Source organism: Castanea sativa, chromosome 4 (assembly GCF_040712315.1).
Source record: "Castanea sativa cultivar Marrone di Chiusa Pesio chromosome 4, ASM4071231v1".
NCBI lineage: Eukaryota > Viridiplantae > Streptophyta > Magnoliopsida > Fagales > Fagaceae > Castanea > Castanea sativa.
This window is the reverse complement of record NC_134016.1, coordinates 51026256-51098344: the sequence shown is the minus strand read 5'-3', so window position 1 is coordinate 51098344 and position 72089 is coordinate 51026256. Positions and strand designations below refer to the sequence as shown.

Genomic DNA, 72089 nt, shown 5'->3' with positions numbered 1-72089 from the left:
AAGTCTGTCGCACGTCATACAGTGAACCTACTGACATCAACAATTAAGGTAGATGCAGATCAAACAGATTTAAGGTTCTGCTTCAGGATTATTTCACCATATAAGAACTACACACTGCAGGTACTTTTCCTAAATGCAGCTAGCTTGACATCTTGTTTGGCTTTTCATCGTCTGAACTGATGGTGTACTAATATAAACCTTGCTGTTATTATTGCCTGAATTTTTCACAGCAGATTCTAAATTTTATTTCCTTTGCAATGCAGGCAGAGAATGCACTGGACCAAATGGACTGGATTGAAAAAATAACTAGCGTAATTGCTTCCTTATTGAGTTCCCAGCCTTCTGAGAAAGTAAACATTTATTTATTTATTTATTTTTTTCTTTGCAGAAATATGTGTTTCTATAGTCATTGTAATGGATATACCAATTATATGTAGAGTCTGTCTACTTCACCTATGGGAAGCGATTCTTATGGCTTTACCAGTGAGAGTGATTCTGATTGTGATCAGAATACATCTACGAAAATCCACTGTAATAATCATTTACGTGAATCTAGAAGTTTGCAACAATACAAGTACAGTATGAGAAAAGAGAAGCCAATTGATTTGCTCAGAAGGGTTTGTGGGAATGACAAATGTGCTGATTGTGGTGCACCTGAACCTGACTGGGCATCCTTGAACCTTGGTATTCTTATATGCATTGAATGCTCTGGTGTTCATCGTAATCTTGGTGTACATATATCAAAGGTAAGTTTTCCAGGCTTGTAATGAGCACTATCTCATTCTATGTTGCGAAAAATATTATTCATGTTCACAGTAGTAGTTCTAAATTAAAGCCTAAGGCTAGAATTTTGGAACTTCGATGTGTGTGGCTCAAAATCTCATTGAGATTCTCAATGTAAAATAACATTTTATTGAAGACACAGAAGGACCCTGCAACTTCCAGTACTTTGATGTGTACAATGGCAGGACTGATTCGGGTTCAATAGTGGGAGCTTTGAAAAGCAGATTAGGCCTTTCATGGCTTTGTATGAAAGTTCTGTCTGGTTTGGTTCACAGTAAACAATAGTTTAAGAAATAAATGAAAGGAGAATTGATTGAAAGAGGCAAATTAGAATAACAGTGAGAGATCTGCTCCAAAAAAAAAAAAGAATAACAATGAGAGTGAGATAGAGTCATAACAGAACCAGCGAAGATGAGAGAAATGTCAAGCAATCTGAATATAACTATAAGCTATGAATTCCAAATAATCTGACATACCCTTTAAATACCCTAGACGAGAGAATTGCCGTCAAAACCTTGAACAAGATTTTTTTTTTTTTTTTTTTTTTAAGCCTATGATATAATAGAATTAGAACCCTTTTTTTAAGGGAAAAAAATCTAGCTATATGAAACCAGATGGACAAAAATATCCTAGTTGTTTTTACTGCTGCAGTGACAATACTTATAAGACCTAAACAACTACCATGGAAAGTTTCACTGACTGAAATGTCTTCCTTATTTTAATAAAATCCAGATGCCTTGTACTGGGCTTTTAAAGTTGATATTTCTTCTCTTGCAAGTCCATGGCTACCGCAGCTTCATATATATGTTTGTATCTCTGTATAAATAAAAACGCAAGTAATCAACCATCCTTTGAAGTTTATAGTAGGTGAGACATGTTTCAATCTGGAGAATATCATTGCTCACCATATCTTAAGAATATTAAGTGTGATAACTAAATCATCCAGGGCAGGTAAATTTTAAGTTGTTGGTTGGTGTTTTATTTATTTATTTATTATTATTATTATGGTTAGGCTTCCTCTCAGTTGTGTCTTATACATATTTTCATGATATCATGCTTTCTTCTATCCATTAATTCATGAAGCTTATGTGGATAACTTTTGACACAGGTAAGATCATTGAGGCTTGATGTAAAAGTTTGGGACCCTCCAGTGCTTAATTTGTTCAAGTCACTGGGCAATGTCTATGCAAACTCAATCTGGGAGGAATTATTGCAATCAAAAAGTTCTTTTCAGACTGATGAAACGCGCAGAAGGTTAGTAATGCATAACTTGATTTAACTAAAACGTATTCGATTTTATGCTGATGTGCTGTTGGTTCTTTCCCTTGTAGCCTTTCCAAAATGGGTAGAAAGGACCTGTTGAATATGAAAAAACCCAGAGATGATGATCCTATTTCAGTAAAAGAGAAATTCATTCACGTAAAGGTATTACTCTAACAAATTCAATTGCTCTCCTTGGGTACATGCTGTTAAAAAAATGCCACATGGCTGGTTAGTCTTGCTGGACTGCCTAAGTTAGAGAACTATAATATATTCATTTATAATAGCTTACATGTTGAGCATTTGTAATAGTCTCACTGAAGCAATGGCAAGGTGATTCCTGATTAGTGATTACATGACCCTCTGCATTGTTTGCTCCCAAGGGGACAATCATATTAAAAAGAAATCACATCTGAGATTTTGAAAGAGACAAAATTTGGAACAACCAGTTAATCATGGATTTGTCTGTTGCAGAACCTTGTGAGATGACTAATTTCCTGCTTATCACTTCCATGGTATTTGCGTTATACACTTATGTTATAACAGCCAAATATAAGGTGGTATCTTGTGTAACATTGGCATATTATGGGAAATTTTACCATGTAGCGGATACATATAGCCTCCCTCTCACAGCACGTGGGTCCCACACATCAGTGGGTTCCACCTACTGTGAGAGGGAGGCTACATGTATCCGTTGCATAGCATACTTGCTCACATATAATGCCCCTCTCATATAAGTGTGGACCCCACAAACATGAGACCAAATCTTTATGCGTGAGGGGTGTCGTATACAACAATTACATAAGTTATTAAATTCTTCCGTACGCTAATATGTCCATGTATTTTTGCCAAGAGTCCTGTAGTTCCTAGCACCTTCTAGTGTTTTCAACATAGACATGCAAGATTCAAATTTCCCCTCCTCTATTGTAACTATCCTTCTAGACATGTAGGATTCAAATCTCTGTATATCCTTCTCTTTTGCTTGTGACAGGAAACAGGAGTAGATCTAGGAAAAGTAGTTAGGAAAAAACAAGCTAGCTCCAAGCCGAAGGAAGAGGAGACGTGAGTAAACAGCTTGGAAGTAAAATTTTCCCCCCATGTTTTCCCTTGGAGTCTTCCACTTCCAAAAGAGCAGAACATGCTTAAAGAAAATGGTACTATAGTAGCCCTAGGTTGATGATACACTTATTTTTTCTTGGAGGAAAGGCAACAACAAATCTCATGAGCCTAGTTATCAGGCTTCAATCGACCTGAGAAATGTATATAAATAAAATAAAACACATTCTAGGCAAGTACATTTAGGTGGGATGTCATTTCAGATGTGCAAATTCAAATTCTGTTTACTGTGTTTAACTTTTGATGATTAATTATGATGTGCTCACCTGATAGGTTATCATTTAAGGCCTAGAATTGATGTTCCTCTAATTGCAGTATGCAGAGAAAGCCTTTGTTCGCAAGAAAGACAATCATGATCTCCTTTCAGTGGCAGCCCAGGTGTGGGGAAGTGTCCGTGCTAATGACAAGAAAGCAGTTTACCGCCATATAGTCAGTTCTGAGGCAGATGTCAATGCTATTAATGGGCAAGCATTATTTAGTACGTCCAGAAGTCTGGCCAAAATAATGGAGTTAGAAGAGCAGGAAAGCATTGACTCCAACTTAGAATGTGTTGCAGGTGATTCTTCTTCAGACAAGCCCTCCTCGAGTAATTTGAGTTCACCACAAAGAAGTGAAGATCAGTGCACAGGGCACATTTCCGAGGACTGTTCTTTGCTTCACCTTGCCTGCCAAACTTCTGACATCGGCATGGTGGAGTTGCTATTACAGTATGGTGCCAACATAAATGCTTCTGATTCAAAAGGTCGGACACCACTGCATTATTGTAGTGTCACTGGGAGAACTGCAATTGCAAAAATGCTTCTTACAAGGTGATTCTTTGTTTTTTTTTTCTTGCAATTGCTAGTCCGCAGTATATTTATCTCTAGTCCGTTCCACTATTGATATTAAATTCATGTCTACAATATTATCTGCAGGGGAGCAAATCCAAAAGCTGTTGACAAAGAAGATAATACCCCCCTGAGTCTTGTATCAGAATCAGAATTCAACCGCGGTGTCCATGCTCTCTTAACAGAGAAAGAAAGATGATAGTATAATTGTGAACAACATATAAGAGACACAAAATGGAAGAGATTTTGTATTATACTTCATAAAATTAAGAACTAGATCCCTCTACATGGAAGGGCCAAAAGTTGTCGGACTCAGGACAGAACTGGCCTACTAGGTCATGTGTGTCTTTCCCCTTCAAAAGTGTATATTTAGTCCAGTTTTCTGGTTGAGGGCTAAATAGAAGAAATTACTGTATCTGCCTAGTGGAGTTTGCCAGGCTCTTGCAATAATTTCTCCCAATATAGGCTATACTAGTCAGGAAGTTTGGATGTTGTAGCAGCAAGTTATATTATCTTGTATATAGTTCAGGTTTTATATATTTGTGAGGATAGGGAGATTCATTTCAATCATGGAGGCTTGAAAATGTGCAAGGTGGAACTTCGAGGGACAAATCATAACATCATTAGGAAAGCTCTTCTTTCATATGGGAGCCACTAAAACTTCATCATGAATCATGACCAATGATGTTGATTGGTGACAGTAGTTGTAGAGGAATATGATGTAACGATGACTAAAAGTCCACTGTGCAAGGACCCAAGAATCAAGAGGATATTCTTCAAACTTAGAATGTACACACACATTAACACACACACAAAAAAACGAAAAGAAATCTATTACCCAAAATATAAAAACTAGTTTCTCTGATAGTTTGGATCATGATTCATTTCACTTACAAAATATGAACTAGGGGCATTGTATTGTGCCTAATCTTTTTAGTGATTCCAATTCATCCAACAAAGAAAGACAAATTTTATCCCGCCAAAGAAAAAGGCAAGGATTAAAAGAAATGGACACCGTGAGAGTGCTGACCTGGAACAAAACATATTCCACTAGCCTTGAATGCAGAAAACATCAGCTCCTGCCCTAAAGGGCTATTGCATGCAGTGGTTACATGAGATACCGCCACCCCTACAGACAGGGTCAGCCCAACCTAATTTGGGGGCCTAAGGCGAAAGATTTATGTGAGGTATTTTATATTTAAATATTAATTAAATAAAATTATTTAATGGTAATCAAATTGAGGTTAATTTGATGTATTAAATACATAATATAATGAATAATACTAACTAAAACTAGGGTTAATTTTATATAGAGAATTGAATATCATAGTTGAAAAATTAATTTAACAAAAAGAAAAAAAAATTTAAAAGAAAATTAATTTATCTTGGATATATATTGATACATAGTTAATTACATTTATAATATAATTTATAATTTATGATATTAATTGATATGTGGTTTTGTAGTAGATTAGTTTATAAATATTAAAGTTTCAAACTATTAAGAGAGATTAATCATCATTGATGATCTAACACATTTACAATTTTTTTTTTAAAAAGCCATGTTAGAAATAAAAAAAAGAAAAATGCTAAAAGTACTACAAAATGTTCACAATATAACGTGACAATAACAGTGATTGATAAGTTTCAATAATGTAATTAATAAATATTTAAAAATACTTTTTTGTGATTGATAACATGTCAATTTGTAAATTTATAGTAAAATTTATGATATCCCTAACATCACTAATAATAAAAAGTGTACAACAATTTTAAAAAAAATCATAATTTTTTATAAAATTTTGTGCATTTTACAATCCTTTTTTGTAAAGGGCAAATATTTTTTTGTGGTGGGGGCCTTAGGCCTAGGCCTAAGTTGCCTAGGCCTTGGGCCGGCCCCTGCCTGCAGACTGAGATTCAGTACATAAAATGAAAAAGAACAGCAGTATGCCACTTCATAGCAGAAATAGTTACAGGAAAAAACTACATAATAAAGATTAATCAATAGTAATTTCAGTTCTCTCTCATAGTATAAATGACCAGCATGCATATTCAATACGGTTTTTTCACTAAAAGGAAGGAAAAACCATCGCAATTCAGTACATAAAATGAAAGAGAACGAAAGTAAGCCACATCAAATCAGCCATATAGTTACGAGAAAAAACCACATAACAAAGAATAATCAATAGTAACTTCAGTTCTCTCATGGTTAAAATGACCAGCATGAAACCAGCTGAATTCAGTAAGTAGAATGAAAGAGAACAAGAGTATGCCACTTCATAGCAGCCGTAGTTACGAGAAAAAACTACATAACAAAGAATAATCAGTAGAAATTTCTGTTGCTCTCATGGTTAAAATGAACAGCATGCATGTTCAATAAGGTTTTCTTACTAAAAGGAAGGAAAACCAGCCCTTGATTTTGGCCGGTACTCTTACAAGTATTGCTTGCAACTTCTTCAGCCACATATTATTCAGCCCTTGATTTTGGCTGGCACCATTAGTCAACCTTCTCACTCACAATCACCATACTTATTATTCAGTTTTGTCACTGGCAACAGCCTACTGCACCAAATTTTCATTTTTCATCTTTCAGCCTGTCCCAAATATATGTATACAAGTCAGGAGAAGTGGACGAAAAACTTCAAATATAGATGACATACATGATACATAGTAACATAGTAAACAAGTGAGGGGAAAAAAAATAGGGATGGTCGGTTCTAATGAACAACATTGTCTTCCTAGTTGCTTTAGCAAACATATAGAATGGTACATCAACCTTGCCCTATGCTATATAAAAAATTGTTGTCACAGGGAGGATTTCATCTAACAAAAGAGGATGCAAAATAGGGTTACCTTTCCAAGTGTCGATTCCACAACTTTGGTTGGAAGAATCCACAATAACTGGCTAACAAAAAAGAAGCTGGACATTGTTGCTACTGAGACATGTCACCTCAATCTGCTATACACAATTTAGGGTTAATTCACTTTAGCAACCTGCTAAGGCCAGAACCTGAATTTGCAACCATGAAGCCATAGGCAGGAAACACTGGGGGCAGAAGTTCCAGTTCTCTTCTGAGTAATTAAGCTTCTGCCTGACAAGCAACTCCGGATAATTCTTGCTTCAAGATATTAACAATTTGCAACACTTTGGCCTTCATTGATTATGCCACTTAAATTGGATGTTGGAACCCATCCAAATCTAATCATACTTTCCAGAGCCTCTCTGCTGCATTGTCCATATTTCCCATCTTGTAAAACCACGAATTAGAGTTATACATGTAGCAAGATTTAGTGTAAGTCCTTGCTCTCCCGCTCTATCAAGTAACTTCAACACTTCCAGAAAAATTTTCCGTTTTGCATAGGGCATCTGTTAGTGCATCATATATTTCAATGTCCAAGACCATACCCTAAACTAATACATCATCTACCAACTTTAAGGTTTTCATCATTTTACAAATATTTAATTTCCTTTTCTCTCTAAAAGAAAGTCTAATACAACCAAAAAAAATCAATCAAACAAACAAACGGATAAGAAAATTGTATAGGCAGATCAATGATTCAATACTCACCCAACACATCAATAACAGGCCTCAAATCCACTGGTCCTTCCCACAATTCTCATTCGCATTACATGTTAGCAACAAAACGAAGGATGAACAGTTCTAAAGATACAGAATGATGAACTTACTCCAAACGTTATGATCCACTACACAATAGAACCACAAAGATTATTAGGAAAATAAATAAATCAGCTTGCATACATGCTTAAATAATTTGCTGCACTATATTAATAGATAGTGATACAATATGCTTGAACGTTATATCTATATTACTATTCCATAAAATTGAACATACATTTCATATAGAAAACTTTAATTTGACATGCCAATAGGCATATAAGTTTCTCAAACTCTACAATTTACAATAACAATACATTGCAATAACTTTTCAGCAGTCAAATTTTCTAAAAGAGAAATTTATAAAATTAAGATCAGAAAAAAAACAAAAACAAAAAACAAAAAAGTGTTCTTGATGTTGATGCATCAAAGAATGCTGCACATGATTATTCAGCATAAGATCTTTTTTCACAGCTCCTACAATGTTACCTTGAAGACACAGCCGTTAGACAAGAATGTTCAGAGTTATATGGTTTGGTTGAAAACCAATTTTCAAGATCCTTCCTAAGACAGAGACACCAAAATCTACACGGTTTCAAATGGCAGAAGTAAATAACAAAATTTGAAAGGGAAAAATCTTCAATGACATGAAAAGAAACATCACTTCATAAATAGTAAACAACTTCCAACAAATATACATAAAGAGATGGACTAGCAAAGCGTTGAACTATGAAAGTTGTTCTTGATGTTGAAAAGGTACAGCACTTCAAGAATTATTTCAATAACTGCATTACTTCAAAAACTGAAGTTATTGAAGTAATTCTTGAAGTGCTCCATCTCTTGGATTTGCAGATAGTGAGAAATGAGTAGCCAAAGTAAGATTGGCACAAATGTTGTCATTGATAGCATTCTTCCAAGTAGTAGGCACAGCACTCAAATCTAACTTTGCCTTAACCTTCTTTTTCATGGAGATCCATGCCAATCTTAGATCGCATTAAAGAAGGTTGATGCAAAGTTAGAGTTAGAGTATTGTGACAATCTTGACCTGCAGTTCAGAAAGAGATTAAAGATGCTGTGCAGCTGTTGAATGTATCTCAACTGATATTATATATATCTTAAAATGTAACTCAACTTAGCTAAGGACTTGGTTTTAGCCCACATAACTCCTAGAATTCCTAAGGCTAAGGACTCGGTAACAACTATTCAACTCAACTCAAATACGTTACAACTAAATGATGATAAATTCAAATAAAAATAACATCTGCTCCTGGGATCTCGCAATATCCAAATGGTTGATCTTATCTCTTCGGAAAAATGTTACATCTACAAAAATTTTACAACACTTTCTAAAAAAGTTATAGGTGATAACTTGTTATTAGTTCTAATAACAGCTAACCACTTAAGATTTATTATGAAAGTATTTTGAAAAGAGAAGTGTTACGTCCACAACATTTTTAAAATATTTTCACAACAAATCATAAGTGGTTAGTTGTTACAGCATTTCTCTTTCTCTTCTATAGTATTCCAGTTAATTTTTGGTCACCCTCAAAGACAATGACTTTGCCTCACACATCGTTGTGGATCAAAAACAAAAACTGGTTTTACAACTAACATTAAATGATAATCCCACCACTTGTGTTATTTATTTATTTTTTATCCATCACTTGTGTTATTTATTTTTATTTTATTTTTTTGTTTTGATAAATACAATTATTTGAAAGCTTAGTGTTATAGTCTATTGCCTATTATCTATCTATATCTATACTATTATTTAAGAGGTTTTCCCTGTTTGGATTCCTCATTTTTTTAGTTAAAAAATGCCTATATACCCCTATGTTTAAATAGAGATAAAACTATAGAAAAATCAGGTAAAAATGTAACTCTAACTCCCACTAAAAATTGCCTAAAAAATAGAACCACTTTCCTATTAATTTTCAAATTATTTTATTCATTTATAAATTAGATTTACTAAATAAAAATTATATATATAAAATAAAAAAAATTCTACAAAATAGGACCACTAAAAAAAAGCTTCATCTCCTGTTAATTTTCAAATTATTTTGTCCACTTATAAATTAAAATTTCAAAATAAAAATTATATATATATAAAATTTATAAAAAAAAAACACAGATTTTTTTTTCTACAAAATAGGACCACTAAAAAAAAAATTCATCACACGCTAATTTTCAAATTACTTTATCCACTTATAAATTAGATTTTCAACATAAATATTATATATATAAAATTTTTAAAAAAAATACAAATTTTTTTCTACAAAATAAGACCACTAAAAAAAAACTTCATCACACACGCCTAAGAGGTTTTTCCTGTTTAGATTCCTCATTTTTTTAATTCAAACATGCCCCTACACCCCAATGTTTAAGTAGAGACAAAATCAAAGACAATCTAGTAAAAATGCAACTCTAACTCCCACTAAAAAATGGCCTAAAAAATTGGACCACTCTCCTGTTAATTTTTAAATTGCTTTATTCACTTATAAATTAGATTATCAAAATAAAAATTATATATTTAAAATAAAAACAAAGTTTTTTTTTTTTTTTTGCTAAAAAAAAAGTCTCATCATACGTGCAAAACGCATGTGATGAGGCTAGTTATAACTAACTCATGTGATATACCAGGTAGTTAACGAATATGAAATATCTTCACTTTTTGTTTAATGCTACAGTGAGTCAAAAAACAAATAAAAATCAATAACTCAAAGGACTACATAGGATCAAAGTGGACCGAATAAGACCAAACTAGACCGAATAGAACCGCAGTGGACTAAATAGGATCAAAGTAGACAGAATGAGCTTCTAGTGGGAATGAATGAGGCCATCATAATGAAATCAATTGGCACACATGGAAACAATATAAAAAGAAAATTTAACAAAAAGGAGCATACAAATTTCCATTATCTGATAGGCTACTACATTAAATAATTAGATACTAATGAAGTGATAATCTTTGCTGCTGAATCCCTTTCTTTTTACAATACAAATTGTTATCACAGGGAGGATTTCATCTAACAAAAGAGGATACAAAATAGGGTTACCTTTCCAAGTGTTGATTCCACAACTTTGGTTGGAAGAATCCAAAATAACTGGTTAACAAAAAAGAAGCTGGACATTGTTGCTACCGAGAGCTGTCACCTCAATCTGCTATACCCAATTTAGGGTTAATTCACTTTAGCACCCTGCTAAGGCCAGAACCTGAATTTGCAACCATGAAGCCATAGACAGGAAACACTGGGAGCAGAAGTTCCAGTTCTCTTCTGAGTAATTAAGCTTCTGCCTGACAAGCAACTCCGGATAATTCTTGCTTCAAGATATTAACAGATTTCTCAGAGTTTGCAACACTTTGGCCTTCATTGATTAAGCCACTTAAATTGGATGCTGGAACCCATCCAAATCTAATCATACTTTCCAGAGCCTCTCTGCTGCATTGTCCATATTTCCCATCTTGTAAAATCACGAATTAGAGTTCTACATGTAGCAAGATTTAGTGTAAGTCCTTGCTCTCCCGCTCCAGCAAGTAACTTCAACACTTCAGAAAAATTTTCCGGTTTGCATAGGGCATCTATTAGTGCATCATATATGTCACTGTCCAAGACCATACCCTAGACTAATACATCATCTACCAACTTTAAGGTTTTCATCATATTACAAATATTTAATTTCCTTTTCTCTCTAAAAAAGTCTAATACAACCAAAAAAAATCAATCAATCAAACAAACGAATAAGAAAATTGTATAGGCAGATCAATGATTCAATACTCACCCAACACATCAATAACAGCTAGGCTTCAAATCCACTTGTCCTTCCCACAATTCTCATTCGCATCCCATGTTAGCAACAAACAAATAGTATGATCTCATCTGAAAACCAGAATTAGTTTTCATCCTCTTTTGCTCCTCTTGGAGATCTTCTTAAGGCCCTCATTTTCCTTTCAAACTTGAACAGTTTCAATTCTACTCCCTCACCACCGGATCAAGGGTTCACCAAACAGAAAGGTTCTTCCAAGTGTGGAAGGAAAAATGTTTAAAGTAATCTAGTCACTTTTTTTTCTCTCCCTTTTTTTATTTTATTTTTATGCATTACTTGTATGTTTTTCTTTCTTATTTTTGAGTCAGTCTAGTTTTATGCTTTCTTTTGTTTAACGTGTTTTTGTTTGTTTGTTTTCAGTTTTGCTTTATTTTTTTTTTTATAAAAATAAAAAAAAAATCAAAAATCAGAAAATTCAAAAACAGTGTGTATTTTGTGTACATTGGTACTTGTGTACCTTGGATGGCTATTGAAATAAGGTTTTCTAAACTTTGTATCTTTTGTAGCTTAGATGAGCATCTCAATGCACAACTAAGCAAGTGAGCTTTGTGGCTCGTGTTTGTGCTGGGCATAATTAAGTAATCTCATATACTTAACACTCATATCACTCTTTTTGACGAAAATGACTAAAAAATCCTAAGAGAAATACATAAATAATCATCTCATCACTAAAGCCCGCCAATCATGAATAACATTTGTATGCTTTGGCATAGCAAAATTGTGATGTTTAAGCTTACATAATTGAGTATTTCTTCTCTCACTTATATGCCCATGCATGATATGCTCAAAAGAAAAAAAAATGCAAATAATATCAAAAGCAAAAAGAACCAAAATGCTTTTAAATATGACTGCAAGCGTGTTTCTAGGAGATATGGGAGTTATAGGATGTACCTCGAAAGTGATTGTCCCCATCAAGCAGTTATGATTGTGTGTTAGTTAAATTGATTTACTCATATCTCAAATCGTCATAATATGAGACACTTATGCACTGTTGCAATGTTTTCACACACAACACGCAAATTCTTTGTTACTTTTGATACATGTGCAGATACAATGTGATTTGACCATCACAAGGGATATATTTGTTAATGTGTACTCACTAAATTGTCTCGACTTGTTTTTGAAATATAAAATTGGTTAGAATTGTTTAGTGTGTATGTGTGTGTTTTGGATCATGAATGCTTTATATTTATTTTCTTGTTGAGAGATGTTTTGAACATTTAACATGTTGATTGGATCTATGGTTGAGTAGCTTGCTTGATTGCATTCATTTCTGTGTGTTTTTCCTCTCTTTGAAAAACTGCTTTTTATCAAGCTCAATAGCTTCTCGACAGATTGCTATCTATCAAGCCCCTTGGACTTCTCTTCTCGACATATCTTATCGCATCTTCGATCCATTGAGCTATCTGGAATTTGTCTCTATAGCTTCTCGACAGATTCTCGATCCATCGAGAAAGTTTTTGTCTAGTCGATAGCTTCTCGACAGCTTTTCGATCCATTGAGGTGATTTTGCCATCGACAAATTCTTGACAGCACCTTGAAAAATTCATATCTGTCGAGATTTAGTGCTTGATAGATCCTCGATCCATCGAGCTGCGATTTCTTTAAATAGCTTCAACGCGAAATCAGATTTCATTTCTTCATGTCTCTCTCGATAGAAAAGCTTTCTATCTTCTCCCAAACACTCTTCACTTACTCCAAACATCATACCCACTTGGATTTCGGCCTTATTTGTGCATTTCTCCTCTTGTATGATCTTCTTATCTCTCTTTCTTCATGCATTTCACGCATTTAGACCTAGGTTTTGGGTTTTCTTGAAATTTTTGGGGTTTTTGAAAATTTTTGAGATTCTTGTGAAATTTTTGGGTTGGGTGTTGCTTACTTGTTGGTATATAATCATGCATTGCATTCCATTTGCATTTTCACAATGTTTTATGCATTTAGATGTGTGTTTAGTTGTTGAAAATTGTGTGCTACTAGGTTTGGATTGGGTTGAACCCATGATGCATTTTTTTTGCACATCACATATTCATGCATTTTTCATTCATATGTACCCTCTTCTTTTCTCTTTTTGGTACTCTGTTGTGATTGTGTTTTCTGTCTCTCTCTGTCTTTGTCTCTCTCTCTCTCTCTCTCTCTCTCTCTCTCTCTCTCTCTCTCTCTCGGATAGACTACGCATGGAACCCAAGCGCAAATCCACTCCGTCTTAGAACCCTCTTCGTTCCAGAACATCTTCTTTTGATCCTACCCCCACTCATGTTCGGTCCCGTGATGGGAAGGCCCATCAGGACTTCCTGGAGAACTTCTCCAAACGTGGTATTCATTCGGAACGCCACGTGGTTCTATCGGACTTTTTTGATACTGCTCTACCCACTGTCATTCACAGTCGGGGATGAGAATCTCTATGTGAGAGACTCGTGAGATGTCCTACTGTGTTCATTCAGGAGTTTTACTCCAACAAGCACGGTATCGATACCTCTATACCTCAGTTTGCTATGCGGATTCAAGGTACACGTATCGTAGTCACTTCGGAGATTGTTTCTGAGATACTACATGTTCCGCTGGTATCGCATCCTGTTTACCTCGCTTGTCCATGTCTAAGGACTATGTCCAAGGACGAACTTCTGTCTCTTTTCTGTGAGACACCTTCTTCATGGGGTGAGCACCAAAATACCTCATGCTTGGGCTTTGCAAAAGGTCTAAGATTCCTAAACATGGTGATGACATTTGTTCACCATCCACTGTCTCACTATAACTCCATTATAGAGCCTCGTGCTTGCTTTTTGCTATCCCTCTTAGAGGACCTCTCTATAGACTTTCCTTCTCACTTCATTCTCTCTCTCATTGATGTCTATAGAGATACGGCGACCCTTGATAAGCTCATTTTCCCTTCGGCTATCACGCGGATCATTCGGCATTTTTCTATCTCTATCCCTGATTCTCATCTCTTTACCATCATGGGTGCCATTAGCGTAGCGTTTATTCGACGGAGCAAGGCCCAGCTTCAACCGAAGTGGCCACGGATCGAGACGATAGATTCTCCAGCCCCCTTTTTTCCATCCACCTTTGCTCCTTTTTCTTCGAGTGATGGTGTGACGCTTGAGGCCGTCATGGCGCAGCTTGAGCGCATGGATACTTACCTTGATACACTCACTACTAAGTTATATTAGGTGAACACCCGTGTTAGTCGTATCGCACGACGAGAGGCTCGCATGGGTGGCTTCACCGCATCTCTATCTCCTTCACCTCTTCCACAGGCTTTTGAGGACGAGGATGCTGATGATGGTTCCGATGATGATGCTGAGGATGAGGATGCTAGCTCTTCCAGTGATGAGGAGATGACAACTTCTTAGTGACTTACCCTTTGTCATTCATGACAAAAAGGGAGAGTAGTTTTGGGTTGAGAGTAGTTGTGTACTTAGGGGGATTGTTAGCATAGGACATTTTTTATAGGGGAAGTGTCTTTTGTTTTTGAGGGATGTAGTGAGGATTTTATGTACTTTTCTTTTCTTTCCTTGTAGTTACATTATCCTTTTGTACACCGGTCTTGTGACCATTTATTGATAACATACATTGTACTTTTATTTCTCTTTTATATATATGATGATGTATGTTTTTATTCACCTATCTCTCCATGTGTTGTTTCTTTTCTCTCTTTGTACACATGTTTCTTTATTGTATGCAATATTTTATTTCTGTTTCATACTAAAATACCTTGATGAGTTTTATTTAAAGTGTTTTAGAAAGATAGGTTGTCAAAATCTATCATGCCATGAACTCTCTTCTTGCAATATTTTTCAAGAGTTTGTATTAGGATTAAGATTTTATTGTATTCAACAAGCGATTATGAGATTAGTGATTTATGACTTCTCTCATACTTCATTTGTTTGTTGTGGTTTTGTCACGAATTGCCAAAGGGAGCGATTGTTATGACATATATGGAACTTGTTAGAACATATGTTATGTAAATTGGCTAATTTTTTGACAAAACACACTTTATTTGTAATTAGGTAGATCTAAAATGAGTTTAGTACTTCAAGGAACAAGAGTTCAAGTCTAGTATTGAAACCATGCAAATTTGTCCAAGAAACAAGTGAAGAAGTGCTGCTCATTAAAGCTCAACAGATAGCTCGACAGATAATATTTATTGAGGTTTAATGCTTGTACTTGACAGCTGCTCGACAAAAACAATATCTATCAGATTTCTAGATTTGTTTTCACACATATCCAAGTTATTTGTGTAGGGATTCTTTTCTCACAACCCTAAACATATATAAGGATTATTTTAAGGGGCGTCAAAGGTGATGCAAAGGTTGTTGCAATTGTTGTTGCACGCATATTGTGACCGGAGACAAAATTTTCCTAGTTCATCATATTCCTTGTAGAAGATGCTGCGTCTTTGTGCCAAGGGTTTTGTAATCAATGAGCTTCTTGATCTTCATCTTTTGGATGAATTGAAGAACTTTGCAGCCAACATATTTCTCAAGTTGGTGTGTTTGTCACGTACTTGGATCCGTACATTGAAGTGAGAGATTGTCACTACATTACAAGTCCAATTGTGTATTGGGGTAATGATTCAACTGTAGGTTGGTATTAGGTACTGGGATTCCTTTTACTTGTAACCGCTTGTTTTGATAATAGTAGATTCTCAGGAGTGGTGACCTTAAATTCACCCGATGGGGTTTTGCCTCGGTGGTTTTCCTCATTCGTAAACAAATCACCCGTGTCAAATTTATTTTCTACTGCATTTAGTTTAATTGGTGATTTGTTTATGCTACCACACTTATTGCATGTAATTGAATCTAATTAATTCGCTTAGCTAATTAATTGGTTAATTTACCAAAGGAATCAATACATTCTTGGCCTATCACAAGTAAAAGGAATCACAGTACCTAATACCAACCTACTGTTAAACCCTTACCCCAATACCCAATTGGACTTGTGATGTAGTGGCAATCTCTCCGTTCAATGCACGAATCCCTATACATGACAAACCAATGATACACAGATCCTAGTACATAACTAACACACCAACTTAAGGAAGATATTGGCTGTAAAATTCTTCAGTTCATCCAACAATGAAGATCAAGAAGCTCCTTGGTCATAAAACCATTGGCGCAAAGATGTGGCAGCTTCTAGAGAGAAAAAGATGAACTAGGACAAATTGTCTCGGTCACAATATGCATGTAATAACAATTGCAACAACATTTACATCCTTTTAGACGCCCCTTAAAATAATCCTTATATATGTCTAGGGTTGTAAGAAAAGAAACCCTACACAAATACACATAGATATGCGTGAAATCAGATCTAAAAATTCTAATTTTGTAATTCTCGACAAATTCAGCTTCTGTCGAGCTTCAACATTAAAACTCGATAGAAAGACTTCTGTTAAGCTTTAATGAACAGCACTTCTTCACTTGTTTCTTGGTCATATTTGCATGGCTTCAGTACTAAACTTGAACACTTATTTCTTGAAGTACTAAACCCATCCTAGATCTACCCAATTACAAGTAAAGTGCGTTTTGTCAAAAGATTAGCCAATATACATAACATATGTCTCTAACAATCTCACATATGTCCTAACAATTTTTATATGCTTCATATATTCCTTTTAATGCAATTCATCTTTGGTTAATATCTCTTTTAGTTTGGTTTTGTCTCTTGGTGGAATTGTTGGCATGATTTTTTTCAACAAAGTTCTCTAAATATAAATATTATTTATTAATTTTTTTAAATTATCTTAATTTTGATGTTAAATAATTTTTTCATTCTACTAAGTACGAAAGTCAAGACGACTACCTCTCTCAACTAAGTAAAACTATCTCATCATTATTGTTATTAAATGTTTCCGTGTGTAAGCACAGGTAACATACTAGTTCTAATAAAATAGAAGGCATTCCAGAGACAAATTCCTACCTCCTTCATTGTATGCAAATGATCAATCACATCCTCAAGATAAAGTACTGTTACAAGTTAAAACTGTTCTAGAAAGAGAGCACTAATCACTTGTCAGGATGTGTTTAGTCAATTTTGGCTACTGATAGCAATAGAGTCTCCGTTAAAAGTGGCCCACCACTTTCTTCAAATTTCTAACTAGTAAATTTCATGGATTGCTAGTTTAGGTTGTCATTGGTTGATATAGATATCTTGTTTTACAGTTTTGGAAATGAGAAAGTTCATAGACATAAAACAAATTCACAATTATTAATGTAGATAAAAAAAATGATGTTAATGGTGGATTCAGATTAGAACAATTAAAATGTTGCCAACTCAGCTATTGTAAAAAATATTATAAATTAGAATTATGCCCGTACAATGCACGGCTTAATCAAGAATCATGTGCAAACTAAAGAAAATATTCTATTAATTTAATTAAAATTAAATAATAAAATAGATAATAAAACTAAAGTAAATGTTTTTTTCCTATACTTTATGTTATATAATGAATGCATGTTATGTAAGACTAAATTTTCTATTAAAAAAATCATATATGTCCAAAATCAATTGAATTGAAGATGATAGATGATTATGTAAATAATATAAAAGGAGATGTCTAATCGAAAATAACTTCATTAGCATTTAGATATGATGAAAATTAAGAAGCAATACCTTTTAGCAAGGTCCTACACACGCAAAGCGCATGGATATAAACAATAATCTATATTTTGAATAATAGTAAAAAAAAATTAAAAAAAAAATAATAATAATAATAATTACTATATATGATGATGCCAAAAAATGGTCAGTGAATCAAACGATCCTCACGTTCTTTTGGCGGAACCTACGAAACAAGGACACAAATAACCTTATAGAGAGTATCAGTGTGGTATTGACCAAATACCCTCTAAAGGTTAAGTTAGAAAGAGAATTTCTACAACTCTAGAGTGTCAGAGCTGGGAAATTATGCGTACCTTGATTTATAAGGGCTTTGGGGTTTTTATAGTAGTGTAGAGCTGACCTCCGTTTCTTGGCGGAAAATGTATTTCCTTGTAGAGAAGATTTTCATTAATACTCGTATTTTATGAGATCCTTTCCTTGTAGGGATTCTTTGATTATGGTTGGGCATAGAATGCAAGATATTTCCATACTAGGATTCTTAGAGACCACTCATGCTACGTAGGTGCCACGTGGCTTCAACAAACCATCTCCCTTGGATCTGTCTACTTTAAAGAGTCCATCCATCACCCTGCCTCTTCGTCCAGGTTATGAGCCCGTCTACTAGTTCTTTGGTTGGTAGAATAACTAGGTCGTCGACTCCGTCACTTATGATTGTCTCTGTTAATTGGATCCGTCTACTTTGTGATTTATCCTTATCAACATATATAAGCAAAAAGGCTACAATCACAAAAGAAACGAAAAATTAATTATGTTGAAACTTTTACTTACTTAACCACCGAATAAGCTGGATTGAATTGCAGTGGATTCTAATTCCAATGTGTTACACCGTTTTGATCAAGAACTTATAAAAGATATAATTTTATTAAAAACAATAACTAAATGTATTCTTATTATATAATTTTAGAACTCTCATGTAACGTATCATTTTTGGTCAATAACCTACAACATATATAATTTTATTTGATAATATAGAAATTATTTGATAATATAAAGTTACGCCCCTTTTATATCTATTTAGAAAATAATATAAGTAGAAGAAAAAGTATTTTGTTAAAATACTTATTATTACTTTATCTAAGTTGATAAGAACAAATAAGTTGTTTTTATCTAAAATATTGATGCAAGTTAATGGTGCAACTTTTTTTTTTAAATTAATAAAAATTATTTTATCAAGTTAATAAACAATAATTAAATGAACGATAATTATATTCACAATTCTCATGATGAGATTTGTAGCTCCGAAATTATAGAAATTAGAAAAAATAATTAAATTGAAAACAAAAATCACCGTAACATATACACACATAAAAAAGCCTTTAATTTAATATAACATTAAAAAAAATCCAAAGAACAATTAAAAACATAGTTAAGTAGAAAGAGAGCAGTAGAAAGAGAGCACTAATCACTTGAGAAAATACTGGTTAAAAGTTTACACTATTCTAGAAAGAGAGCACTAATCACTTGTTAGGATGCTTTTAGTCAATTTTGGTTGCCGATAGCAATGGAGTCTTTGTATATGTAGCACTGCTCTTAGAAAATATCAATTTTGAATAAAATTGGGAAGAAAGGTAAAATAGTCATTTTAGACATCTAAAGATAAAAAATTTATTTTACACGTTCATAAAATCTTATATGTGATTTAGGATTAAAATTCTTAATCCGAATGTGTTATGGAATTCAAGCACAAGGCGGTCATTTCCTTAGGAAATTTAAGGTCTTATTTTGTTAATTGAATCATATGAAGGAATTATTTTAATCAAAGGAAAAATAATTTCAAAGTAAGCAATACTAATGCAATTAATTTAAATTAATATAGTTTTTTGAACGGTCATTATGAAGAGTAATTAAAATCTTAATTCTATTATTAAACTTAATTATTTCTTTTATAAAATAAATAGTTAAAATAATAATTTGGAAGAACCAATCCCAATTGAAATTATCCTCAATCATACAAAGAGGATTCCATTTTAATTATTAAAAAAAGCCATGGAATTATCCTTAAAATTGAAAACATAATTTTAAAATACTTGCAAAATGACAAAATTTGAAAATATAATTCAAAATGTTGATTAACACATTGACTGGATCACATACTGATAATTTGGTCAATTTATTTTAACGCTCTGTTTGTTTAAACGTAAATTATTTTCAGAAGTTAAATATTTTTATAAAAAAAAAAAAAAAAATTTGCATTTTACAGTGTTTTAAATTGACACTTTGTTTTCTCACATCCAAAAATTACTCATTTGCTTAATTTTTCATTATTACATTTACACCATTTGGGGTTAAGGTCTGTAATATGTGCATGTGTGTACGCAATTTATGCTTCCTTAGTGAGAAACTTTTTAAAATCATGGTCTATTAATATATCAGGATCTAGCTCTCTATTTGCAATAGAGTTGCTACTATCAGCACCCGAAGGTGTCACTCATGAATTTCGCCACATTCTTCATGTCAATGGCTCTGTTGGAAGTTGTCAGATGTGAGTCTGACCTAACATCAACATGAGAGCTGCTTCAGCTTCTTGATCACCTAAACAACAACACCATATTGAATCCTATCTTTTGAGCTCATGGATTGATGAATTTAGTTTTGGGTTTTCCCTAACTTGGGTACACAATAATAGTCTCTCTTAACTTTCCAAACTTTTACTTGAAGTTGTGCTTAATTTTATTTATTTATTTATTTATGTTTGCATGTAGCGCACAAACAACAGGTATCATCTGACTTATTAGAGCACTTCAAAATTTTGTTTTCCCAATTTTGGTTCGACTAACAAAGGTCGGTTGAAAATTTCAATTCGATCGATTGAGTTACGAGTGAATCTAAAATCTCCAATTCAATCAATAGAGCATCGACTGAATGACATTCAAATTCTTCAATAACTGTATTCTCTAAGTCAAATCTTGAACATTTCAATTTGAACTTTGATAACACATTACAAACTATATCAAATTATAATATCATAGAATTCGTCAATCTAAATCCTAACAAATTTACCAATCATAAAAGATCAACATATAATAAAATGTCTTTTTTTTTAAAGGATATATCATGAAGTGACAGGTTGTTGAAGTAAAAGTGACAGGTTATGAACGATGAAATAAATATAATGGCAGCAGTGTATCATTCCATAATTTTAAAAACCGGACTGCTTACGGTAAAAAACCGAAAATAAATTTAAAATCGGTAAATAGTAAAAATCGGCCGGTTCAACATAAAAACCGAAATGGTCGAACCGGTTAATGACCTGTTGGGATTTTTTTTTTTTTGCTTTTCCACTGAAACTGCGTCGTTTTGGTCCTCAATAAAATACAAAAAACCAACTCTAAGCCTAATCAGATCACTCTCTCATCTCAGTCTCACAAATCACAATCATTCCGCCTCACTCTGCCTGAGAAAATAAAAACCCATGCGAAGAAGAACCAAAAACACCAGCAAACCCATCAAAAAAAAATCGGAAACCCACAAAACCGGTAATCCAAAACCCATGAACCCAGATTTCCTGCCATTGCCGATCATGGTACCGTTTTACTGCCGCTTTGACCGAGCATGGAGCTTCGATGGGTCGGTGGCTGGGCAACTCTGATGGGTCGGCGGCGAGTGAAGGAAGAGAGGGAAAAAAACAAAAAGGAGAGGGTGAACGTTGAAGGATCAGAGAACGGACGAAAGAAGAAAAAAGGATGTTAGAGATATATTAGCCCATTAGCATAAGCCCAAGCCTAATTCTACTTTGTGTGCAAGCCAAGTTTCCTACTTGTACTAGAAGTTTATTAGTTTAGGGTTTAGTCTACTATATATACACATGTTATGGTTCATTGTAACACAAGGATTTATTCTACACTCTAATATATTATTGATGTAGCCCTTTAGGATTTCCTCCGTGGATGTAGGCCGTTAGGCTGAACCACGTAATTCTCTTGTGTTTTTGTGTTCTATACTTTATGCTTTCGCTTCCGCATCCATAATAGCATATTCAACATGGTGTATCAATGCTAATATTTAACATGGAATCAGAGCTGCCTTCCTATGGCCATGGTTTTCTGTCTTTACGGTGTATTAAGAGCAATCTTTGTCTTCCTCGGTGTTTTTTCGCTGCGTTCATCTTCTTTGGTTTTCCACTGCTGCCGTCAAAATTCTCCGGTATAGTCATGTCACCGTTAGAAGTCGCATCAACACTGCAAGACCATTGCCTTTCTCAAGCTACCGTCACAGAGCCAAACTTCATTCAAGGGATCTTTTCAACCTAATCAAATCTCAAGATCTCATCAAGTTTCCATCTTGAGTTTGAGAGGGGGTGTTAGAGATATATTAGCCCATTAGCATAAGCCCAAGCCTAATTCTACTTTGTGTGCAAGCCAAGTTTCCTACTTGTACTAGAAGTTTATTAGTTTAGGGTTTAGTCTACTATATATACACATGTTATGGTTCATTGTAACACGGGATTTGTTCTACACTCTAATATATTATTGATGTAGCCCTTTAGGATTTCCTCCGTGGATGTAGGCCGTTAGGCTGAACCACGTAATTCTCTTGTGTTATTGTGTTCTATATTTTATGTTTTCGCTTCCGCATCCATAATAGCATATTCAACATGGTGTATCAATGCTAATATTTAACAAAGGAAACAGAGAAAGTGAGAAACAGTTGAGGGTGAGAGATAGAGATTTGAGTTTGATTATTTGTATTGGACTTTTTAGATAAGGAGAGGAGATTCAGCTTTTTTTTAAATGTGGTTGGATACTTGCCACGTTGATGGTTAGGTGAGAGAGACAGACAAATTTTTTTTATATTTTTATTTGGGAAATATCAAATACGTTTGTGTCTTTGTGATATGCCTTAAGTGGTTTGACAGGTCAATCAACCAAAGAATTAATGGCACTTCTTAGTTTTTACTACACTAGTAAAGTTATTGCAATATTCAATACAAGTATAAAATATTTTTATAATAAATATAATATTTTTAGAAAAAATATTTAGATGTGAAATTATATTAACATAAATAAATATTTTTAAATTAAATAATGGTTTTGTTAAAAATATTGAAAATTATATATGATTATAAAACTTTAAAACCAAAACTTTTTTTTTTTTTGTAGTTTGTTTAGGTTAACTTCTTTTTCTTTCTCTAAAAAATGATAATTTATTTTTCTTTTAATTTGAGTTAAATTTAACATGAAAATACTTTTAAAATTTTATATCTTTTTTTAGTAAATATCAATAGCTATACCTATATTCTTATTTATTTTATTTTATTTTTTTATAATTAATTATTTATTAATTAAATTATTTATGACGTCACTGGTTAGACCACTGGTCGGACCCCGGTTCAATCAAAAAATCAGTAACTAGTCTCTTTTTTGATTCTTTCACCGTACCAGTTTTTAAAACCATGTGTCATACACCACTCACATTCTGTCACTTGATCAACTTGGAACAAAAATGATGTTTGTTAAAAAGTTGTTGTCATATACATGATGACAAGACTATGTTGTCCTAGTTTTCAAAGGGCCCTCTAGAGACAAGTTCCTACCTCCTTCACTGTATGCAAATGATCGATCACATCCTCAATATAAAGTATTGTGTTTAAAACGTTCTAGAAAGAGAGCACTAATCACTTGTCAGGACATATTTAGCCAATTTTGGCCACTGATGCAATAGATTATCAATTACCCCAAAAGTTTAAATTTTTATGAAATAATAAATTTACTCATTTAATACATGAATGAGTAGGACACAACCTAGCACATTAATTTCATTAAACAAAAGCAGCCACACAACAAAAAGAACAAAAATAAAAAAGAATAGTTTGGGCGGACAAAATAAGAAAGCAAACCAAAGAGCAAAAGTAAGAAAGAAGAAGAAGGTGGCGAGGTATGGGTATAGATTGAAGACGTAGGGTTGAAGACCTGCCAAGTGATGGCAATGTGAGCTATAGATAATCACCTTTTTCTTTTAACTCTTTGTACAAACCGATTTCCACTTTCCATCCGAAATGGCCCATTTTTGACGATATGTATGGTATAGTGCGATACACACTGGAATTTTTACCAATATGATTAAGGGAGTTTTTGTACTGGTTGATTGACCGGTACGTCAAATTCCAGCCATACTGACTGGTATGATAGGTATTAACAACCCAAAAAAAAAAAACCTTAAGTGGTTAAGCAGCAGTCGAAGGCCAGAGCCATTGCACACAGCTAATAACAAAGCCACCCTCCTAACTCTAACTCTCAAATTCTTGGTTGAAAGTTTTGACTTTTGAGTTATATTTTGTCATAATAAATTAAGGGTAAACATTGTTATTTTATAAACTAAACACTAGCGTGTGTAAACTAAACACAGGGCATAAATAAAGTCTCACTCAAATGGAGATGGTTGATAGGCCAAAAACATATTGACTCCTTGTGATGGATTAATTGATTAATTAGCCAAGTTTAATTAATTAACCAATTTAACATGCAAATGCATGATAGCACAAACAAATCACTAATTAAACTAAGTATGCAGCGGAAATTAAATAACACGGTAATTTGTTTACGAATTAGGAAAACCTATACGGCAAAAACCCCATCGGGTAATTTTAAGGTCACCACTCCCGAAATTCCACTATTATCACAATAAGCGGTTACAAGTAAAGGAATCTCAATTACCTTACCAACCAACAATTGAACCCTTACCCCAATACCCAATTAGACTTGTTCTGTAGTGACAATCTCTCCTTTTGATGCACGGCTCCTAGTACGTGACTAACCAATTTGATGTGCGGATCCCAGTACGCGGCTTACTCCTTTGCACGAATCTCAGTACGTGACTAACTCCACAGCAACCATTTGATTGTTGTAGTTGATTTACAGCAGCTTCACATAGAAACACCAATAAGATCTTCAATGTTAGTGCAAGAGACTTTGCTTGGTTACAAAACCCAAAGGCGTACAAGAAACGTAGCAAGAACTCTTTCTTCTGTGGGAGGAGGCTAGGGTTTTGAAAAGAAAATCTTATGAAACTCTTTAGGATTAGGTTTTTCTTTTTCCACCTCCTTTAAATATGAGCTTAATGGGCTCTCCTATTCCAAATAGTTTTACACAAACCTTGGACTTTTCAAGTCCAATAAGAATTATACAAACCCATAAACAAAATAGCCTTTTAGAGTAAAAATGTTGCTGGCTATAATCTGAAACCCGTAAGCTCGATCGATCGAGACATCTGTCTAGTTTTAATGTATCTCGACAGATTGAGCTTCTGTCGAAGAGGTATCAGACCTGCAATTTGCACTTTTTTTGAGCAGTTCTTGAGTAATCTTCATGTCTTCAATTTAACCACTTATAATGATCATCTTGAACCTACTTAGATTTACCCAAAACAAGTAAAATACGTTTTATCAAAAGATATGTCAATTACATAAAAAAAATGTCCCTAATAATGGTATATGTTGCATTACACTAAATTCCATTGAGGTTGGTGTGCCTAAACAAATGTTAAAGAAATAAGAAATGACACGTTATAAAAACCCCTTCGCTGCAGCCAAGGGGCCAAAATTGCAAACATATGCTCTTCCTTCTCTTATCCTTCACAGCTTCTATCTTCTATGAGTTCTATGGCCAGCATGTTCGCCTTTTTCCTATTTCTCTTTTTTCTTTCATACTTATGGATGTCAAGAAGAGTTCAAAAATCTGATAGTAGAAGAAAATTTCCACCTGAAGCTAGCAGTGCATGGCCTTTGATTGGCCACCTCCACCTACTAGGAGGGTCACAACCACCCCATATTACCTTGGGTAACATGGCTGACAAGTATGGACCAATCTTCACTATCTGGTTAGGTGTGCATCGAACTCTAGTAGTAAGCAGTTGGGAGATAGTTAAAGAATGTTTTACCACCAACGACAAAGCCTTTGCCAATCGTCCAAAAGCTCTAGCTCTAGAACTACTGGGCTACAACTATGCCATGTTTGGGTTTAGTCCTTACGGTCCCTATTGGCGCCAAGTGAGAAAGATGGCCGTGCTGGAAGTCCTCTCAAACCACCGGCTTGAGATGCTCAAACACATTAGAGAGGCCGAGGTAAATGATTCTATTAAAGCGATATTTGAGCTATTGGGCAAGAAAAACATGGTGTTTGTGGAAATGGAAAGATGGTTTGGGTACACAACACTAAATATGGTATCTAGGATGGTTGTTGGGAAGAAATTTGGTGGGACTACGACCAAGGATGAGAATGAAGGGAATGATAAATGTCGAAAGGCATTGAGAGATTTTTTCGATTTGACTGGGACATTTATGGTGTCAGATGCACTTCCTTATCTAAAGTGGTTGGACATTGGAGGGTATGAGAAAGCTGTGAAGAAGACAGCCAAAGAATTGGATCAAATGGTTGGAGAATGGCTAGAAGAACATAAGCAGAGAAAATTGTTTGGTGGGATGAAGGAACACCATGATTTTATGGATATTTTGTTATCCACTTTCACTGACGAGGATAAAATTTCCAGTTATGATGCGGATACAATCATCAAAGCTACATGCCTGGTAAGGGTTTCTTTTCTCTCTCTTTTTTTGGCCCCTTTTTTTTCATAACCATATTAATTCCATATAAATTATACACTACTAGAAACCTTGATAAATATTGGATAAAATACTGTTCATGGCACACTCATTAATTAGTGTATATCGTTAAAACGCATATTACGTATTCATATGTTACGTGTCGATGTATATAAAAAAGAGAATACATTCTTGATATCCATAACAGTTCAAAGCCACCGTTTTCATGTTCAAATTAAGTGATACCCAGAACCCATCAAGCCTAGTTACAAATGATGATTTGGCGTGGAGTCTCAATGGTGCAAGAGCATTTTCCAAATCTGTTTGGGTTTTTTTGGTAAATGAAAATGAAGAAGAAGAAGAAGTTGAAGTTGGGTGAGACTATTTGTCTTTAATGGTAGTGAAAGAAGTTGGATTTTTTTTTTTTGGTTTTGTAAAGGAGTTTGTTTGCGGATTTGGTAGATCTGAAGGCAAAATCTAAGCTAATAAACAAAGAGAGCAAATGCCAAAGAGGAGAATAATAGTGGGGGTGGAGCGGTCTTCCTTTTACTTTGGATCGGAGATTAGATTTTTTATTTTTAACACTTTTACTTCTATTTTTGGTTTTGAGCCTGCTGAGCTTTTGGAGTTTTTCACTTGGCAAGACCATCATCTGAATCTGGGCTTGATGGCTTTGGGTTTTGCTGAATTCTATCTAAAGGAGTCAATTTCATACCCAAGGCCGTACCGATTTGACCAATAGAACGATATATTTTAATATCGATCAATACTGATATACCGTTCTAAGGTTACCACTAATTCTATAATAATAATAATAATTATTATTATTATTATAATATTAAAAAGTATACAATATTTTTTAAAAAGTTAATACTATGTAACTGATGTACAGAATATATAGTTTATTATAATATATTATTTTTTGAAAACCAGTTTATTATAATATATATATGCCATCTAGTACAATTTTTTTTTTTGAGTTAAAGACTAGTACTATATCATAGTTAAAGGAAATAAAAAATACACCTTCTATAGCCCACGTGAGTGACATGACTATTTGGATGGGTAAAAAGTGAACTTGAAGACTTGTCTTTTTTTTCAAAAAAAAAAAAAAAAGAAGTCTTTTTTCACTTCCCATCACTGACCACAAGCTTCAAAAATTTGCATTGAGATTCATGGCCGGATAAAACAAAGAAAAAGAAAAAGTGGGGGAGAAGGAACTTGCTAGAAGTGAAAGAAGGAGAAGAAGTTTATGAGGTAGCATCAGAGAAATGAGAAGAAGCAGTAGCTTGATTGATCTACAACGACAAGTGAAATTTTTTTTCAAAGATTCACAAAAGCCTCAACTGCTTCTTCTATTTTTATTCTTCTTCAAAGACCTTCAATTTCTTAGAAATTTACAACAAAACAATGGAGATTTTTATTTCGGCCCCGTATCCATTTACCAGCCAAAATCCGATATTCGTTTAGGTATTGCCGGAATGACTCCGATACAGCGGGTATTTAAACCGGAACGAAATACTAGCATTCCTATACCGGTCAAGGTTCCGGTACGATAAACACCAACCGTAACGGCCGGTACAATACGAAATCGACTCCACTTATTCTACCACAAAAACAATGAATCTAGCGGCTTTTGTACAGTACGTCAATGCTCTGAAAGCTTATCTGATGACTATGTGGGTGGGTTTTAAGAAGTGATTGTGTGTGTTAAGTGTATTTGATTGTTTTGTGAAATGTTGATGTGGCACGATGCTATTAGATGGTGTAAAATGATGGTTTTACACCAGGTCCGGACCAAATTTGCTCTCTATAAAAAAATTGTGGACAATGGGTATATATATATGATTGTGTGAACAATCTCTAACATCAAATATGCATTGACAATCTCAAAAAAAAAAAAAAAAGATACGCATTGATGAATGTAGTTGTTTTTTTTTTTTTTGGCATAGTAGTAGCTAATTTGAATACATATCCAAAAAATCCTATGAGAGGACCAAGAGGTCACTCATATGTGACGTCCCAAGATTTGAAAGAAACAATCAAATATTGGATTTTTCTTCTTTTTTTCTTAGCTATTTGATGAATGATCGACGAGTTCATTCAAAATCTTTGGTCCAAGATCAACATTTCAAATAAATCATTCACCAAAGCGCCCAAGAAGACAAAATTGTCAAGGTTAGGACGACATTTTGGATCCTAAAAAACTAAAGAAAAATGCTAATGGATACTATTAGGCATTGGTTAACAATTCATTTTTTAAAAAAAATTTTATAGGAAAAAAAAAACAATTAATGTTATGACAGTTTTTTTCATTCTCCATAAAAGTAATATCAAAACTTTCCTAAAATTGATTTTTAATCATTGCAGGGCACTCGTTAGCAATGCATGACCCAAAAATAAATCGAACAATTGATTCCCTCTTGTCTTTGTGGATGTGGAGTTAGGATCACGTTTTGAAAATTTTGAATTATTTTTTTTAGTAATTGTTATTACTTTGAAATTCAGTTGAGTTATATTTTATCTTTACAGCATCAACGTAGAAAAATTTGGGTTCTCTCTTTACTTCTATAGGCTATTTATCAATTCCCTACAATCCAATTATATTACTTTTGCAGGGCCTTATCTTAGCGGCCACAGACACCACAACAGTAACATTGATCTGGGCTCTCTCTTTACTTCTCAATAACCGTGAAACTCTAAAGAAAGCTCAACAAGAATTAGATGTCCAAGTTGGTAGAGAAAGGCAAGTGAAGGAATCAGATGTGAAAAATTTGGAGTATCTCCAAGCTATCCTCAAAGAAACAATGCGTTTATACCCTGCTGCACCACTCTTAGTGCCACATGAGTCTTTGGAAGACTGTACTTTGGCTGGCTATAACATCCCATCAGGTACACGACTCCTTGTTAATGTTCCAAAACTCCATCAAGACCCAAGGGTATGGGTGGATCCGACTGAATTTCGACCTGAAAGATTCCTTACAGCTCACAAGGCTGTTGATGTTAAGGGCCAACATTTTGAGTTGATACCGTTTGGCAGCGGTAGAAGAATGTGCCCTGGGATTTCATTTGCTCTACAAGTTACACAACTCACATTAGCTACCTTGTTGCATGCTTTCGAAATTGCAACTCCATCTGATGAACATGTGGACATGACTGAGAAAGGTGGACTTACCAACCTAAAAGCCACCCCATTGGAAGTCAATCTTACTCCTCGTCTTGCGGCTCAAGTATATGCATAATTTGAATGATATTGTATGATAAATAGTATCAATTCATATGTAATATGAAAATAATAAACAAAAAACTTTGACCTTATGAGTTGTACTACAAAGTTGTGTGTTTTCTTCATATAGATCACTATAAATATATTTGTTTTCTTTAGCTAAAACTATTCTGTCAAAGTCTTAAATATTTTTTTCAAGTTAAAACAGATTAGTTAAAATGTTAGTTAAATGATTAAATTTATTATTTCGTAACAATTTTAATTTTAGAGATAATCAATAATTTATTGTGATATTAGAGTAGGTGATTTAGAGTTAGAATCTTATCTCATTTTGGGGAGCATTTGTTTGCTAGCTACAACCTTTTACAGGTTTATATCTTATCATATATATATAAATAATAAAAAAGTTATTTTCATGTCAAAATTTGTTCTCTCTAGACAATGAAGTTGTGAGACGCTATATCAACCTAGATATAATTGATTTATTTTCATGGGTTGACACCAATCATCCAATTCTGCAGGTACAGGTTTGAATTTTTTTTTCTTATTTATTAGCATGTTGGAAATTTATTTGAACATATTTAGAAACTCACTTATAGAAGCTTGAACACTTGTCTGTACACAAACTCATTTATTGTTGACAGAAAGAAAACTCAACTACAACTACAATTCAATCAGTTTTAATATACAAACGAACATTAGAATCTATATAATATCTAAAAATTAAAGCATGTCATTTATTACTGCTACACTCCAATTTTTGAGCTACATCAACATTGTAAGTACTCAAAAATTGATGGCTCAAGCCCACTAAGAACAATGATGCCTTGTCCTTCAAACCAAGCCCAAACAATAGAATTTCTGTAGAGAGTGGGAAAACAATTCAAGTGCTATTCAAAATTAAGCTTAAGTCTATGGCCAAAAAACTCAAAGTAATATAGAGGTGTAATTCAAGTAATTGTTACGAATAGTGCTCTCCTCGGGTTTGTCCGAGGATTGGTTTCTTATACACCAATACTCCAAGTTTTACACAATATATCTCACTATTTCCTTTACTCTTACCCTTCTCGAAAAAATGTTCAACCCCTTACCTGGGAGGTTTCCCTCCCTTATATATCCTTCCTCCTTACATCCTAGCCCTCTATTTGTATACTTCAGGGCTTTTCTCAGGACACTTATCCCATCAAAGTTCTACTGAAGATGGTAAAAATGGCTGCTAGTTGTGAAGTCACTGTTTAAGTGTAATTTCTTCATTAATGTAGTTGATAAGGTTGTTGCAAGGCATTCAATGCAAAGGGGGAAGGTATGCCTTTCTAGGAAGCTTCCTCCCACTGTCTTTGCCCTTCTCATGGCCCTTCCTCTTCTCCACAAGCTCTCATGAAACACTATTTTGTATCCCCTCACATCCTCGGGTCGGTGAAGTTTTCGGGGCGGATACCCTTTTACGGGTGGGATTGTACAAGATGTTTTCGTATTCTAATCCTCTTCGGTCCTCGAACCTCCCACAAACATAGTACTTTGTTCAAGTTTAATCAATTTGTAGATTCCAATTAGCTTAACTGGTAAAGTCTCTGATGGTTGTATAAGAAATCTGAGGTTCAATCCCCTCCTACACCAAAAACTAATTGGTGTGTTGGTCTAATGATAAAAAGAGCTATCATTAAGAGCAGACGCCATAGATTGAAATTCTCTCAAAAATAAAAAAGTTCAATCAATTTGGTTCAGTTTAATAAAATTTGGTCCACTTGGTCTACATGTGTCCAATTGGTCCACTTCAGTCAATTTGGTCCATTTTGGATTAATTGTGACTTATATTGATTATTTTTGTAGGTCGCTTTTCAATTTTAGGCTCAAATTTTTATTTTTATTTTCTTAATTTTTAGCTTAAAAAGTATGAAATTTTATTCTATTTGGGCTAAAATCTTTAGTTTTGGGCTAAAAACTACAACAAAAAAAAAATTATATATATATATGCATTAGAAATAAGAGTTATAAGCCCCTTTTTTTTATAAGAAGAGTTATAAGCCCTAAAAAATAATAAAAGTGATAAATATTGAAAAGATTGCCTTAAAACTCAAGTTTCAATAATATAGACATTATACTTATATTTGAAGAGAGAAAAAAATGCTACATTTCTAAACTAATATAATAATTTAAACTTAATGTAACATATGCATTAACATAGTACAATTTTTATTTATAGGCTAATATTTGAACATTAATTAAAATTAATGGATGTTGATGTGCATCATGTGTGAGTACATTATATGAAAATATTCTGTAAAATGTATGAAAATGCTTATTTAAATTTATCTATTTAACAAATAGGATATAAGCTTCCCAAATTTAGGCTAAATTATTAAATTATGTTTGTTTGTTTAGAGCCTTGTATCTTCAGATTGTTTAACCTAATTAATTAACCAAGTTGTTACTTAAGTCTATTATGCAGATCTAGGTTACACAAATAATCATATCATTAAGTGCGGAAAAGTAAATAAGACAAGCAATATGATGATCTAGGATAACCAATGAAACCGTCCAATTTCAAGGTAAAAAACCTGAGGAGGATTTAACCTAAACAATCCTCAAGGCACAAATTCACTATATAGAATAGAAGTTTTACAATAGATTTTTTCCTAAATCTAATGCTAGTTCTTGTAGTACTTACTCACGTGACCAAACGCAGCCCCGAATCTACGGACTCTTCTATCTAAATTTCTTATGCACAAATACCCCCATTTGTGACTCTGAGAGCTCCACTTAAAGATTTAGATCATCAACACAAACTCTCCAGTTTGTAACTCCAAGACCACCATTGAAGGTTTAAATCTCTAGCACCTTTGATGACTAATGATTGCAACAACTTCTACAACATCGAATCTTAAGTTTCTTCAAGGAATATTGCCGATAAAAGATTTTAGAGAGTTTTGGGTACAGAAACTCTAGATCTACAATAGGAGGCACAAGAGGCACTCTTCTCTATCTCTAAAAAAACCACCTTAAAACGTGCCTTAGGGTTTCATTTAAATAGTAGGAGAATTAAATTTGAAACCCTAATCACTTAATGGGTTAATGGGCTTTAATTAAATTCTGCAGAAATGCATCTCGATTGGTCGAACCACAGTCTCACTTAAACATGGGCTAATGGGCTAATGTTGTTGTGTTCACGGTTTGCTAATCATTCTAAACTTTTAGAATCTAACAAATTAGTCACACTTAAACATGATAATGCCGTGCTTATGAACATACTTATACTTATAAGACCACAAACCTTGTAACTCAATGGTATTGTTTGGTTCTTTACTTACGAACTCAGCTTGAATCACCAAGTTCTTATGAATTCAACTCAGCAACATACTATAACTATCTCAAAAGAGACAAAACAATCAACTTAAATCCCCTACCCCACCCCAAATTGTTGAAAAGGCTTGTGAGTATGAAGCTCTATTTAATTGTTAATTTGTAACCCCCCCCCCCCCCCCTCTTAACCCTCCCCAATGGGGCTTTTCAGAAAACTTCAACAGCTATTTGCCGTTGCCAATAAGGCTTTTGTGATGAACTTTTATGCTTTAGCAATAAAATATGGGCTTTACAAAAAATATATAAAAAAATGCAAAAAAAAAAAAAAAAACCCACCTTGTTTCTTGTAGCGAAAATTAATTTGTAACTATAGTTTAGCTATTGAGTAAATAATAAATAAATTAAGTAACTCAAGAATATCCTTCTAAAAAAAACTCATGAATAAGCTCAACCCTATTTGACTAAAAAAATAAAACCTAAACTTACAATCTAGCTTTCTGATGAAATTAAGTTCGGCTCATTTTTTAATTAAATTCAATGAACCAATCTGTTCATCGTGGTGGATGAAGCATGCTGCCTGCCCTGCGACGTGATACAAAGATGCCTTTTGTTAATGTGGCCCCCTAATTAAGGCTTCTCAATTATTAATTTGTCAATACAAGTATAAAATTTTGGATGGCCATTAATACTAGGTAAAATGCTTTATCTATATTTAATGGGAAAAATGCTCATATATTCCCTAAACTTTCAACTATTGGTTGAGACACCCCTGAACTATTATATTAGCCAATTTACTCCTTAAACAATACATACCTGTCAAATAGAAATTAGATGATTAATAATAGAAAAATACTATGTTTACAACAATTTTATTAAAATTTAAAAGCCACTCAGTAAATAAAATCTTCTCAATAGTAAAAAGTAAAACTCAGTTTATCTTTCTCTTAAAAATTAAATAAAACTCGAAAATAAATACCAAACAGCAGCTCCAACGGCTAGAACCTAATTTAAATAAGCCCTCATCACCTCACCGACCTTCAAATTTCCTATACCTATTCGTATTCCTTGAGGGTGTAGGAAACAACAACTATTGTTGAGTATAAAACAACCTTGAAAGGCAAGGCTGAATTACATGGTGTTGTGTTTCTGTTTGTTTTCTGGTACGTTCTTCAATTTGGAGAACAAGGGTAAGGGTTTAACAGAGACATAATAAGATTACGTCCTGGGGTTCCTAAGACTAAGAGGCTGATATTGAAGTTTATTCTTCTTGATCATCAAGATATATTCTGAATCAAACTTGACAATGACGGCACTGAGCATTGAAAAAGATTTCGGGGTTCCAAAAAGAAAGAGACTGATAATCAAGTCGGGTATTACTGATCCTAAGGCAGAAACAGAAACAGAAACACTCAAGGTAACAGTGAAGAAAAAGATTGATCATCATCATCATCATCATCAAGATTCCAAGGCGATCAAGAACTCTGATTATAGAGAGAGCGTTAGGAAACTGTTGGCAGAAGCCTTTTCCAGAGTATCATCTGAAACTGATGAGAGCATATCATCACCAGCTTTTGACCCAGTTGAAGTCGCTGCTTCAGTAGAGGATCTGCAATGTATGAAAGAATTGGGTGGTCTAATCCAATCAAGAAGGCTAAGTATCAATCCGTCTTGTTCAATCTCAAAGACCCAAAAAACTCAGATTTGAGGCGAAAGGTTGTTCTTGGTGAGATCAATGCACAGACTCTTGTAACCATGAGTGCCGAGGAGATGGCCAGTGAGAAAAGGAAGCGTGAGAATATTCAGATAAAGTTGAAAACGTTGAAGCGATGTGTGCATGATGCTAATGAAGAAGATAAGGCCACCACTGACATGTTTCAGTGCAGCCGGTGCCGCGAGCGCAAGTGCACCTACTACCAGTTGCAGACCCGGAGTGCCGATGAACCCATGACAACTTATGTCACTTGCGTCAAATGCAGCAAACGCTGGAAGGTCTAGTTCTGCAGAATTGATTCTGAGGAACACTAGTACTGTTGAAAAGAATTATTATTAGTCTAGCTAGGAATTAGCTCCATTATTTTTCCACAATATGATTCACGATATACCAACCTTTTTAGTTTTATATATGTTAAGTTTTTCTTTCTAATATGTCAAGTTTTTTTTTTTTTAATCATCCTCTCCTCTGATATGGTGTTCTAATTAAACTGTTTGATTTTTTTTTTTTCCCCGTTTGATTTTTTTTTTCCCTGTTTGATTAGTTTCTCTTCTGCAAATTGGACATCTTAATTAAAGTAATTTTTTTTCCCTTTGAATTTTTACTATTTTTTTTTATGTAAGATAAAATTCTAATCTAAGTGTAATGTGTATAAAATTCCCTTTTAAAAACTTGAACCCTAGTCATTACCCACAAACCATAAGACATATAAATAGAAATTGAACCAAAGCATAAATTGGTATCTAATTATTTAATATAGAACAAAAAAATAAATAAAAACCAAAAGAAGAATTTTGTACCTCTCAAGATCCGCTTGACTTTAAATAAGAATACTTTTTTTAAGCGAGAAGGAGGAGCTAAACTATGCCAAAGAATAATAAAATTTTTTGTTAATTTTTATTTAATTGTCGCCTCAAATTTGCTTTGTTATCAATCACAAGTTTTCCTTTTTCATTACTTTGGTTTAACTTAAATTTGGTTTACTATTTAGTTGTTTTTAGAGGTGAAAATTTGAGTTTCACATAACATTTGGATAGTATTTCAATGAGCTATCCAACTATTTGATTAATTGCCAAAAATATAAACAACAGGTTTTATTGATTGCACAAAAATCATTTAAATGATTTTGTAACCATATTTGAAGATTATAGGCATACCTTTGAATGCATGTAAAAAAAAAATATACACATTTACGCCAGAGAAGGATGGAAACTATGGTTTGGGATTCTTAAAACAAAGTAACCAATTGTTTATAATTGAAATATAAAACGAAAAATCTAAAATTACTAAAAATAAGAATTTCGGAATGTGATTTTTATTAATTTCATTTTAATTATTTCATTTTTTTTTTTGAAAATATTACATTAAATTATTTAATAATATTTATTTATTTATTTAGTAATATTATATATATGCTAATGATATCATTATTTTATTTATTTGGTTTTTAAACCAAATTTTACCACTAAAAATGTGTTTCTCTTATATTTTTTGTGTATGCTATGGTCCACTTTGGTTTTATTTGGTCCATTCTGTCCACTTTGGTCTTATTGGACCATTCGGTCTTATTCAGTTTACTTTGGTCCTATTCGATCCATTTAGTTTACTTTCGTCCTACTCAGTCTATTTTTCTCCGATTCAGTCCAATCAGGTGTATTTTGGTCTTATTTGGTCCCTTTTACTCATATTCGGTCCATTTTATACCCTTCAGTCTTATTCGGTCTTATTCCGTCCACTTTGGTCCAGTTTGGGATAAGTTGTGTTGTGTTGGGAACTTGTGATAGCAAGGAAAAATTCTTCAGCTGTGATAACAGGGAAAAGAAAGAAAAAAAAAGAGGGAAGGAAAAAAAAAAAAAAAAAAAAAAAACAAACAAACAAGCTATAGCCGCGTTTTTAAAACGCGGCTATAGTTTCTAGGTTTTGGTTGGCAAACGTAGCTGAAAGAGGGCCTATAGCCGCGTTTTTTATAAACACAACTATAGTCCGCAGCCTATAACCATGGTTATAAACGCGGCTCAAGCGAAAAACGCGGCTATAGACCCAAAGCCTATAGTCGTGGTTAAAAAACGCGGCTTTAGGTCTGATCTTTAGCCACGGTTATAAAAACGCGGCTACAGACCCGCAGGGCTATTGCTGCACCGCTTAGGCCTAGGTTGTAAACGCGGCTATAGCCTATAGCCGCGTTTTCGAGGTCTATAGCCGCGTTTTTGAAACACGGCTATAGACCCCGTTTTTTGTAACGAGGGTTCTTGCTTCTAATATAGATGTCTAGGTCAAGCTTAGCCTAGATCTTTAAATCGTATATGATTTTTAGGAGAGTAAGTTAACTACATATCCTTTATTGTGAAGAAATTTGTGTTGCATACAAACATGCTTTATCATACCTTAACTTTTAAAAAATGATCTTTGTCATCTTGTTTGTATCATATTGCACCCATGCCTCATATGTATGCTCGTGCTTCCTTGTAACTTGTAAGAGATTTTAGCCTTGAATACTTTGCACGTAGTCTTATTAAATAGAATTACCCACATCACAAGTCTTCTTTAGGAAAAAATTTGATAAAACCTTGTGCACACATCTACTTTGCCTCGGGCACTGTCACAGAGCATGCAAATAAAAACTATACCAAAATGATAACTCATGTCTTTGGTAATAATAAAATGATAGCCCAATGAATGATTATAGAACCATTTGTGGTAGCACCTCATATCTGTTAGTTGAACCTCACCTTCCACTTGAGATCTCTTAAGTGTTTCCAAAAGAAACATCCAAGATTCAAATCCTCTCGCCCCCAACTATCAAATTATCAAAAAATAAAAACTTAAATCATAAACTTTCTATCATGTATATGTCAATCAAATCTTCTATGCATTTCCATTACATTTCGTTGTAGGAAGTAAATTTTGACCTATTTCCATGCATAAATTAATCTTATTTTATCACTTAGCTTTATATGTACCAATGATGTTGTACCTTACGTATTTCAAATAAATTTAATCATTAGCATTAGAAGTTGTAACTATACTAAAGGAAGTGCATTGGCTAACAATCCAATAAACTATATGGTTGTACTACATTTGCAATAAGTCATGATTGAATTTAATTGAAAACTCTAACATGTAAACGCCTAAGAAGTTATACATAATTTTGCACCTAAAAATAAATACTGGCTTCTTTTCTCTCTTGTATCTTTTCCATTCCTCGTCTCTCCCATTTAAACATAAAATAAAAGTGATATAATATTAGGCTCACTAATTAATCATGCAGAGGTAGGGTTGTAAACGAGTTGAGTCAAGTTGGGTATTAAAAGTTCATGATTTGTTATTTTATTTTAATTTCAACACAAACTCATCACTAAGTAAGACTACATATTTAAGTTTAGTTTATTTTCTTACCCAAGAAGGAAGAGTTTGTTCATAAGCTACTTGATTTTTAACTAATTCTTTCCCTATTATATAGTAAACATAATGAATAAATTTTTTTACACATTTATAAATTTATACTAATAATTAATAAAAAAATTACAGTTCAAGCTATATTGTTTGAGTTAATTGGATAGAATGATTTTTTGTATATAAATTTATAAAATTTAGATTCACCACCCTTGCATTGTTAAAAATTATATATAACTTTTATTACAAAATATATATTTTTTTTATTAATAAATTATAAATAATAACTTGATATCTATTGAACTTATTTACAAAATTACATAAACAAATATTAAGTCCATATAAATATATTTTTACACACACAAATCTCAAGTTTATATATGTGAGGGAGCTAAGGACCAAGGAGCCCAATCCGAGGACGAAGGTGTCCAATTCAACAAAGAAAAATATGCAAAAAGGACTGCACACACCCGAGGAAAGCAAAAGGATGACTGGCACCCTATTAAAGCCCAAGGATAAGGGAAAGGACAGCAACAAAAGAAGAAGAGACTTGTGAAAACGGTGGGAGGAAGTTTCTTGAAGAAGACACCTCCCATTAGGGGTGTCCAAACCAACCCGTCGACCGACCCACCCAATCGATCCGATCTGAGAACCGGCCAACCCGAAGCTAGTGATGGGTCGGTGGCGAGTTGCCGACCCCAGAACCCGAGACCGACAAGTTGATTGACGGGTTTGAACATGGAAAGAAAAAAAAAAAAAAAAAAAAGACCCGACCGTATTACCCAGGAAAAAGTCATCGTTTTCCATCGATGGAAGCGTTTCGCGGGTGGTTTTAGTCCGATCAGTCAAGAAATGGCCAGATCGCAGCATATCCAGCTCGATTTTTGGTACAGATCTAGTGGATTTCAGCAGATTTCTGTATAGTTTTGAAATTTTAACCCTGACCGAGGACCAACCAGTCTCCAAGGAGGTCTAACCACCTGAACCAACCCCTTTTACCGATCAGCGGAACCCGGATCGACCCGTGGACAAGCCTACCTCCCACCTTTACATTCAATACTCTGCACCACCTAACCAGCTGCATTAATAAGGAAATGGCCCCTGAACAGCAACATCACAACTAGCAACTTTCTCTACCACCTCCAAAAGGGCCCTAATGGGACAAGTATCCTAAAGAATCATCTAAAACGTACACGTGGAGAACTGGAATGCAAGGGAATGGATTATAAAAGAAAGGGAACACCCTAGAAAAATGGGATGAACAATCTCCAAGAAGAAAGAAACAAGTGTGAAGAACTGAGGATTACCTTGTAAGGAACAACAACTAAACTTATTTATAAAAGAATGATCCTTAAACATGCCCGAGGAGGATATTATCCTCAATTATTGTTCTAAGTGCATGTATTTGTCACTTTGGATTCTACAATCTTCGACTTGGACATACTTTTACATTGCACTTGAGTTTGAGAATCATTCTCTTAAAAATTCTATTCTTTGGGCTTGATTTGAAAAATAAGGTACAACTGTTCTAGATGGACTTTGGCCCTTATTTTCGGAAGCCTTACAATATACATACATACATATATACATACATACATATATATAAGTTGGGTTCAAGTTACACCTGGTGTAACTTTAAGTAATGTTACACCACCCAATAACTTGTTATTGAATTAATATTTTGAAAATCCAACCGATGAATTACATGTTCTATATGTTCTTAACATGCATGCCAATTTTCATATCAATTGGATGCTATTACCATTTAATTCATAATTTCATATTTTATGCATTATTTTAAACTACAAAAATTTGAATTTTAACAATTGATTGATGACGTGAACATTAATTTTTTATCACCTTGAAATTTTGCAAGTATAAAAAACATACAAAGATAATGTACTCTAACGGTGGATTTGTCAATATTCGCATCTAATTAAAATATATTGAGTAGTGTAACATTGTTTAGAGTTACACCAAGTGTGACTTGAACCCTACCCCATATATATATATATATATATATATATATATATAATGAAATTGAGTCTCATATTCATGAACCTGTTAAAAAACCATAATGAATCTAAGCAAAACTCAGTTTATAGTATTTAAAGATTAGGAATTGGGCCATCTCCTTCTTATGAGTTTGGGTCTGTAGTATTTATAGATTTGGAATTGGGCCCATCTCCTTCTTACTGTAGTGGCGGCCCTCAATCAAAACTCAGCTCCCATCCCCTTCTTTCTTCTTCTTCTTACGGTAGTCTGATTTGGGGTTTAACATACCAGTGAAAAGCAATAAATCATCAGCAAAAACAAGGTTAGAACCTTCTTGTAACTCATTTCCAAACCCTTCTTTTGATAGGTTCTGTTGGTGATAATTTGTTTTGCAACTCACCAGTAAATTGCAACTCACCAGAATTTGGGTTGGTTGGAAAAATTTTCTGATTATGAATTAAATTGTACTTTATAATTTGTAAAATCATATGTTAATGTCTAAGCCTAAGATGCTATGATCCTTAGAAAGAATTGTTAAAACTAGGAAATATGTTATTATGCTATAAGTTGATATGTTTAACTCATAAGTGGTTGTTAAGTTTTGTTTTTTCAATGTCATGCCAGTGCTGTGGAGCCTCTTGATAGTTCAGTTACAGTTTTTAATTTTTGTTTTTGGACTGTTAGTTTAGTGCTATTTGTTATTGGACTGCAATGGAGAGTAAGGTTCCAACTGATCTGAGTATTGCAATTTACAAAGTTTGGGATTATTGGTGTATGTGTCTCAAAGTTTGATCTTTTCGTTGTATTGGGTCTATCCGTTTGATTTTCAAATGGTCTTTTTTGTTTGTGTTCTTGACTAATCTGACATCGGAGACTTCTAATTTGAACTACCACATTCTTCAATTTGAATAGTTTTCTTGGAACATGTTGTGTCAATTCTGTGATTTTATCCAGGTAGGCACTCTTTTTCTCTATGAATTTCTCTCTTTATATTCTTTTGTGTAGTTTTTGCGGTGAATTTTCTTATTAGCTATGATAATATTTAATATTCCAAAATTTTGACCAAAACCAATTTAGACCACAATACCCAAACTGTATTTTTAGCTGGCACTTCTTCATTCATTTGAACCTTTATTTTGAACGGAATTATTTATTTTACCTTCATTTTCAATGCACAGGTTAGCGACTAGTTTCATAGGAATAGCAGATTACTGTTGTTGGAACTTTTGTAGCTCACAACAGAGGAGGAACTCATTCAACACAATACAAGCTTTTCAGTTGCAAACACAGTTGAACTTGAAGCAAAAAAAAACCATGTACATAGGGGTTAGCCGAAGGCTATGTCAGATCCAAAGACAGTTACAGTTACATACAATGTCGTCCCATGAGGGTCCAAGTGAGACCTTGAAGAGAAAGATTGCTGGGTTACAGAAGATGAGGAAAAGCAAGAAGAACCTTAAGATAAAGAAGGACCAGTTCATTGTCGAAGTTCCCGAGTCCAAATCCTTCCTCGACACCGCTACTTTGCCTATGATTCTCACTGTTGTTGGCGTTGGCCTCTTCACTAAGCTCCTCATGATGGTACTCTCCCTTCTCTTCTCTTCTATTCTTCCTTTCATTTCATTTTCCACAACACTTATTTCTCATTTCCCTTTTTTTCTTTCTTTCTTTCTTTATCAAGCTAATTAAAGATTGCTTCTTGTTGATATTCATATTAATTTTGATGATGGGCATCTTTGTTGTCTTAGAAAAAAGTAATTTTTTGAATGTGGGTACTAATTTTTTTTGTATGTAAGAAAGGTGCATTGCCTTGATTAGAAAAATTGGAATTTTGCTGTGAAATATTTTTTTTCCAGGACACCCCTTTGTCATTTTTTTTCTTCTTCTTTCTATATGGACTAACTGAAGCTTGCTTCTTATTGATTTTCAAATTAATTTTGATGGGCATTGTTTTTTTTCTTATAAAAAAGTCATTTTTGAATTTTTTTTTTTTTTTTTTTTTTTGTACATAAGAAGGGTGCATCAAATTTTTTTTTTTTTTATAAATGGAACTTTGTTGTGAAGGTTTCGTTTTTTTTTTTTTTTTTATGAATTAGAGAATTGATATATATTTTTTTTTTTTTGAAATATATATTTTTTTTAAATGAAACACAGTAATTTTACAAACACGCTGAGGTAAGCTGCATACGCAGAAACAGACACACTCAACTAATCATGATTTAGCCTAAACCTTACAAAGATAAAAGCTAAAACTCCAGAACATGACAGAACAGATAAGGGGATACCCCATGAAAAATTTCTTCCTTAGTTCTGATGTCTTCCATCCTGATATTCCTATTCTTCCAAATCTTTATATTATACAAGGCAACCTCAGATGTAAGATTGCACAACACTTCTATGAAGCTGTAAAGTGCTGCCTTTAAGGTTTTGAACACCCCATTCAACTACATGATTTATTTCCAAATTCTGTTAGTAAATGCACACTCAAAGAATAAATGGCTTCTGCTCTCCCCTTATAGTCCCACTAAAGAATAAATCTCTAGTTGTCAACCTGTTTCTAAACACAAGCCAACTGATTAGAACATGCTTTGGTATGGCTAATTTGAATCATACTAGCTTTCACCAGTTAATCTCTGGATGCTTGGACTTGATTGTACCTGATTTAGAAATACTCCAAACAGCTTGATCTTTATCCCCAAACTTCACAAGACATAGCTTACTCTAGATGGACATGAGCATCTGATCAAGCAGGTTTCTAGTACCAATCCTGCCTATCAGCATAGTAGAAACTTTAGCATCCATAGTACTGCTTGCCACCAGACATGTCAACCTCATATAAGTCTACCATCTCCTTTTACAATTTTCAGATAAGGTCTAGCAAGGTTTCATAATTTTAATAATTTTCTCCAACCCCAAGTGCTTTCCTGAGGAATCTTAACAATCTAGAAACTCTTCCCTTTCAGGATATTAGTATGCACCCATGCCACCCACAAGGAACCTGCTTTTACAAACAGATTTCAAATATGTTTTATAACATTTGCCTTATTCCACTCAAGCCTTTTCAGACCCAAGCCACGTTCCCATTTTGGAACACACAAAATCCCAATAAATGTTAACACCCTATAGCACCATAATCTTGGCCCTTCCACAGAAACTTATTAAATTTCTGCTTTATAATCTTAATGACTCCTAAGAAATTTAAAAACACTAGCCTAGAAAAATGGGATACTATAGATTACTAATCGCAGCAGTTGTAGTCTACCTGCAAATGGGTGCTTTTTACATTTCCAAGCATTTATCTTGGCAATGATTTTCTCGTTTAATGGCTTACAATCCTGAACCGGAGAACTCAACTTGCCTGATATCAAAGAAGCACCCAAATACCTCACTTGTAACTTACCCTCTTCGAAAATTTAACCATCAAAATCTGTTTTCTGGTAAAGGGAGAAGTGCCTGAGCCAAAAACTTCACTTCTCCTCACTTATCCTGAAAAATAAAAATAAAAAAACCCTTCCACTTTTTGCATTCAAACCAGACATACTTTGAATTCCTCCAACACTCCTTTTATTACTTGAATAGATGGAAGATCAGTAAAATCACCAAATCATCTGTAAAACAAAGGTGGGTCAACTGTAAACGTGTTGGCATCTATGTTTGATAAAATAGCAAATGCTTTGTTTTTGGTTTGATGCTTCCGTCGTAGTTTTTTATAGCCAATTTTAGTCTAAGGAGTGGTTAGTGTGACCTTTTTTTTCATGAAATGGTGCACCAATTGAAAGGTTGGATTTTTGTTGTGGAGGCTTCATGTTGGCATCTTATGTTTGATAAGATACAAAATGTTGCCGTAGGTTTGCATAGGCAATTTTAGTCTATAGACTGGTTAACATGATTTGAATCTTATGTGGTGTGGTGGCAGCACGATGATTCAAGGTCGCAGGAACTGATAGAGCAAAAAATAAAGAATGCTCCTGCTGGGCAAGGCACGGTTAGAATGCTGAGTTGTGAGGAGTGGGAAGAAATTCGAGAAGTGAGGCCTAGAACTCCCTTTGAATCCAAGCTTGCTCGTCCTAATGCGCAAATTAGAACTGGTGAACGACTACGCAAGGTCAGGCTCTTCATCATTTTATATCTACTCTACTCTTCTTTCTTGCTTGGTTATTTTGTGGAGAAAATTGCTATGGACATAGGCTATGACTCTAGTGTGCTTTGCTGTTCAATGTTATGCTTTATGAGGTCCTTTAATCCTCTAATCTATACAGGCTAATACTGCTCACACTAAGTTATAACTAATAACTAATGCTATATGTTTATCTTCTTATGCATTTGGGTTTTTTTTTCCTTCTCTGTGGAACTAATAGAATGTGAGAGTTTCATATATGCTTTTATATTCATTTGTTTAAGACACTCATTACTGTTCCTTTGATAAAATTTCAATACCTTTTCTGGGGGGAGGGAGGAGGGCTGAAAGACCAAATATGTTCATTCATCCTGTTTTGCTGAATTTGAATTATTTCTTTGCTATTGAGTGCATGCTTATGTGATGTTGATCTTCAATGTTAATGTTTTCTTTAAAATTTGGATTGCAATGGTTATATATAAACAACAATGTATTTTCAATTTCATGTTTATACAGTCCATATTGGTCATTAAGCAGCTTGAGGGATGAAGAAATTGGTTTGATAATTTTAATCTCTGGGTTATTTTAAAGAATTGGGGATGTTTTAAATGATCATCAAAATGTTCTTCTTTTATTATTATCTCATTCATTTTCTTGGATGTGCTACATATACCTGGTTTTTCACTCCAATCCTTTAAAAGCCGTAGCTTAACCTTTCAGAATGCTCTATAGTCATCATTTTCAATTTTATCATCGTTATTACATGACTGCCAAATTGTTTTAATATCCATATTGCAATGTTGTTATATTGCTTTGGAGTATTGATTGGAAAATTTGTTTAAGACACTCATTACTGTTCCTTTGATAAAATTTAAATACCTTTTTTGGGGGAAGGGAGGAGGGCTGAAAGACCAAATATGTTCATTCATCCTGTTTTGCTGAATTTGAATTATTTCTTTGCTATTGAGTGCATGCTTACGTGATGTTGATCTTCAATGTTAATGTTTTCTTTAAAATTTGGATTGCAATGGTTATATGTAAACAACAATGTATTTTCAATTTCATGTTTATACAGTCCATATTGGTCATTAAGCAGTTTGAGGGATGAAGAAATTGGTTTGATAATTTTAATCTCTGGTTTATTTTAAAGAATTGGGAATGTTTTAAATGATCATCAAAATGTTCTTCTTTTATTTTTATCTCGTTCATATTCTTGGATGTGCTACATATACCTGGTTTTTCACTCCAATCCTTCAAAAGCCGTAGCTTAACCATTCAGAATGCTCTATAGTCATCATTTTGAATTTTATCATCGTTATTACATGACTGCCAAATTGTTTTAATATCCATATTGCAATGTTGTTATATTGCTTTGGAGTATTGATTGGAAAATTTTGTAGTTCATGGTAGACATTGCAAATGACCCAGTAATGTGTTTGGATGAGGTTTTTTTTTTTTTTGCGATAATCAAGTAAAATTTTCTTAACAACAATCTGGGAAAACCAGCAACATCATCCAACAGGGGCCTCAAATACAACACACTCAGGTCAAAAGACCAGCAACCAGAATTACAAAAGTTAAACCCCTCACCCTCACCAAGGTTAGCTACAAATCCATAATTTCAAACACTCAGGAAAAGCACAACTATAAACACCCTGAGCACAACACTCAGGATAAGCACTTAACACAGCCTTTATCTGTAATTTCCCCATATTTAACAAATCTCTCAATTTGTTCTGGAGTCAGCATGTCTTATCATCCTCAATTTGAGCTTTAACCTGTTTCCTGATTAGTTTCCCAATCTGTTCCCCAACTTTAACCATTCCCTGACATATGATAGCATTCCTGAGGGCTCAAATGAGCTTATTTTGATTGGCTTCTTTTGTTTAAAAAATAAGCTGTGTAAAAATATAGTTTTGAGGCCTTATAAAGCTCCCCCCACCCCAAACAAAACAAAACAAAACAAAAAAACCCCTTAGCCAAACACATTTTAATGCATAGTTGCTGAATGTTCTAACCTTGAATATGCATCTCTTAAATTTTAATCCAACATAAGACCTTTTTTTTATAGGTAAAAATGATTTAAGTAGACCTACAATGATAAGTTACAGTGTTGACTGCATAATGTTTATTCACTTGGGAGCTTCTAGTTTCATCAGAGTCAACGCCATACAAGGAAGCCTTTAACATCAAGCAAGAAAAGATTATGTCAGTTCATGAAGCTTATCTACTTTTATAAAAAAAATGAAGCTTTATCTGCACACTGTTTGTGGGTCTCATGGCACACGGACTGTTAAGGTCTGGTTTCCCTGTGAGAGATTTTTTATTGAAGGATTCTGCATGATCAAACAACTTTAGACCATTTCATTTGAGGGTGTTTTTTTTTTCTTCTTGAAATGATACATAAAAAAATGATTCTTCATTGGCTTGAATAAAGTTTCAATGTGCTGATGCATGTCACTAGGGTCATCTCATTTGTTTACTTCTCATGAAGAAAAGATATGCTTTCCCCTTACGATGGTGACACAAACATGATAATGCCCATGAGTGATGTCATTTACTTGTTTTGTGCAGGAGGATTTGAAGGATTGGACCATTGATGTGCTCACGGATGCACTCACCCGAGTTGAAGAAACTGCTAGACAGAGCTCCAAGTGACTCAAGACTTTGATGCCTGGTGTACATAATGATACATACTGTTGGAGAGTATAACACTGGAAATGTGCTGCCATTGCATCAAATTAGTTAGCCCTATACAAAAGGCATCCGGAACTAGTTCTATAAAAGTTTCAATCTATAAGGCTTTTTCTTTTGTTTCCCCATGATAAACCACATTTTTTAGTTGATTGGGTTGAGAAAAGAAGGATTATTGAATCGCTGTAACATCTTCAAACTTTGTATGTTCACATATACTTGGGCTTCTTCGGTTATCAAGTTTACTTTTAAAGCTGATATGAATCATAGTTGCATAAAAATTACTTAATGAGCGGATGATAGTTATGTGGCTGGCAGGCATTTCATGTTATGGTTGATAAGATGAGTGGTGGAAGCAGATTGATTATGCACAATGTTGTTTGATAAATGGGTTTTATTAGGATTGGAATTTCAAATGCAAACTATGACTCCTTTATGTGAAGAAAAACCGGGTAAGGATCCTTTGCCGAAGTCAAATGGCAGAGAAGTACAATCTTAAAAATGTATAACGTCCAAATGTTAGAAAAGCTGATGCCGTTATGAGTTATGACCCCATCAACTCAATTGCGTTATTGTGGCCTATGATGTTGGCTACTACAAAGCTTTGGCATTGGAATTGGCAATGCTAGTTAAAAAAAACATGGATTGTCTATCTGCTTTCTCCTTATTTACCTCGATCTGATTTTGATACCATTAGCGCTAAAAGTGTAGCTAGTTATGTTACATCTCCAGTGTGTCCTGAGTCTCCTGACTTATACTACCTTCTATTTAAGCATTAGTATGCATAGGATAATGTCAATTTGAGGAATATATTTAGATAGAACACTGCTTCAGTGATCTTCCAATCTTCATCCATGGACTAATAACATCAGCTAGCCCATGTAGAATCTCGATGAACACCCACTAAACAGTTAATAGGCAATGAGCTAGAAGGCAGAGCTCATATACTAGCAATTCCCACAACTATAATTAAACCAATTTTCAACAAATAAGCAAGTAATTTTTCTGCAAAAATTCCATCCAAACGCTTTGCATTTGGATTAAGCTTTATAAATAGGTTAAGCTTGTGTCCAGTACATCAGTGTATCAGACACGTTAAGATGTAGACATGTCCTATAAAAATTGAGGAGGTGTTTGGTATACCCACTCAAACACACAATTTCAATTTCAAACAACACTAGACGTATTTTTATACATTTTTTTACTCACGTATTTTCACACATATTTTCAAACAACAAAACAAATGTTTTCAAATACATATACCAAACACCTCTTGGAGTCTTTTAAAAGTTATACATGAGCAAATAAGCTAAATAAACATCCGAGAAAACGATAAATGTAGAACGGTTACCCCACAATATAGCTCCCCCCCACCTATGAAATAATGTGATACAACATAATCCTAATTCACACCTACCATTCTCTAAACTTCCTAGGAACACTTCTGTCAGTTCTGTGAATTTCTGGTATCTACCATGACAAGTTCATTGGCCCACCTAGACATGTTTAAAATCTTGGAAGTAGTAGTCAAGTAGATACTATTGTTTTGATGTCACAAACCAAACCATTGATAGGTGCAGAAGGACTCGTCAATATATTGCCATTATGAGAGAGGGGGTCGAGCCGGCACCTACCTAAATTTTTAAATTTGTAACATAACACAAGGCGGTGGAAATATATTTTTTGTTTTCTCATGGAAGAAACGTTTGTGTTAAAGTGTAACATGTTATCAATCTTGCTGACAAAACTAAGTTTATGAAAATTCATGTGCTTCCCTCATTACATGGATTATTTAATACAACTTCTTCTTCTTTCTCTTTGCATACCATTATCACAACCAGTTGTAATTTTCAATTACAAAAATTAAATCTTTGACACAAATTCCATAAGCCAATTTTGTAAAGGGTTAGGGGTGTCTGAAACGCAGAATTAATCACAGAATTGGAGACACATGGACCTATTATTGGGTTTAAAAAGACAGGATGACATATGCATTTGTATTTCAATGCATTTGAGCCTATCTTCTTGAAAAAAATAATGACGGTCTTTGAACCATAATTCCATGCATTATTGAGAGTTGTGATCCTCTTTGTTGAGTACAAGAAAGCATTACCATTTTCTTTCATCTGTTTTTTCAAACATAATCCTTATTCTTTTCAATTTAATTTAAAGCTAGTTTTCTAGTATGAATGGATAGAGATCACCATTTTTAATATTTTTGTTTTTTTTTTAATTTGTTTTGTTTTGGATGAGCCGCTAATCAAGTCATAAACATAGAAAGCTAAAGCTCATGAAAAATGTGACACGTATTGTTTGTACAAAATAGCGTGTGGCCCTTTGAGTTTGATGTGAAATGGGCTAAAACCACTAACTATTGACCAGTTTTCCTGATTAGGACTGTGCTCGTGTCATTACACGTGAGGTATTTTTATATGTCACTCTGAAATTTGACCAATTCTTGTTTGTAAATGTTGAGAAAAATGGATAGGAAACATAAACCAGGGAAACAATACCACCTTATTAAACATACCCTTTGGCCATTGGTGTCTTAAGTCGGCTTGACTTTAGGCTTTGATTAAAGATGTGAAATTTGAATTAGGTCCTCTTCAATCAGGCCCCAGCAGTAATCCCCTTTATTATAGAAAGATCAGAAATTTAGAATTCCTTTGTATAGTAAGGCATCAATCCTCATCTGGTAAATCAAACACTGCATGAAACAATTACAAAATTATTTTCTTTGAATTTACAAAATCAAGTGCAACTGCATATATAGTTAAAAATCAATCAAGTATTGCTGGGCATATAATGGATGTATGTATTTGAAGATGAGAAGTACTTCAAATTTTCATGAATGTACCAAATTTTTTCTGTTGATTAAATTCATGGATGGATTTTAAGGTTCATTAATATATGTATTTGAAACTTTTTTTTTAGGTGTGAAATATTGTTTTAAATTCATAATATTAGTGATTTTGTTGAAGTAAAATACTCAAATCTTCAATCAATCATGAATATATTCCTTCACTGTAATCTTTTATTTTCTTAAGGTTAAAAGGACAAAGCATTCATAAATATTTATACTCCTCAACTTTGGTGGGTTTTACTTGTTTTGTTCTTTTTCTTTTTGCCCTTTGTTTTTTTACACAAGAAGTTTAGTTGAGCAGAATTAGTTTAGATTAGAATCCTATTTAATTGACCTAGTGCAGAAGTAAAGCATGCCCCATTGTTTGGAATTACATTGCTTTAATCTAAGTTAGGACTAAACTAATAAGGAGCGTGGAATGAAATAGTAAAAGTACCCCAGACAAGATTAAATTATTCTACTAAATAAAACACTTTATTTTTTATTTATGATTTTAGTACAGATTAAGCATCAATATATTCAATTTGTGTGTTACAAGCCTCAATATCTAATTCTTGAAGTCTTTTTTCGGTTTGGATTGCATATTGGGACTATTAATAGCACAATTAATATGTTAAACATGTTTAACATTTTGTTTTTCTAAGAATTATTACCTAACAACTCTGACTGACTCTTAAACGTCCAAGTTCATGTTATTCTTTAGTACATTTCATAAATAATTAATTCCTGCATGTTAAAGAAACCAACGCATAAACAAAACCCTGCAGCTTAAATATTACGATAAAAAAAAAAAAAAGGATATGGATGCCATATTCTCACCATTCTTTATCACTAGCTTTGTTTCAATCTTTTATCGAAGAGAGTCAAAAACTAAAATAGTTAAATAGGATGACTTTTATAGAGAAGAACATTATCTACATCAATTGTCACCTTTTTTTTTTTATCTCAATCTTTCTTTTTCTTTTTTAAATCAAATAATAAGTTGTAATTTTTTTGGGTGTAAAATGCAATTAAAAAAATAGTCTGACCAGTGACCATGCAAATATGCATGTAGTAAAATGTACAATGATGCTTTTTTTTTTTTTTTTTTTTTTGAGAATCCGATGAGGGTGATATTTTATACGTATAATCACCAGAAGTTTTTTTTTTTTTTTTTTTTTTTTTGAGGAACATAATCACCAGAAGTCTAATACAAAGAGTATCACATATCATGTGCATAATTATGAGGTTCGTAAAGTCATATTTTAAGACTAAAATAAGAAAAAGTAATATATGCTTAAGACTTTGATCTGTCTACTATTTCCCCTCATCTGGGGTTAGAACTAAAGAATTTAGAAATGATTCCCACAAGCATGGTCGGCTGGAGATATTATATTCTATATTTCTATCAATCAAAAGCTTTTGTATTTTATTGAAGTCTGTGTTTTAACATGATGTTGATGTGATAGGTTAAATAGGTAACATCTTGTACTGACATGAATTTTGTCTTTCAATCAACAGAGAGAATCAGAATAATAACAAGATTAAGGTTTTAGATACATAATCGCATCGTATAATGCATATTACTGTGTAAGTCTGTAACCATCAAAATTATTGACTACATTGAAGCTGTGTTTAGATACCACTTATTTATTTAAAATTTATTATTGAAAACATTATAATAAAATAATTTTTAAACGTGTAAATAGTGCTGTAAAACCCAAAGTGAGAGAAAAAATTATGTTTTACTGACTTTTGTGAGTCCGTAAACAGTACCAATAGACCTAAAAAAAATATAAACACACGAATTTACTGAAAAACGCCAATTCAAAAGCATATTAAAGATGGCAGCTTTATCTTTTTTTTCATTGTTGGTTCAGGCCTGCTTTTGAAGATACCCTTTTGGTTATGCGGTTATGGCCTGAAAATCAAAACAAAAACAAAAAACAATTAAAGTTGTGAATTCTAATCCCACCATATATTTCCTTAGATAACACTTATATTTCCTTAAATACTTAGTGGAAGACAGGTTGTGAATTCTAATCCCACCACATACCACTTGAATTACGAAGAAAGACAAAAAATAAAAAATTGAGAAAAAACATTGCAGAGTTAATGAAGTTTTTTTTTTTTTTTTTTTTGGTAAAAGGGAAATTGCATTAACGAAAACTAAGGGGGAAAGGGAGGTTCAGTGATAGTCCTATTATAATACATTCCAGCTTTGTCCAGCTTAATAGCTCCAATAGATCCACATACGGATCATAATACAAAATAAAAGTCCTATCTTGAGAAGTCCCTGTCCTAGCCAAAAGATCGGCACAAGAGTTGGCTTCATGAAAACAATGGTGCCTTGTGTAATTGTTCTATGCAACCAAAGTCTTGCCACTTGTGGAGGCGTAGTTGATAGGAAGCCTTTATTATGGCCTATCATCTATGAGTTCGAGAATATAGATTCGAGGAATGGCAAGCTCTCCTATTGCTCGAGTAATCCTACATCATTTATAAGTAAGATTTAAGTAATTAATGACGTCCACACTTGCCACCAAAAAGTATGCAACCAATATCTCACAATATGTGGAGCCACAAGTATGAGATGCCTGCTTACTATGAGACATCAAGTAGAAGATAATTTTTTTTCCCCAAAAATTGAACACCAAGTACAAATATGTGTCATTGACTCATTGGTATTTCTTGATAGAGGAGGATAGCTTCCATGAGGACAAAGTTAACCATTTTGGTGTGTGTTTGTGTGTGTGGAAAATGATAAAAATTCAAACCTTGTCAATTTCATCCTTGTGGCTACAGCATAAAGTAATGAATATGCACTGTTCCCTGTGGAATATGCTCCTAATGTAAATTTTAGGGGAGCTTCATGTTTCACACAATAGCTTTCAATCTTTATGCCCAACAAAAGTTTGGGGGTCCATGCTGGTCGACGATGTAGAATTATCTCTAGCCCTTTATGACCCAGTCTTTTTGGTCTTTCCCAACTGGTCCAGCCACCTAAAGAGAAAGCATACAATATGTATAATTGTCTCATTTTGCTAATAATACTACTTAAACTATACTTGCAAGCCTCCACATCTATGAGTTTATCTCCCTAATCCCATGATATAATTAATAATTATAAAACCCTTATCAATTATCATTAAGATTGTGTGCTGTGTCCTCTAACCCCTGTGTACCATTGCTTGTGCACCCCTCATCACCCTCACGCCTAATCCTTTGCCTCTTTCTTTTTGTTGCTTTTCCTCACACCAATGAGGATTGCCACACACTTCTTTGCTTCTTTTTCTTCCATTAAAATAGTCTTGGGCAGCCTCTATTATTATTACTATTACTTTAGCCACAAGTTCTGAATTATTCCCATTAAACTATCAACAATGATGATGAAAAAGAGGCCAAAATCATTCATCTATGTTTTGTTCTTTTCCCTATAAGGCCAAATCAAAATTATGATGATGACGTAAATTTATTATTAACTTTACCTTCTTGGGCCAATCAAAACAAACGAAACAAATGAGTAAAATTAAAAACCTAATCACTGTTTTAATCAATTTTATAAACAATGACTTCAGTATGTAATAAAATTTGTCACTATTTTTTTATCCCTACCATTATTCATAGATAAAAACAAAAAAAACATGTATATAAACTCTCAATAATGCATGATGGATCTTTCATAACGATCAGCAATCCTTTTTCTATTACTTCATCCATTCTTATTCAAGTTATGTGCGTATCCTAATAGTTCAACTTCATGTAAAATTGGAGATAAGCTTATTAATAGTGGAAGATAGGGATTGGTCACTTTTAATATTTTTTTAGTAACCCATAAAAAAACAGAGAGAGTCAAAATACTTATTTTGTCTCACTTTATTTTGTCTCCCTTACAAAACTATTTTTGAATGATCATTGTTTAATGTATTATCTATGAAACAAATAATTATTTTTCACTCTAACTCTCCACTCACATGTTAATAAGTCTTATTAATTAAATTTAAAAATCATCATTGTTTTTATTGCTCTTTTTTAAAGACTTAAACTTTGTTCCTTACCTCCACACCTTACAAACGAATGATTGTTATGCTAAGGGTGCACGGTGATAAACCATCATTCATAATGAGAAAGAAAACATTAGTTACTCCTAAAATGTTAAATAAATTTCAAAGAGAATTTTTTATAAATAGAAAATATATTCATTCTATCAATAACCAAGCATATGATAAATGATTTACCTTTTGTAACAGTTTTGTAATTTAAACTCATACAAAATGAAAAGAACAAAGCATCATTAAAATTTGTAATAAAGTTATTAAAACAACTCTGCTCATTAACTTTTGAAAATGAACCATAGACATTGTTTACAAACAAAACAGGACTAGATAAGTATTTGGTTTTTTTAGATTTTGTGAAGAGCCATAAAAGCACAAGTTCTCCAGTATTTGACATTTCACTAATCAATGTTTTTATATATTTTTTAAAAATAAATTTAAAAGGCATACAAAGATCAAGAAAGACACACAACCACGTTAATTTTATGCGTACAAATCAATATGGGCTCATTTAGTAATGTTGTTTAAGTGTTGTGAAAATACGTATGGGTGAAAAAGTATTGTAGAAATACGTGTTGTGTTATTTAAACCATTCAACCAAACAAGCTCTATATATTTTAAAAAGCATACATTGTAGTAGATCATAATCAAATATTTATTATCTTTTATATGGGTCGTTACAACCATTACCTCATGTATGTACCTAGCTAATATATGTATATTTTCTTTTGTAATCTTTCACAATATAATCATGTGTGACTCACATATTATAAAAAGCACAAAGTTTAGTTCCAAACTAATTTGAAGCTATCTCTATTCAACCTACTATATGGTGACTAAAAAAATCATCCATGTGTAGTTTTAGTCACAAAATTTCTTTTTTTGAGTCATGTGACTTATTTGAATAATACACATAAATAGTCTTATAAATTACCACATAATGAGTCAAAAGAAATAGTTTTGAATTTGTTCATGTATAATCAGATGCATCCTTAAACACGTTTGGAGTCATCTTGCTCCAACTGACTACGTGGTAATTAAAAAGGTCGTTCATATGTAATTTTACTTACATTACTTTTTTATTAAGTAACTTGTTGAAATAATATATATGAATAAAGAGCTCTCCCTACTATTGTTGGTTGAGGGGCTAGTTCTTTGGTACTTGGCTGCATATGACCGACGGCTCTCTCTCTCTCTCTCTCTCTCTCTCTCTCTCTCTCCTTATCAATACCGTTTCAAACTCCATTTCTAATTTCCCATTGGAACGAAATAATCAACATCAATATTCAATAACTCAAAGCAAATTTCTATCAAAATAATAATAATAACTCAAAGCAAACCACAAATAAGAACTCTCTCTCCTTATCAATACCGTTTCAAACTCCATTTCTGATTTCCCATTGGAACGAAATAATCAACATCAATATTCAGAGTCAAAATCTTCTGTCTTACTTTTTCTACTCCACTCTATACTCCACTAATAAAAACTTGTCACGTGTTCACCTAATTAATTAAATACTACTATTAATTAATAAAGGTAGCATTAATAAGTCAATAATAATAGTATTCAATTAATTAGGAGAACACATGGCAAGTTTTTATTGGTGGAGTATAGAGTAGAGTAGGAAAAGTGAGACAGAAGATTTGGACTCCAATATTCAATAACTCAAAGAAAATTTCTATCAAAATAATAATAATAACTCAAAGCAAACCACAAATAAGAACCAAAAATATATCACAAATCATACTATATAATTTGTATAGTTATAAATGTAAAACAACAACTACTTTTAAAATAATAAAAAGTTTATAAATTTCATTAAAACAAATTGCACAAATTTTATTTAAATTGCTATTTTGAACAAAAGTTAAAATTCTAGAGGAATACAATATCCAAAACATTTTCACACACAAAAAAAATTAAGTAATAAGTTATTATTAATTTTCATTTGAGCCCATTACTTATATTTATTTTCTCACGCACCTTTAATAACTTATTATTTACAATTTATTGTCAAAATATTATAAAAACATTGAAAACGTATCATTATACCAATTTTAAAACTTGTCTTTTTGTCTTTACTCACCGGCACCAACGTTCACTACCAAGTTCCAATACTACTCTTTCCAAAGTTGAATACTATTTCAAACTCCATTTCTGATTTCCCATTGGAACGAAATAATCAACATCAATATTCAATAACTCAAAGCAAATTTCTATCAAAATAATAATAATAACTCAAAGCAAACCACAAAATAAGAACTCTCTCTCCTTATCAATACCGTTTCAAACTCCATTTCTGATTTCCCATTGGAACGAAATAATCAACATCAATATTCAGAGTCAAAATCTTCTGTCTTACTTTTTCTACTCCACTCTATACTCCACTAATAAAAACTTGTCACGTGTTCACCTAATTAATTAAATACTACTATTAATTAATAAAGGTAGCATTAATAAGTCAATAATGATAGTAATTAATTAATTAGGAGAACACGTGGTAAGTTTTTATTGGTGGAGTATAGAGTAGAGTAGGAAAAGTGAGACAGAAGATTTGGACTCCAATATTCAATAACTCAAAGAAAATTTCTATCAAAATAATAATAATAACTCAAAGCAAACCACAAATAAGAACCAAAAATGCATCACAAATCATACTATATAATTTGTATAGTTATAAATGTAAAACAACAACTACTTTTAAAATAATAAAAAGTTTATAAATTTCATTAAAACAAATTGCACAAATTTTATTTAAATTGCTATTTTGAACAAAAGTTAAAATTCTAGAGGAATACAATATCCAAAACATTTTCACACACAAAAAAAACTTAAGTAATAAGTTATTATTAATTTTCATTTGAGCCCATTACTTATATTTATTTTTTCACCCACCTTTAATAACTTATTATTTACAATTTATTGTCAAAATATTATAAAAACATTGAAAACGTAGCATTATACCAATTTTAAAACTTGTCTTTTTGTCTTTACTCACCGGCAGCAACGTTCACTACCAAGTTCCAATACTACTCTTTCCAAAGTTTAATACCATTTCAAACTCCATTTCTGATTTCCCATTGGAACGAAATAATCAACATCAATATTCAATAACTCAAAGCAAATTTCTATCAAAATAATAATAATAACTCAAAGCAAACCACAAATAAGAACTCTCTCTCCTTATCAATACTGTTTCAAACTCCATTTCTGATTTCCCATTGGAACGAAATAATCAACATCCATATTCAATAACTCAAAGCAAATTTCTATCAAAATAATAATAATAACTCAGAGCAAACCACAAATAAGAACCAAAAATGCATCACAAATCATACTATATAATTTGTATAGTTATAAATGTAAAACAACAACAAATTTTAAAATTAAAAAAAAAATTTCATTAAAACAAATTACACAAATTTTATTTAAATTGCTATTTTGAACAAAATTTAAAATTCTAGAGGAATACAATATCCACAACATTTTCACCAAAAAGACTTAAGTAATAAATTATTATTAATTTTCATTTAAGCCCATTACTTATATTTATTTTTTCACCCACCTTTAATAACTTATTATTTACAACTTATTGTCAAAATATTATAAAAATATTGAGAATGAATCGTTATACAAATTTTAAAACTTGTCTTTTTGTCTCTATTCACCGGCACCAACAATCACTACCAAGTCCCAATACTATTCTTTCCAAAGTTTAATATCCACCGCATATTCTACAAAATATCTTCATGTCATCGACCTACATTTATTCTTCTTCTTCCGTCTTTGTCTATTTTCTTTCATCTGTTTTTCCAACCGATGACTTCAAACATATTTAGAGTCCAACTTTATCCACACACACAAAGTGGAATATACATAATCTGTGTTTACAAAAAGCAAAAAACCAATTTATTTTATTTTACCAAAAAATAAAAATAAAAATAAATGACGTATATGCATTGAATTTTAATTTATGTAACTTCCCGTAAGGCCGTAACGTTTCCATCCCCCACCTAACCTAAAAACCAAAAGGGTCATGCAAAGTGTGTGATCAAGATTACGACGTAACCAATATCCTACTCCAAACTCTCTCTGCCACGTGTCCTCGAACTGACTATACTTCCACGTGTCTCCACCTCATTCGTCTATCAAAAAAAATTCAATCCCCATTTTGAAGTCCACATTTCCACGCATTAAAACCAAAAAAACTATCAAATCTAATACAATCCCGTTTCAGGTCCGTAACGGAGGTACAAAGTAAAACAAGTGGCTGATGTGTTGGACGGTGATGGATTTTTTTTGGTCACCCGCGGGTGACGTTAACAAATAAAATTAAAAATATATATAATTTTTTATATTTTAAGGGCAGGAGGGTTGGTTTGGTCTGTGGGTTAGGGGTCAAGAGGGGAGGGATTAGGGGATTGTCCAAATTGCTGAGACGAGAGGAGGCAATGCAATGTGGGCCCCAACTCCCTTTGGTAGGTGCAAGCTACATAGGGGACACATTTTTGTAGGGTCCACTCTCTTTTGTATTGTAAGGCCTTCCTCATTTCTAGTCCTACACTTTCTCTCTCTCCTCTTTTCTCACACTCACTTCCCTGACTTCTTCTTCATCTATTCCACGTGTGTGCCCTTTCTTTGTCCATTGAATTTATGACCGTCCATTCATCATGATTCTTTTTTTACTTATGGGTCCTTGTGTTTTAGGATATTTGTTGATATTGGTTTTATTTTAACGGAGTATGGTAAAGGGTGTTCGACTGCATATGTTAGAAAGGAATCGAGTGAGTCTTATTGCATTAGACATAACAAAAGCTAACAAAAAAAACTCAATTTTAACCAATGCATTTTTGTCACTCGTTAGCCAAACACCCTTTTATAGTAATCTATTGAATTTTTATAAGGAGTCAGCCCACTTTTTGTTTAAAGGGTATTTATTTATTAAACTTTTACTACTTTTTAATGCAGGAGGAATTCCTTAAAGCTTGCTTAAGAAGTGCATAATATCACCTGTTAATATATTCATTTAATCATTAGGCTAAAATTTGATTGAACTAGTTAAGATATCAAATCCTTTATTGAATAATTTTAATTCTAATGTGTGCCATAAAAGAGTTATACATGCAAGTGACATAAGTGATTTTTTTTTTTTTTTTTTTTTGCTTACAATAAATGGGTGAGAAAGATTCCATGCATAAATAAAAAACTCACGTATATTTGTCACTTTAGTGTATTGTGAAATTATATATTGGTAGGTCGACCAATTGGATACCTGCCAAATATAGATCCATAAGCTCTTCTAATTGAAAGTAAGTATAATTTTAAAGGCATGATGATGATGATGTATGTTTTATTTTGTTTAATAAGTCTATTCATTATTTTGCATAGGTAAAGTCAAGAATAAGCACAATTGACAAATCCTATCATATTATTATCATGAAATTAATTAAAACTATTTCAGTTTGGGCATACTATGAACATATTTTTCTAAGAAACTAATAACAGCTGTTAGGGAAATTCAAGTTGATTGGCATTGTCTTAAGGGGTGAACTCTGGTTGAAAACCTGTTATTAGCAAAGTCACCCCTTTACATATGAAAAAAAAAATGTAAATGACACTATGTTTCATGCATGGATCTCATTTATTCAGTGGGAAACGATAAAAAAAAATTAAGAAAAAAAAAACATTAACAATTTCCCATTTTCTTGTTTGTTTTCTTTTAGTGCATAAAGTAATAGAAGAATATCTTTGAAAGTTGCTAAGATATTGTGGAAGAAGATGTTCAACAAATGAAGTTAGTCTTCTGTTATATATATAGATGTATAGATAGATAGATATTGTGAACGCTTTGTTTTAATAATGTTTTTTCTTTTGACTAATGTGTATTTACCTTGTTCCTTCTTTCTAAAAAGGGGGGACAAAAGTAAAAAAAATGTCATTTTTTATTCCAAGAAATCTAAGAAGGAATCGAGTGACTCTTATTGCATTGGACATAACAAAAGTTAATAAGCAAATACTTTTTTAATTGAATGTTATACGACTTCTTAATCAAATTGATCGATCGTAATAAAAACGCAATCTTAACCAACGCATTTTGACACTCGTTAACTAGACACCTTTTTAATTGCATTAATCTATTTGATTTTTAATAAGGACTCAAGCCACTCTTAGCTTAAAAGGCATTTTGACACTTGTTACCTAGACACATTTTTAATTGCATTAATCTATTTGATTTTTAATAAGGAGTCAAGCCACTTTTAGCTTAAAAGGTATTTATACTCATTAAACTTTTGCTACTTCTCAATGCAGGAGGAACTCCTTAAAGCTTTCTTAACAAGTGCACAATGCCACCTGTTATATATTCCTATTATCATTAAGTTAAGACTTAGTTGAACCAGTTAAGATAATCAAATCCTTTATTGGAGAAGCGATTTTTTATTTTTTATTTTTTATTTTTTTGCTTACAATAAATGGACGAGGAAAAAAAATCAAACAATGTTATTGAATCACATACAAACTCAATGACTCGTATATTTGTCACTTTAGCGCATTGTGAAATTATATATTGGTAGAGAGGTGCTACGTTCACAACATTTTTACAACAAATCATAGGTGGTTAGTTGTTATTGGTTCAAATTTGAACCTAATACTAAGATTACTTTTTTGCCCCAATAATAACAACCAGTAACATCCTGCCACTTAGGATTTGTTGTAAAAATGTTGTAAAAATGTTGTGGACATATCATATTGGCAGGTCGATCAATTTAATGCCTGCCAAAAATAGATGCACAAAGTTTTTAAAAAAAATTATCATATTTAAATTGCCAATCGAAAATTTACAAACTTAATATTCAATTTTTTTTATAGGTAAAATATTCAAATTTTATAAGTATCAAAAAAAGTGAAACCACAAGCTCTTCTATTTGTGTGCATTTAATAACAGAAATAATTAAGGCAATTTATAGTAGGTGTGTAGCTTTTCTTCGGTGTATCACTTTACATTTTCAGAAAGACAATATTTGTAAGCATGATATATGAATTGATTTAAAAGCTAGCTGAGATTAACATTACAGCAAATTAGGGTTAAATTTTCACTCATTATCTATTAAACACATCTTCAATGGAAACACACACACTATATAGAATATAAGATATGATATTATCTAATCTGCATTTTTTAATTTCTTATAAGTGATCCAAAAGTTTGGTAGAGATGTTATTTAACATGTTTTTATTTAAAAGTAAGTATAATTTTAAAGCCATGATGATGATGATGATGATGATGTATGTTTTTTTTTTTAATAAGTCTATTCATTATTTTGCATTGGTGGAGTCAAGAATAAGCATAATTGACAAATCCTATCATATTTATCAACAAATTAAAACTATTTCAGTTTTGGCATACTATATATTAACATATTTTTCTAAGAAACTAATAACGGCTGTTAGGGAAATTCAAGTTGATTGGCATTGTCGTTTTCTCAAGGGGTTAACTCAGGTTGAAAACGTGTTACTAGCAAGGTTCATGCACATGAAAAATATATGTAAATGAGACTATATGTTTCATGCATGGTTCTTATTTATTCAATGTGAACCGATGAAAACAACAACAAAAATACATTAACAATTTCCCTATTTTCTTGCTTGTTTTCTTTTAGTCCAAAAAGTAATAGAAGAATATCTTTGAAAGTGGCTAACATATTGTGGAAGAAGAGATTCAACAAATCAAGTTGGCCTTATTTTATTTAGATAGATAGATAGACAGATATCGTGATCACTCTGTTTTAATAATGTTTTTTCTTTTGACTAATGTGTAATTACATTGTTCTTTCTTTCTAAATACAGAGAACAAAAGAAATCTAAGAAGGATTTGGTCCGGCAATTTAAATAAGATAAACAATTTAATTTTCTTTGGTTTGTAAAATATTTTAAATAAAGGTAAGTATATATAAAAATAAAGATCATGTTAGGGTACTAGATGATAGTGTTGTAACATTGATTAAAACACTTGTACCACTTACCGACTGAGATCCTGTAAAAGTGTAAATGGTCAAGATGAAAAGTTAAATCAACCATCCAATTAGAGAACATAAAAAGTCAAAAAAAATTCAGGAATGTTTAGTAACTATTTTTTCCCTAATCTTTTGTTTCAAAAACTATTTTCTATTTTCTAAACCAAAAGGCATGTTTGGTAACTCAAAATAGATAGAAAACAACATTTGTATCCAAATCTCAATTTTCAAAGGAAACTGCAAACACTTAATGAGTTGTTTTCAATTTTGAAAACATAGAGAAACTAACTCACTTACATGAGGTTAGACTTTATTGAATAAAAGATCTGAGATTCAATCTCTACCTACACAAAAAATTGATTAGTGTCTTAGTTTGACAATAAAGAGCGCAATTATCAGAAGCAAACGCTATATAAGTTGAAATTCTCAAAAAAAAAAAGAAAAAAAAGGCTAGACTTCAAATCTAAAAAAATAAAAAATAGAAATAAAAACCAACAATTTTGAAACTTGCAGCCAAATCCACCACACTCTGCCTCCTCCACTCCCTATCGTTATCCATGAAATCCTCCCTGCTGCACCACCATTGTTGAACCAACCATCAACCTATATGTGCACCACCAAAAACTCATGATTGCAGTTTATATTTCATGTTCAGCTTTTGGTTGTGATTGAAAGATACAACACAATGCCTGTGTTTAGTGGGCTTGTTTTACTTTGGCAACATGTGCATGCACCTGCTGTGTTGACATAAGGCAATTTACACATGTTTTTTTGCCTTCTGTTAATACAGTGTGATGGAATAGATAAGAAAGGAAAGGAAAAAAAAAAGTCGGTTCATCACTTAAGTTATCAAATGAGATGTTTTTAACTTTGAAACCATAATAAAATAATTTTTTGTTTTTATTCTTAAGAACAAGCTTTTGAGGAAAAAAACAAAAACAAAAGTAGTTTCTAAATATTTTTTATTATTATTAAGAAAGGTTAACGGATTCCTTGATTTAGAAAATACTTTTAGAAACTTTTTATAACAAAATTAAAAAGTAATTAATTTTTTTGATAGTTTTTTAAAAATTTTCATTAATAAATATCTTAAAAACATCAATTAATCGGACTTTTTTTTTATTTATATAAGGCAACTTTTGTACCTTTGTGAGTATTAATTGCATAACCACCTGCAATGGATCTGGACGTACCCATATGTTTGTCCAAAATAAGCTTCCCATAGTCTTGAGAGGATGGAAGCTATGAACTGTAAAATAAATAAAGAGTTGATTTGATCAGTTTAAAATATATGCATCATCATCAGATAGCTCAAGTATTGGCTAGAAATGGAGCACGTTTGTGTCTAAGGTCCCAAGTTATTTCACGTGCTGCTGTACTTGTCCCACTTTAGTCTTTACACACTACCTGTACTTTCATCCATTAAATGTCTAACCAAACTTCAATATTTTAGATTGATCATAGTCATTCTCTTATAAGTTATAATTTGATATGTTTATGGACATATATATATTTAGTCTTTACACACTACCTGTACTTCCATCCATTAAATGTCTGGCCAAACTTCAATATTTTAGATTGATCATAGTCATTCTCTTATAATTTGATATGTTTATGGACATATATATATATATTATAACAAGGCTTTGTACCTTTTGGAAGTCTGGTTGCAGGTGTTAAAATTAAAAGGCAGTGTAATATATATTATTTGGTAGAAATTGAAGACTTGGTTGAATGAGGACTAGAACATTGGTCATGATTTAGTTTTAGTATTATTATTTTTATATTGGGATTTGAATGGAATTACTATCTTGAATTTAGAATCAACCTTCACCTTATAAGTAGTAATTAGAAAGTAAAAATAACATTTCACTATGATGTTATTTAATTTATGAGTTTGAAAATATAAATAAACGAATTGTATGAAATACAATGTCATGTAATTATATTTATTTAGTTTAAAGAACAAAAATAGGGGTGCTCTTCAATGTTCCAGGTGAGTTTGATCAAATTTTTGTCAATCTATCACCTAAGCTAATTATGTAAGATGAGCAATTCTTGCATCTATTGTCATCAAATAACCTTTTTTTATTTTTTTATAGAATTTTAACCTACAGTGTCCACTCCTAATGATAAATCTCTATTTTCAGACCAAGATACCAATCGATTTTTGGTGTAGGTAGGGATTAAACTTTAGATCTCTCATTCAACCATTATAAATTTTACCAATTGAATTAACCGGAACCCACAAATTCACAACTTAATTGGAATAATCTACTAATCGCCTTTGACTTAGCAATTGAGTGTTAGACTAGTGGTAATTAACCAATACTTTTTTCAAGTCTTGTATATAAGGCAAATCTCACTATGGCGGCACAAGAAGTCTAAAAGGTAGAGTGTGATAGGGGAGGTCATATTTGACAATTGACACATACAATAAACAAAATAAACAAATTAGTTTTTCATCTTACTCGGATCAATATAAAATATAACAAATATAATACAAATATACACGTGAAATGTGTTTACTTATCCCATGAATATCTTAAGATTTTAAGAACTACTAAACCAACCCCTTTTGAGTTCGGATTTAATTTCTAAATCATCAATATCAGATTACTCAAAAAAAAAAATCATCAATATCAAGTGGATCCCACTTGGATTTTGAAAGGACATTAAATCTCAAGCAGTACTCTTTTTGCATTCTGCATATCCATAAGAGCAAAATTTTGCATATTTATACTTCTTAATTGAATGCAGATAGATTGATATTTACTGCTTATTAAATGCAGATAAAAATTGAGCTTTTCCTTTTCTTTTTTTTGGGTTTTAACCCAAAATGATAGTATATATATGAGGGGGAAACAAACTGAGTGGGTAAAGCAAAAGGGCAATACAAATAATGCGTCCCATATCTTTTACATGTTCCGAAAGGGTGCATAAAATGTTTAGCTTTTTTTCCCCCGATGATGCATCTTTTACAGGACAAAGATTCCTCCAATTGTTGCTTTTGGACATTAGATCATACAAAAACTCTGCTATTAGACAAATACACATTGGTCCCACTCACTTCCCTTCCCTCTAGGTCTAGGACTATGACTAGTAGCTCCCCCCCACTACAACTTATTAATATCAACTACTTCTCCATCCATTTTCTCGCGATAATTTGAATCTCACATACCCCTAAAATTTGTATTGTATTCAATGTATTGTACAATGTATTCTAATACAAATACATGGAATTGAGTTTTTTTTTTGGTCTAGTGTCATAATTTTTAAAAAAATTTGTGGATAATTTTGTTTTGAAGATATGGATTTGTAGAAAATTGTCTTATTTTGTAGGCATTTTAAGCGGAATTGGAGATATATTCTTACCGGGTTGTTTTCAAGTTTTTTGCCCAATTAAACCACATAAAAGTCTAATCTAAAAGAGAGAATCCTCTTATAAATAGTACAAACTAGCCTCATCTCACACGCTTCGCACGTGTGATGAGACTTCTATTTTTTTTGGAGAATGTGCCGAGACTTTTTTTTTTGAGTTTAATGTAATTTTTCAATTTGAATTAATTTATTGTTACTGAGGTTACATAGAAAGGAATTTTTAAGAAACTAAAATTTAGGATTTGAAATTGACTAAATTGTTGATTTAGTGTTTGCTAATTTTTAGGAAAATATCAAACATGAGTGAGACATATTTAAATAGAGACTGTGTTAATTTTTAGGAAAAAAGTATATCGGATAGTTTTTTCTGTTTTTGAATTTTGTTGAATTATAATTTTAACCCTATTTAGTTTTTAAGAATGGATTATCTTTGCTAATTTTTAGGAAAATTGTATCAAACGTGGATGAGATTTATTTAAATAGAGAGTGTGCTAATTTTTTGGAAAAAAGTTTATCTGGTACTCTTTTTCTTTTCTTTTTTTTTTTTAATTTTGTTGAACTACAATTTTAAACCTACATTTTATTTTTTAAGAATGGATTATCTAATTAAATTATGGGTATTTTTTACATTTTATGAAATCATAACTAAATTTCTGAATCCTCTTAATATATAACTAGCCTCATCACATGCACTCTGCACATGTAATGAGGCTCTTTGATTGTAAAAGATATTTTTTTAAAACTAAAATTTAAGATTTGAAATTGAGTAAGCCGCTGGATTTAATATGTGCTAGTTTTTAGGGAAAAAAAGTATCAAACGTGTGTGAGATATATTTAAAAAAAGAGTGCTAATTTTTAGGAAAAAAGTTTTTTCAGTAGTTTTTTTGTTTTTGAATTTTGTTGAATTACAATTTTAACCTTATTTTTTTTTCTTTTTTAAGAATAATGATTATCTAACTAGATTAAGGGTATTTTTTACGTTTTTTGAAGCCATAACTAATTTTCTAAATCCTCTTAATATATATAGAATAAGTCATAACTAACTTTCTGAATCCCCTTAATATATAACTAGCCTCATCATAGCGCTCCGCACATACGATGAGGCTCTTTTTTATTTTGAGTTTAACGTAATTTTTTAATTTGAATTTATCTATTATTAGTGAGGTTACATAGGAAGAGATTTTAAACTGCTAGGTTTAGTGTATGCTAGTTTTTAAGAAGAAAAAGAAAAAATAGAGAGTGTGCTAATTTTTGGAAAAATAAGCTTCTCTGGTAGTTTTTTATTTTTTTATTTTGTTGAATTTCAATTTTAACCCTACTTTTTTTTTTTAAGATTAAAGATTATCTAATTAGATTAAGAGTATTTTTGACATTTTATGAAGTCATAACTAACTTTCTGAATCCTCTTAATGAATGCAAAAGATAAAGATAAACCAGTAGTGAATATCTTATATGTAAATTACATACGTACACATAATTCACAAATATATTTTTACGTTTTTTTTTCTTCTTTCTTTTTTAGCCTCTGGGATAAGGTGAGACCTGTGAAAAACATAATAAAATTGTAGAATGAGTTGTATTTTGATACTTCAATTTCATGAAAATAGCCAAACCATGTAAATGGTCATTTTCATGTCATTCACTCCTTCATTAATTTATTGTATGACTATTCCAATAAAATTTTTGTATGAAAAGTTTGTAGACTATCTTTCTACGCGTTAAAAATGGACCATAATGGATTTGGTAATATGATTCTACTAGTTTAGACTTTAGACTTTAGACTAGAATCATATAAGTTTGATTTTAAAATAATATATATATATATATATATATATATATATATATATATTTCGGAGTGAGGGGTTGTGTAACAGTATAAGTGAGGTGGCATTAAAGGTAATCTTAGGTTTTCTTGTCTAAAAAAAAAAAGATTACCCTTTAAAGTAGTTCCTTTAATTAAGATTTGCATTGATAAATTTGGTTTTTATTTTGTTTAATGCAATTTTTTAATTTGAATTTATCTATTATTAATTAGGTTACACATGAATGAATTTTTAAGAAACTAAAATTTAGGATTTGAAATGGAGTAAACTACTAGTTTAGTGTTTGCTAATGTTTAGGAAAAACTATATCAAACGTGCGTGAGATATATTTAAATAGAGAGTGTGCTGATTTTTAGGAAAAAAAAATTATCTAGTAGTTTTTTTTTTTTTTTTAATTTTGTTGAATTACAATTTTAACCCTATTTTTAAGAATTATCTAATTAGATTAGGGGTATTTTTGACATTTTACGAAATCATAACTAACTTTCTGGATCTTTTTAACATATAAAATATAGAGATAAACAAGTAATGAATATCTTATACCTAAATTATATATGTACACACAATTCACAAATATATTTTTACCTTTTTTTCTTCTTTCTTTTTTAGCCTCTAAGACAAGGCAAGGTGAGAGCTGTGAAAAACTTAATAAAATTGTAGAATGAGTTGTATTTTGATACTTCAATTTCAAGGAAATAGGCAAACCATGTAAATGGTCATTTTCATGTCATTAACTCATTCATGAATTTATTGTATGACTATTCCAATAAAATTTTTGTATGAAAAGTTTGTAGACCATCTTTCTACGCGTTAAAAATAGACCATAATGGATTTGGTAATATAATTCTAATACTTTAGACTTTAGACTTTAGACTAGAATCATAAATAAAGATAAACAAGTAATGAATATCTTATACGTAAATTACATACGTACACACAATTCACAAATATATTTTTACGTTTTTTTTTCTACTTTATTTTTTAGCCTCTGCGATAAGGTGAGAGCTGTGAAAAACATAATAATATTATAGAATGAGTTGTATTTTGATACTTCAATTTCACGAAAATAGCCAAACCATGTAAATGGTCATTTTCATGTCATTCACTCATTCATTAATTTATTGTATGACTATTCCAATAAAATTTTTGTAGGAAAAGTTTGTAGACTATCTTTCTACGCATTAAAAATGGACCATAATGGATTTGGTAATATAATTCTACTAGTTCAAACTTTAGACTTTAGAGTTTAAAATTTAGACTTTAGACTAGAATCATATAAGTTTGATTTTAAAATATATATATATATATATTTTTTTTTTTTTTTGGGGAGCGAGGGGGTGTACAAGTGAGGTGGCATTAAAGGTAATCTTAGGTTTTCTTGTCTAAAAAAAAAAAAAAAAGATTACCCTTTAAAGTAGTTCCTTTAATTAAGGTTTGCATTGATAAATTTGGCTTTTTCGTTTGATAAAAAACCTAATTCATGGACTTGAATTGGAAAGCTACTCAATGATTAATCTTGGTTCTTGGGAATACCAAATTCATAGCTATAATGGAATTAAAAGTTCAAAGATTTTCATTTTCAGGTTACATTCATTATCAAATTTTAAACGTGTCAAGAGAAAATGAAATGACTGGGATCGTACATATACCAAGTTACTTGAAAAATTCCAATAAAATTTTTGTATGAAAAGTTTGTAGACCATCTTTCTACGCGTTAAAAATAGACCATAATGGATTTGGTAATATAATTCTAATACTTTAGATTTTAGACTTTAGACTAGAATCATAAATAAAGATAAACAAGTAATGAATATTTTATACGTAAATTACATACGTACACACAATTCACAAATATATTTTTACGTTTTTTTTTTTCTACTTTATTTTTTAGCCTCTGGGATAAGGTGAGAGCCGTGAAAAACATAATAATATTATAGAATGAGTTGTATTTTGATACTTCAATTTCACGAAATAGCCAAACCATGTAAACGGTCATTTTCATGTCATTCACTCATTCATTAATTTATTGTATGACTATTCCAATAAAATTTTTGTATGAAAAGTTTGTAGACTATCTTTCTACGCATTAAAAATGGACCATAATGGATTTGGTAATATAATTCTACTAGTTAAGAATTTAGACTTTAGAGTTTAAAATTTAGACTTTAGACTTTAGACTAGAATCATATAAGTTTGATTTAAAAATATATATATATATATATTTTTTTTTTTTTTTTTGGGGAGCGAGGGGGTGTATAAGTGAGGTGGCATTAAAGGTAATCTTAGGTTTTCTTGTCTAAAAAAAAAAGATTACCCTTTAAAGTAGTTCCTTTAATTAAGGTTTGCATTGATAAATTTGGCTTTTTCGTTTGATAAAAAACCTAATTCATGGACTTGAATTGGAAAGCTACTCAATAATTAATCTTGGTTCTTGGGAATACCAAATTCATATCTATAATGGAATTAAAAGTTCAAAGAATTTAATTTTCAGGTTACATTCATTATCAAATTTTAAACGTGTCAAGAGGAAATGAAATGACTGGGAACGTACATATACCAAGTTACTTGAAAAAAAATTTCTAACTTTCTTACTTTTATCAATTTGTAGTAGGAGCCTAGGAGGATGACTTTGGTTGGACCAATGATAGAAAAAGGACGTTTCCACAAGCAAGAAAAAAGTTTGCAATTTCCATTTGCAGACAAAACTATGTAAATTTTAGAGCCCAATTTTCGTGTTACACGTGTTCAAGATTTTCTTGACCAAAAGTTAAAGGATTAACAAAAGAACATGTAAACAAAGATTTGCCATTGCCTGCCAATTTCAGCAAGATCCATAATCCATGCTATGCTTTTGAAAGTCGCAGGTGATTGGAAAAGGTCTCTCCTAGTGGTATTAAAATCGCGTTGAAAGTCAAAAGGAGATTGCAAGATTTCTTTGTAACCAGAAAGATCAAAATATGCATGGTGGAAGTCAATTTTATGAACATTATAATGTTGGATTAATGAATTTGGCTGTCTGCAATATATCTCAATTTTTTTTATAGATAATTTTAGTATGCTACTAATCCCGTAATTTGAATATATTCACTCCGAGACCTCGAAGCATTTAGTGCATAAGGAGATACCAATTCAGTAGAAAGATATATAAGATAATCAGGGGCGGAGCTACATGTATGAGTGAAAATATTTTAATACTATATATAAATATTTAACATTTTAATTGTTAGTCTACAAAAATGGGTCTCGCTCCCCCCAAATATTTAAGCTAGGCCAATGATGCATGTTTATGAAAGTTTGTATACACTAATAAATTAGTATCATAAGTTGGCCCCCTAAACAAAAATTTATGGCTACACTCCTTAAGATAATATGCTATATACAATACAATTTCCACGACGAATAGTAATATGAGAAATAGTGAAATACATTTAAAGAATAGTAATATGAGAAATAGTGAAATACATTTAAAGAATATAGTATGAGATATACATAAATTAATATTTCTAAAGTAATACTACTTGTATGACCTAGTAGTATTGTATTGCCCAACCTAGCTAATCATTGCTGCTAAATTCCCAACCGGTCCCAACAAGTGCAAACTAGGGTGGATATTATTAACTCAATAACTAGTACTTTGAATTTAATTAATAGTCTTATTAATTTAATAATCTATGGTCAAATATGTATTATTATTCTTTGGACAAGGTTAGTCAAATATCATTGTTATTGAGTGCATTATGGGTCCATATATGTCAGACCTCCAGCTAGGTTCAATGCATCTGACATGGCATGTCTTATTTAGAAGCAGAATTTTCAATAGTAAAATGTGGATTCCTTTAATTTGGCTTGAAGAAGAACCACTAGCTAGGAATAATCGTAAAAAATAGTAACAATTAGAAATTAGAAAAGTAATAATATTGACAATGGAACAACGACTTAGAACAAAAAAGAAAGGCTTTCCTCTTTCGCTCATGTCCTGCTTTTTGAGTATACAAGGAAAGATATGTTCGTATTTATTATTTTATATTTAGTTTTGGTTTCTTATAATGGATTTTCACGTAAAGGAACGTTTAAAAAAAAAAAAAAATACACGTATTCACAAATAATAAAAAGGAAGTCATTTGATGTCATTTCACAAATACCATATATTTTCTATATTAGTGGATAAGTTGATCAAAATAAGAGATAGCTAGAATATTTATGCCCCCACAAATACAGGGATCAAATTCAAGAAAAATTATGAAATTTTTGTGATTTTTGTTCTCAATTCAATCACGTAAAAAATACACGAGTTAGAATGTATTTGGTTTTGCTATGTGAGCTTTTAACCTACCTAACAAATACTTGTAATCCAAACTCTGTGTCACACGAATTTGACATATTGATCTTATTAAAAAAAAAACCTTGTAGTTTAGTGGTATTACTTGATTTTTGCATTGAGAAGAATTTGGAATTATCTTCTCTCAATTGTTATAAGCAAAAGAACAAGAAGAAGAAGAATGTTTTTGTTCTTATTTAATTATTGTAGTTTAGTGTCCGCTGTTTATAATCTCAGTCTACAACTACAAATGTTAGACTCTTTTGTAGTTATACTTTAGTTATGTAATGTATTATAAACCTGATTTAAAACACTATTATTATTTTCGTGTATGTTCTAATAAGTATTACTGGTTACTCAAAAAGAAAAATTTCTTGTAGTCATTATTTAAGCATCCACACATAGGTATTTTCTTAGTATTCACGGTATTGTGTTTAGAACATTTCTAAATGACCCTCAGTTTTGTTATATTTGTTGTGATTCAAATCATATTAGAAAACCTATTGATTGAGTTGCCTAAACCCTAAATGGTCACTTAATAGCCGTTTATTCCATAATTGATTATAGGTTTTATGAAAATTGGAAAAAAAAACTATATTTGTTGTTACTCTTGATGGATTGAGCTAAATTTAGTTT

At 32.3% G+C, this 72089-nt stretch overlaps 4 protein-coding genes across 4 annotated transcripts in view; all 4 read left to right on the top strand.

Moving 5' to 3' along the window:
* LOC142633084 (ADP-ribosylation factor GTPase-activating protein AGD1-like) overlaps positions 1-4284 on the top strand; it is a 10685-nt gene extending 6401 nt beyond the window's left edge. The window contains exons 13-19 of the mRNA XM_075807357.1: positions 1-120; positions 264-350; positions 438-746; positions 1892-2037; positions 2115-2208; positions 3475-3968; positions 4074-4284. The exon at positions 1-120 is cut by the window's left edge and continues 105 nt beyond it. Coding sequence (XP_075663472.1) covers positions 1-120; positions 264-350; positions 438-746; positions 1892-2037; positions 2115-2208; positions 3475-3968; positions 4074-4185 — 1362 coding nt within the window. The 3' untranslated portion in view covers positions 4186-4284. The remainder of the gene's footprint in view (positions 121-263; positions 351-437; positions 747-1891; positions 2038-2114; positions 2209-3474; positions 3969-4073) is intronic.
* A 21317-nt stretch (positions 4285-25601) lies between these two features.
* LOC142631054 (cytochrome P450 CYP82D47-like) lies at positions 25602-29924 on the top strand. The gene is made up of 2 exons (XM_075805130.1): positions 25602-26570; positions 29204-29924. Exons 1-2 carry the CDS (start codon positions 25638-25640, stop codon positions 29825-29827), a joined length of 1557 nt encoding a protein of 518 aa, XP_075661245.1. The 5' UTR covers positions 25602-25637; the 3' UTR covers positions 29828-29924.
* A 4490-nt stretch (positions 29925-34414) lies between these two features.
* On the top strand, positions 34415-35106 carry LOC142633083 (transcription elongation factor TFIIS-like). The gene is made up of 2 exons (XM_075807356.1): positions 34415-34724; positions 34811-35106. Exons 1-2 carry the CDS (start codon positions 34415-34417, stop codon positions 35104-35106), a joined length of 606 nt encoding a protein of 201 aa, XP_075663471.1.
* Positions 35107-40423: 5317 nt separating this feature from the next.
* LOC142630518 (uncharacterized) lies at positions 40424-47313 on the top strand. Its single transcript, XM_075804510.1, has 4 exons — positions 40424-40532; positions 41389-41791; positions 44127-44315; positions 46902-47313. Exons 2-4 carry the CDS (start codon positions 41525-41527, stop codon positions 46983-46985), a joined length of 540 nt encoding a protein of 179 aa, XP_075660625.1. The 5' UTR covers positions 40424-40532; positions 41389-41524; the 3' UTR covers positions 46986-47313.
* The last annotated feature ends 24776 nt before the right edge of the window (positions 47314-72089 follow it).

Bases quoted from the DNA above. Each gene is read 5' to 3' on its own strand.
- LOC142633083 (XM_075807356.1), top strand. From the start codon at position 34,415: ATGACGGCACTGAGCATTGAAAAAGATTTCGGGGTTCCAAAAAGAAAG. The intron at 34,725-34,810 runs GTATGAAAGAAT...CAAAAAACTCAG, and splicing joins TTCAGTAGAGGATCTGCAAT to ATTTGAGGCGAAAGGTTGTT.
- LOC142631054 (XM_075805130.1), top strand. From the start codon at position 25,638: ATGAGTTCTATGGCCAGCATGTTCGCCTTTTTCCTATTTCTCTTTTTT. The intron at 26,571-29,203 runs GTAAGGGTTTCT...TTACTTTTGCAG, and splicing joins TCATCAAAGCTACATGCCTG to GGCCTTATCTTAGCGGCCAC.
- LOC142630518 (XM_075804510.1), top strand. From the start codon at position 41,525: ATGTACATAGGGGTTAGCCGAAGGCTATGTCAGATCCAAAGACAGTTA. The intron at 41,792-44,126 runs GTACTCTCCCTT...GTGTGGTGGCAG, and splicing joins TCACTAAGCTCCTCATGATG to CACGATGATTCAAGGTCGCA. The intron at 44,316-46,901 runs GTCAGGCTCTTC...TGTTTTGTGCAG, and splicing joins CTGGTGAACGACTACGCAAG to GAGGATTTGAAGGATTGGAC.